The 66,932-nt window shown below is 44.1% G+C and overlaps 1 protein-coding gene across 3 annotated transcripts; it reads right to left on the bottom strand.

The window, feature by feature from the left end:
- Positions 1–33,732: 33,732 nt before the first annotated feature.
- On the bottom strand, positions 33,733–60,528 carry SKA1 (spindle and kinetochore associated complex subunit 1). 3 transcript variants are annotated; one of them, XM_008692065.2, is made up of 9 exons: positions 58,140–58,164; positions 55,620–55,649; positions 49,010–49,103; positions 47,453–47,551; positions 44,041–44,165; positions 42,395–42,492; positions 39,722–39,859; positions 36,150–36,319; positions 33,733–35,323 (listed from the first exon to the last, which is right to left on the bottom strand). In XM_008692065.2, the coding sequence occupies exons 4-9, from the start codon at positions 47,538–47,540 to the stop codon at positions 35,175–35,177; spliced, it is 768 nt and encodes a 255-aa protein (XP_008690287.1). In that variant the 5' UTR covers positions 47,541–47,551; positions 49,010–49,103; positions 55,620–55,649; positions 58,140–58,164; the 3' UTR covers positions 33,733–35,174. The 3 variants fall into 3 exon arrangements, with proteins under 3 accessions (XP_008690287.1, XP_008690272.1, XP_008690296.1); XM_008692050.2 differs by lacking the exons at positions 55,620–55,649; positions 58,140–58,164 and adding an exon at positions 60,173–60,528; XM_008692074.2 differs by lacking the exons at positions 49,010–49,103; positions 55,620–55,649; positions 58,140–58,164 and adding an exon at positions 47,631–48,959.
- Between the last annotated feature and the right edge of the window lie 6,404 nt (positions 60,529–66,932).

A 66,932-nucleotide genomic window follows, 5' to 3' on the forward strand; every position in this document is an offset into this window, starting at 1 on the left:
GGAGATGTGCCCAGGGAAAGGCTGGGGCTCTCTGGGTTCATCTCACATGCCCAGATACTAAACTCTCAGCAACTAGACCAATTCTAGACCCCACTCATTAGTGGAGTTAAGCATTTTAATATAATGACAGCCAGTTCAGTTTTGCATGTGAGGCTGGGCCTCAGGAGGGAGCAGTGCTGCCAGGGACAGGAATTAACAAGCATTGAGACCCCATTTGCATCTTTAACCTAGATAAGTACAACCTAGATAAGTACAACCCCCAGGTTGATTCCTCTCCAATTCATCATTTCTAATGATGCCAGAATGTTCTGTCTAAAGCACACATGTCTTCCTGGTAGCCTCTTGTTAAGATTCTTCCATGAATCTTCACCATCTACAGAATAAAATCTAAGCTCCCTAGAGTGGCATGGTGGGACCTCCAACATACACACCCTCTACCTCTCCAGCCCGGTAAGAGTGTCCCTGTTTACCTGGGAGCCCTGGGCCATGTTGAGCAGTCTTTGCAAACAATGTGATGTATGGTTGGGGGGCTTTGGTGTGCACAGCATCAGTTCGTCCTCTGGAGGGGCTGGAGACTAAAGTCAGTCATGCAGGTAGCCAGCCATGTCTATGTGACTAAGCCCCAATAAAAATAACTCTGGATACCAAGATTCAGGTGAGGTTTGCTGGTTGGCAATGCCTCATGCATATCGTCACATATTGTTGCTGAGAGAAATTGGTGCTGTCTGCTATTCCCTGAGGAGTCAGGGGAAACATCTGGAAGCCGTACTTGGTGTCTCCTGGACCCTGCCCTGTGTGCTTCTCCCCTTGGCTGATTTTAATCTGAGTCCTTCTGCTATGACAAATAGAACAGTGAGTATAATGACTTCGCAGAGTTCTATGAGTCCTAGAAAATTATTGAAACTAAAGGTGGTCCTGGGGACCCCCTAACCTGCAGCTGGTATCAGAATAGTGCATGCACTTGGGAGCACTTGAATTTGCAGTGTTGCACTCTAATATTAAACACTGTAGCAAGGAAGATCCTTATTCATACGTGTTTAGATCGTGGTATGTTTCTTTAGGGTCAATTCCTAGAAGTTAGTTGCCAAGTCAGTGTTGTCAAACATTTTCAATTATAATAGATAACACTCCAGTGGCCCTGTGACCCCAAATAGTCTACCCAATTGACACTTCCTCCTGTGGGTTGAGAAAGTCTCTTTTCTCATATTATCGATCTTGTCCCCCCCCAATCTAACAGGTGGTTGTTGTTTTTTAAAGGTAAACAACAGCTATTGTTTTTATTGTGTTTTAAAGTTGTGGGTGAAGTTGAATATTTTTTCATTGATTGTTGATTCTTCCTTTCCCTGCTTTTCTACTGCATTTCCACTTTTAGCTTGTAAAAGCTCTATGTATAGCAGCGATCTTAACCTTTCGTATTTGACCTGAAATGTTTTAATTCAGAAATCATACTTTCCTTTGGAGCATTGTTCCTTCCAAATGTCAAAGGGCTGTTTCTGCATGGGGGAAAATTACTAACACATTTCCTCAAAGGTAAAACTGCATTTCTTTTAAGTCTTGAAGCTCAAACCTATGTTGCGTAATAGATTTTAAATACACTGACAAGAAAAGTCAACCATTCTGCTTGAGTTTAGGGATAAATAATTTCATGCCAAAAGATAACTTAAAAACTGAATTATTACAATAAAAATGAGGTCAAACCAAAGAGCCCAATTTAAAGCTTTACTGTGGCTCCATCTAAATTCATCACGCCAAACTCACAGTAAGTTGTCTTTTATAAAGGGACACTGTTTGAATCCTGTTATCAGTCATAGAGTTAGACAATCCCCAATGTCTCTTGAGGCCAGTACCAGCCTTAGACCTGGGCAGGTGGTGCCCCAGCCCCAGGGCTGTGCTTACAAAGGCACACAAAATTGTGTGCCTCGGGACGCTTGGATGGCTCAGTCGGTTGGGTGTCTGCCTTCAGCTCAGGTCATGATCCCAGGGGTCCTGGAATCAAGTCCCACATCGGGCTCCCTGCTCGGTGGGGAGTCTGCTTCTGCCCCTGCTGCTCCCCCTGCTTGTGCTCTCTCTCTCTCTGACAAATAAATGAATAAAATCTTAAAACAAAACCAAAACTGTGTGCCTCAGTCACTCAACCTATAATCATTTAAAGGACATAGCTTTATACATTGTGGGGGGGGGTTCTGACACCACTTCTTTTTTTTTTTTTTCTGACACCACTTCTGACACCAAATGTGGGTGGTGTCCAACACCAACAACCAATCCTCCAATTCTCCAAGATCAACCGGAGGTCCAACAATTCCTCTCAATTCTGACACTGACTATCCCGGGTTAGTGCAGGCCCTGCAGGTGAGGCCCCCCTTCCACAAGACTGCCTCTACCTCAGACGTTAATTATGAGTCCCAGGGGCCACCTGCCCTGCTGGCTGACAGCCTATTAATTCTGGGGTTCCCACAACCCCTTCCTCAGTTTCTATAATTAACCAGAATGACTCATAGATCTTAGAAAAAGACTTTCCTTACTATTATGGGTTTATTTTAATGGACACAACTCAGAAGCTGTCACATGGGAGAGAAGCGTAGTGCAAAGGATGGAGGGTTGGTGTGTGCCGAGCTTCCATGACCCCTCCAGGCACACCCCCCTCCCAGCATTTTGATGTGTTCACCAACCCAGAAGCTACTTGAACCCTGCTGCTTAGGGATATTTATGGAGGTTCCATTACATAGGTATAGTTGATTAAATCATTGACACTGATGATTGGTCATGTGGGCTACCATTTGAAACCCTGTCCTAGGCTCCACAAAAGTTAGGAGCAGGCCTGCCTGAGGCCCTGGGTCTCAGCCCTCTGGCCAGGTTAAGGGGAGGGAGAGTTTGTGTCTATGGGTCTTTCCCATGCCTTCCAAGGATGGGGCTTGAATCTCTAAAATAAAACCCCGAGGAGAAAGCATCAGCAGCGGCCAAAGTAGCTTCAGAGTCAGACAGTCTGATTTCTGTCCTAGCTTTGCCACTCGCACGCTGTGTGAGCTTGGGCAAATTATTTCACCTCTCTGAGTTTCAAGTACTGTACTCTAGGCCCTCAACCATGAGGGAATGCAAGGAGAAGTCTGGGACTCCAAAGAGGGTTTCCTCCCTGATCTCAGACTTCCAGCCTCCAGGGCCATAAGAAGAACTTCCAACTGGAGCCCAAACAGACTAAGATACTAGCCACGCTTAGGGGATGCAGAGATGGACCCTCCATGATGCTGCTGCTGCTGCTGATGATGATATTAATAATAATAGAGCTTGAAATTTGAAAAGCATTTGGTGGAAATTCTAACCATGACTCCCGTTCTCAATCATGTTACCGCTATTGTAACACAATATATTACAATGTATTGTAATTATCTGTCTTGAAGACGGAGCTTAATGTTGGGGATACAAAAGAATCTGGAGCATTTTCTCCAACAAATCTTCTTGACTGAACTCTCTTCTACCCTCTGTAGATGCACGTTATTTATGTTTCCTATTGCTGCATGGTAAGAAAGAGTAGGCAACTGGTTTGTTTGCATTCTATCTGTTTTGAGTTCTCACTCCCATCTTCCTGGATGAGTGAACATTTCTTTTACTGATATATGAGTCCACATAAGCTCTTTCCAGCTTAATTTCTGACATATTTAACAGATGGGGGAATAATCTCCACCACAAAAGTAATCAGCCTTTAGGGGAAAGATGACTGTGGGTCTTGTATAATTTATTAATGGGAAAAAAACACATCAATTTTACATTTCATTCAGCTGTACAGTCTATTTGACACCAGCCAGTTTGGTCAGTTTACAAGAGCAGAACTGCCTTCTAAAAAAAAAAGTGAATGTGGGATGACATTTGTGAGACTGGAATGGACCTTGGCCTTCCAGCTTGCCCAACTCTGTCTTGACAAAGGGGGAAACTGAGGCCCAGAGGTGTGACGTGAACTGCCCAGCAGAGCAGAGCCAGTCTGACGCCATGGCCTCCAGCCCAGTGTGTCCTGCAGAGGGAGGAAGGGCACTCGCAATCCAGAGGTCCTGGCTTGGAGGCCCCAGCAGGTCTGACAGAACATGGAAACCTGAGGTGTCCTCTAGTGATGAGAACATCTACCTTCCTAGGTTGACATCTCTCAAGAATGCTGCATAGAGAAGACTCTGGGAGGGAAAAAAAAGGGGGCCATTATTTCCTATGATGGGAGATCATTTTATTATACAGAAATGTTCAAAGCACAAAAAAGCTCCAGAAATATAATGAGCATATTGAATATTCTCCACATTTGAAAAATCTCTCCTTTTAAGACTGGAAATAGAAAGAAACAGAGATGGGAAGAACCAATGCTGTTTTATACAAGGTTTCTTAAAATTACGGAAGTGAGGGGAGGGCCCGGATGGAGGCTGGTAGGGCCGAACTATGTCACTAACTTACTGTGTAGGATGTGGGCAAGTCATATCGCCTCCCTAGACTTCAGTTTCTTTTCTTGTAAAATAATGGTTTTAAATGAAATCATGTCTAAGGACTCCTACAAGCGTGGAAATTTCCATGCAAAGTTATTTCAACCACCTGCAAATCCTCACCAGCTTCTTCCAACCTTACAATCGCCTTGTTGATAATGATCACTTGAGAGGGTGCAGTGAGTGTTTTTCCATTTTAATTAAAATCCTAGCCTGCCTGAAAATTATTTCTATCAAGCCAGGGACCCAGAGGCCCGTGCAAATTCACATGGATTGGCACTGTCAACATTTTCCATCAAATCATATTTTATTTTTCATCTTGGAGGCAAATATTTTTCAGTGTGTTATTTCTGAGTTGTTTTTTAATGCTTGACGTACCTCTCAGTGTATAAAATGGGTGGCTTACTCTCTTTTCCAGACCATGTTAGATAAAAACAGGTGGGCCAAAGAATAATTCTTCCAGCACTCTGCCGGATGCCACCAACCAAGCCACCATATGGTCTTTTGCCCTGAGTGTGGCCTTTTAGGCAGAGACATTCTGTTTGGAACGAACAGATCCTGGATGTCAAATCTCAGTGTACCGACACTTGTATTTTCCTGACTGCTTTCCTGTTTTAGTTAGAAACTATAATTTACACCTTCAATCTACATTCCAGGAAACCTACCCAATTGCAAGACAGTAGGCTTAACTCAGGAAGGTCGTGCTGATGTTGGTGACAATGACATAACATTTACCAAGGGCTTATGACATGCCAGGCACTGTGCTAAGTATCACTGTGGCGTATTAAGAAATATATGTGGGGGCGCCTGGGTGGCACAGCGGTTAAGCGTCTGCCTTCGGCTCAGGGCGTGATCCCGGTGTTATGGGATCGAGACCCACATCAGGCTCCTCTGCTATGAGCCTGCTTCTTCCTCTCCCACTCCCCCTGCTTGTGTTCCCTCTCTCGCTGGCTGTCTCTATCTCTGTCAAATAAATAAATAAAATCTTTAAAAAAAAAAAAAGAAATATATGTGGGCTTTATCCTCAGTTCCTGGCATAGAGCTCCTAAAGCTCTAGAATTTTCTGAAGGATATTAGTGTTATTTATCATTTGTCATGAGCCCCTTTCGTTGCACCTAAGCTTATGCTAAGGAGATAACTTAGGGTGAGGCCCCTAAGTGCCTCCAGATGAGGCTGGTCACCAGAAAGACTCAGTGATTGGAGACTGGGAGCTTTCAGCCCCTCCCATCGAGCTCTGAGAAATGGAGGGGGGGCGGCGGGGAGGAGGTGGTTGGAGAGTGAGCTCCATAAAAACTATCGAATAAGAAGATTCGGAGAGCTTCCAGGTTGGTGAACACATCAAGGTGCTGGAAAGATGGTGCCTCCAGAGAGGGCAAGGGAGCCCCACACCCCTTCCCCATACCTGGCCCATGTTGTCTTCCATTTGGCTGTTCATGAGTTGTGTCCTTTATAATAAACCAGGAAGCATTAGTAATTTATTTGATAGCAGGTGATCTAACTTGAGGTTGGGGTGCTGGGGTTTGGTCAGAAGGACAGGGACCTAGAACTTACAACTGGTGTGTGAGGCAGAGACAGTCACCTGGGACCAAACTTCTAAATCTGTGGTGGTTAGTGTCAGAATTGAATTCAATGGTTTTGCACCCAGTTATGTCCCGGATAATCGGTTGTTTGTGTTGGAGAACGTGTATTTTCCCATAGTGTATCCTCACGACAACCTCATGAGATCAATACTAGTATGATGCTCATTGTACAGGTGTGGACCATGATGCTCCAAGAGGTTACGTCACTTCGTCAAGGTCACACTGTACGTGGAGTAGGCAGGATTCAAACTCCAGCCATCTGAGCTCAGATTTATCTGATACCTTAAAGAATGGAAAGAGCCAAGACGCCCTTCCACAGATGACTGGATTAAGAAGATGTGGTCCATATATACGATGGAATATTACTCAGCTATCAGAAAGAATGATTACCCAACATTTGCAGCAACATGGATGGGACTGGAGGAGATTATGCTCAGTGAAATAAGTCAAGCAGAGAAAGACAATTATCATATGGTTTTACTCATTTATGGAACATAAGAAATAGGAAGACCGGTAGGAGAAGGAAGGGAAGAAGAAAGGGGGGTAAACAGAGGGGGGAATGAACCATGAGAGACTATGGACTCTGGGAAACAAACTGAGGGCTTCAGAGGGGAGGGGGTGGGGGCCTGGGATAGGCCGGTGATGGGTAGTAAGGAGGACAAGTATTGCATGGAGCGCTGGGTGTTATATGCAAATAATGAATCATGGAACTTTACATCCACAACTAAGGATGTACTGTGTGGTGACTAACATAACATAATAAATTATTTAAAAAAAAACCAAAGAATGGAGAGAGAATCAAATGACCCCCATGCCTGCAAGGGACTTGGCAGAGCCGCAGCCCGGGAACAAAGACGAAGTTGTTGTCAGTTGACCTGCGCTCGCTTATCCAACAAGCATTTATGAAAAATCTGCCATGTGCTTCGGTGTGTGAGGCACCGTGAGAGCCTATGGTGACTGGCGCGGAGTCCCTACACTGGAGGAGTTTGCCGGATAATAGCAAGAACAACAAAACGTGCCCAAATTATCACAAAGGAGCCACAGAACGTGGTTCATGCCATGGAAGGAGACGGGATTCAGGGCAGGCCAAGCACTTTAAGCATGTCAAGCTGGAGTGATCAACAAAAAATTGTAGGCTCTGTAAGTAACTTTTCTTCTCCAGTTCATCTGAAAAACTGACACCATCCCGCCTCCACGTATCATTTCTTTGTTTTTGTCTGTATGTGTATTAATGAAAATGCACTTAAAAAGTCAAATGTCTATTGTCTATTGGGGAGTGAACCAGCTGTTTTATGCATTGTCCATTAGGATAGAGCCTAGGAAGTTCTACGCCCAAAGAGGGGTAGAAGGTTCTGCCTCTGGGGTGCATAGCCACCATAGTTCTTAGCCCAGATGATCTGAAGTGACAGCATCTCCTCCTCCCGGTGATAAAGGAGGCAGCTTACCGAGGCTCATCTTCGCAGGTCTGACTCCTGAGCACAGACATTAAGTTAGTTTAATGCTAAGCCGCGAGGTTCTTTCCAGGGCGGGCCTGGCGTAGAATGCCACTTGTCTCGCTTAGTCCAAATTTTAATTTTATGGAAAGGGGTCACTGGAAACTCAATAAAGGAGACTCTGAAGGAGGAGTCAGGAATCCTGGGCTCTGGACCCAGCTCCAGGACCAACCTGCTTCATCTTGGGCAAAAGCCTTCCTATCCAGGAGCCTCAGCTTTCTCATCTGTAAAATGTGGCAACTGGTCTAAATTAGTGTTTTCCGAAGGGAGTACTGTGGACTTTTTCGTTGGGATAATTCTTCTTGGGTCGCATGGCTCACATCTGGAGGATGTTCATTGCTTCTGCGCCCCTGGGTTTTAACTGCCAATTAGAGCGCCCCCCCACCCCCAGTTACATAGGCCCCAGGGCCTTTCAGCCCTATGATTCTAATTGGTAAATGTTGGGATAGAGGGTTATCTCCGGGCTGCTTCCTGCAAGTATTTGAGGTCTGCTGCCTCACAAGGGATTGCCAGAGTCTTACCAATAAACAACTACTCAGTTGTCAGGTGCGCCGGAAACGTCTAGGTTTTAACGTGGCTGTTTTGTTCCGTCTGAATCCTATAGTTACGTGGAGCACTGCACTGAACGCATTTAGGCCCCAGTAAAAGGTTATCGTTGACAACCAGCTCTTTATGTGGATTGGACAGGACATCCGCTCATGAGATAATGAACTTGCTACTTCTTCACCTTCCCTAACAGGTTTGCTATTTCAGAACGTACCCCTGCTTAGCTCTCAAGTAAAGCTCGGATACTAAGACTTTCTGGCTCATTACTGGAGCGCCGGGGGGGCTCAGTTGGTTGAGCGCCTGACTCTCTGTTTCAGCTTAGGTCATGAGTGAGATCGAGCCCCCTGACCACCCCCTCCCCCCACCTGGGGTTCCCTGCTCAGCAAGGAGTCTGCTTGAAGACTTTCTTCCTCTGCTCCTCCTCCCACTCTCACTCACTCTATCTCTCAAATAAATAAATAAATAAATAAATCTAAAAAAGAGAGACTTTGGTTTATTACTATAAATTAAGAAGAACCCAGAAATGGCCAGAGTATCTTCCTCATGGCCCAGGAGGCCAGTGTTTCCCTGTATTCCAATCGGTCACTACGGCGCTGGGCTGGACAGCTAGCCATCTCCTTGTGGGCCTTTCTCCACCACCAGCAGCCGCAGAACTGGGGCTGCAAGCTGCACCACTTTGCTGTTAATTGAAGTGAAGTGGCATACTGTGTTCAAGCGACTGGAAGGCCTGTGTGTGTTTATGAAGCATGAATAAGTTATGACTTTCTGTCTAAGAATCTCCTTTGAAAGCAGCTGCTCGGGGCTCCCGGCCGGGTCCTCGGCTTTGTGGCGGCTCCCGGGCCACGGCTTTGCTTAGTCAACACCTGAGACGGGCCGCTAATTGTTCTGTCGTTTGAAATCTCTTCTTTTAGTACAGTCTTCAGAAAGCATCCTGTAAGACGAAATGCTTGCCACATTTGGCTCTGCGGCTGGAATTAACCGGCGTCGATGGGGGCCTCATCCAGCAGGCAGGGAGCAGGGAGCTCAGATTGGCTTCGAATTGGTGTCTTGGGTCACCTCTGCTCAGGCCTGCAGCCCCGGGGGGCTCCTCTCCCGCAGCGGTAGCTGAGATGAGCCAACTCAGAGAAATGCCTGGAACAGGCGCCGGGACTTCCAATGCTCTCCAGGCTGAGGGGCCAGGCACAAATACACTACCTGAGCTGGTGATATTACTGCTAAGCTGAAATATTAAATACTCTGCCCTGTGGAGCATCGGGCTTAAAGCGCGCCTCCCCGGAGAATGTCCACGGTGCAGCAAATGGAAGCCGTTTTCATTTCTCATTACCTTGCAACGTCATTACGTTCTGTTCTTGGTTTCTTCAGGAAGTTTCCCATCTCACCTTTCTTCCCCCATTGTTGGCTAACGCCTCAATCGAGATCCTCATTGTTGCACATTCCGATTACTAGCGTAAGCTCTGGGATAGAAACACAATAAAGTGCGCAGGAAGTGTTCCTCTTTCCGTAGATCAAACACCTTACGAGCTCCCATAGAGCGGTTAATTTGCCGATAATTGCTGTAGACCAAGTGGAAAGTTCTGGTTGTCTAGGATTAGTTGAACAGTCTCTGGGGAAAAGATAGAGGAGGGATCCCCAACCCTAACCCCCATCCTCCACCTGCAATAAGTGTTCCTAGCTGGAGAGTATCTGTCAGCATCCTGACTTCGGGGGTCCGGGGGGAAGCAGCAGATGGAATCAGAAAGACAGCCTCAACCCCCAGAATCTGAGGCAGGCCCTGCCTCCAGTCAGCCTCCCTCGGCTGCCTCTGCAAATACCCCAGCGCACTTGGTCATAGCTCTCTATATGGGAGCCATTCTTACTCAGTATTTAGAAATCAATGCACATTAAGCTGCTCCAAAGGCTGATCTTAAAGGACTTAGGTAAAAACCTTCCTAAAATGCCACGTGGGACTTGTCTGTGTATTGACAGTTCACATTCTGCCCCCGACACTGAAGTCAGACTCAGTCCATATTTCATAGAAACACACTTGTAATTAAAACATGGGATCTAATTCCAGAATTTCTTTTCTCAATCTTTTGCTGTAGAACAGGAGTCAGCAAACTACAACCCCATAGGCCCATCACCTGTTTTGGTAAATAAAGTATTATTGGAGCACAGCCACACCCACTCATTTACATTTTCCCTAAGGCTCCTTTTGCTACTATGGCAGAGTTGGGTCATTGGGACAAAGCCCTTAGGGCCTCCAAAGCTTAAAATATTTACTGTCAGGCTCCTGCCATCCCCTGTCGTACCAGGAGACCACGAATAAAAACCTAAATGCTCCTTCTCTAGCCAGGGCCACAGTCCTAGAACATGGGCTTTGCCTTCGGACCAACTTAAATCCTGGGTCTGTGGCTTTATCGGCTGTGGAATCTGGCATGAGTGAGCAGCGCTGTCCTTCTCTGCCCAGATTCCAGCCATAAGTAACATATATCCCAGCTCAAACAGGCTACAAGAGTTATAGAAGATGTCATCGCACATAAAAGGAAGTATGGAAGTAAAACAGCCCCCCGGGGTTAGTGGAGTCAAAGACTGGGCGATGTCTCAGAGCCCCAGGTGCCCGGCATCTCTCTGGGGGGCTCTCAGTGATATCTGCGTGCTCCAGCTGACGTCAGGATTGCTGCAGTAGTGCCACGCATCCGCCGAGACTGAGATTTCTGGAAGAAAAGAAACCATCTTTCCCTTTGGTTTTCTCTTGCAAACAAGAACACACCCACCTAAAGCCCAGTAGCTGGTGTGCCCTCATCTCTCATTGGCAGCTATCAGGTCACGTGGCAGTGGCGAAGGGTTGCTGAATTACAGCATTCTTTTAATTCACAGCCTCATTCACTCTTATGTAAAAATTTGGGCATCAGTCTGGAAACAGTGGATCTGGGTGGAACAGGATATTATAGGAAGATCTGAATGTCTCAGAAACATCTGAACCCAGCAGAAGGAGCCTTTCCTTTCCCTTCTGATGAGGTTACTCCTGCCTTGCCTGAGGACCCCTAAAGATGATTGTTGAGGTGGGTAGCTTGCCAGGTGAGCCCATTCTCCTCAGGGTTTAGCTCAACCATCCTTATTTCTTTCTAGGCTTTTGACTAGATTCCACTCTCCAGTATCAGCATAGCCTGAGATGTAATTACAAAGACAAACCCAGGAGGAGAAGTACACACCAAAAGATATGCAAGATATTGCCAATGCTTACTTTAAAAAACTCGCAGAATATGGGTCTAGACCAAGGAAAGAGAAACTTAATTTTAGATCAGGCCAAACTGATTACTATTTGTGTGTACCAGAAACTCTGAATTCAGTATTCCAGGTTGAGCATCTGGAAGTGATTTTAGTTGTGCTTTCAATTAGTTGACTGATACCTGGGCTCAGGGGTGGCCTAACTGTAAGGTGTTGAGATGCCAGAAATTTGCTGGCATAACTGTAGCTTAGTGCTTCTCAGGCTTAAATGTGCATGTGAATAGCATGGAGGTCTTGTTAAAATTCTAATTCAGTAAGGTCTGGGATCGAGTCCAAGATTCTGAATTTCTAACAAGATCCCAGGTAGGTGATGCCAGTATTCCTGGTCTTCATACACTTTGAATAGTAATGAGAGAGAGAAATGATCCAATGCCTTGGGGGATATAGGAATGTTGAAGTGGATTTATCATGGGCAATCCCACTCATCCATTTTCTCTGTGCCTTAAGAGAACCCAGAATACACCCTCTTAACCAAGCTCTTGGGAATTACACTGGTGGAGTATTGCCATCACCTTCAAAAGTAATGATAGGGCCTATTCTTTACAAGTCGAGGATGCTGGGGGAAGAACCTAAAATGGAAATGAGTTTCCTGATTTTCACGACCATATTGGCATTCCAGGGTAGATAAAATCTAGAAACAGTATTTAAGTCTGAGAGGTAAAGTGGAGGTAGTTGCTGAATAGGATATGGGACCAAAATAATAGAGTAGCCTCACTCATGGGGATCTTTGGCAATGCTCATTGATGATGAGCAACTTAGCACTTGGCCAGACTACTTAGTTCCTTATTGGTCACTATAACAAACAAACAAAATCTAAGTCTAATGCACGGAGACCTGGACCACGACAATAGTTACGGCTCCTGTCTTAAGTCAAGTTCTTTGGAAGCAGACCCCGAAATGAAGATTTCTCTCTAAGTTATTCACTAAGAAAGTGCTCCCAGGAGAAACTGGTAAGGAAAGAGGAAGGAAGCATGATAGGCAAGGGAAATAAGCCAAGCAAGGTGCCTGATCCCAGGGAAATCTAGGATTTAAATTATCTCAGAGTTGGGATGTCTGGGTGGCTTAGTCGGTTCATCGTCTGTCTCCAGGTCAGGTCATGATCCCAGGGTCCCGGGATTGAGTCCCACATTGGGCTCCTTGCTCAACGGGGAGCCTGCTTCTCCCTCTGCCTCTGCCCCTTCCCCCGCTTGTGCTCTCTCTCTGTCAAAATAAATAAAGTCTTTAAAAATAAATAAATACTTTCAGAGTTTGTCCCAGCTCCAGGCAAGGAAGCAGGACTTTCACAGTCTTGCTCCAATCAGTCATTGACTGGAAGCCCAATGAGGGAGGGAGTCATAAGCTCCCAGGCACTCCAGCTCTCTGTGCATGTGGCTAGAGTGGTTCCAATAGCTAAAGAGCAGGTGTCTGAAGACCATTGCAGGTATGGGACATGAGAAACACAAGAACCCAGAAACCAGGGGAGGGGTGCAGAAAAATTGTAAAAGAGATCCAAGGGGATATGGGTGGACACACAATGTCTGCTGTAGTACCTCATCCCAAACTTAGTTAATTCATAGACTTAGGATGCCCTGAATGAAGCAGTATTGCAAGGAAAAGATTTCATAGACCAACCAAAGTACCCACTTTGTTCTCTTTCGTCTTGTCCAAAGGAAACTCTAGCTACTTACTAGGGCAAATGGACATTGGGGAATGGTAATTATCCATTTCTTGGGGATTATCAGACACAGGTTCTGAACTAATGCTATTTCTAGGGTCCCAAAGGACTACAGTGGGTCCTCAATCACAGAGGGAACTTGTGATGGTCAAGTGATGAGTGAACTTTGCCCTGGGTCCATCTCCTGGTCGCTCTAGTGACCCTACCACTGATCAAGGTTATTTCCCCATTCCTGAGGGTAGAGTTGAAGTAAATAGATGCTAGAGCAGGTGGAAGTTCCCCATGGGCTTCCTGATCTGAGGAAGAGGGGCTCTGATGGCAGAAAGAAGTGAGAGGAAGACTTGGAGTTCTCTCCTCCTCCCCAAACTGTAAACCAAGACCAATACTGCATCCCTGGAAGAACCGAAGATCTTCTGAAAGATGGAGAGGTAGTTATTCCTATTGTATCACCTTCTTAGCCACATGTTTGGTCAACGTAAAAGCTAAGTTTTGGGAAAATGATGCCGGGTTCTTCGAGTGATATGGCATTTGGGGCTAGTGTTCCAAAAGCTGTTTCTATCAAAACAAATCACCACAGTCTCCACAACCCAGTATGTAGCTCTGGATCTGGTGGTTTGTAAAAATCTATCCTAAGAAAGAAAGAAAGGAATACAGAAAGAAAATGCTAGAAGGAAATTGTTTATCTTGTGAGGGGCTGCAGTATACTTTCACAGTTTTATAGAATGGCCCACATTTTGGATTGTTTGTTTTCTTGTGGCTGTGTTGCTCTGATCCATTTATATGCTGCTGCTTTGGGGGGGCCCACACTGAGCGAAGCCCCATCAGCCAGTCCAGGCTGCCACATAACAGCTCTGCCATTTGGTCCTCTGGCCAAGGAGATCTAAGTGACCACGGCAGATCAGCAAGCTTGAAGGAGCCTACGGCAAGCCCAAGGGGACATTTTCAGCCACAGTCCTGAAGGGTTTTGAAATAAAATCATGCCTTCTTTAGAGGTAACTATTCTCCTTTTGAGCTACAGTTCCTGGATTGCTAACAGACACTGGTAAATACTGAGTGCCTGGTTGCCATGTGACATAGAATGTGAGTTTCTGCTCACTAACTGGGTGTTTTCTGAGATACCAAGTGTTAAGGACAGATGTGCCCACCAGCACTCCATTGGCAAGAAAGAACAATAGATGGTAAGTCAGCCTCTGTGATGACCTTCAGTGATTCCACCTCTGGTATTCATGCCTGGTGTAGTCCTCTCCCACACTGCATCAAGGTTGGCCTGTGGGGCCAATGGAATACAGCAGAAGTGATGACATGTAACTTCTGAAGCTAGGTTATCAAAAACATTGTGGTGTGTGCCTCGTTTTCTCTCTCACATCGATTGCTTTAGAACAAGCTACCTGTCACGTAATGAAGACACTCAAGCAGCCTCTGGAGAGGCTCACATGACAAGCAACAGAGGCCTCCTGCCAAAAGCAAGGGAGGAACTGAGACCTCTTGCCCTCGGCCATGTGAGGAGCCATGATGGAAGTGGGTCCTCCAGCCCCAGTGAAGCCTTCAGATGACTGCAGTCCCAGTGGGCACCTTGATTACAGCTTTGCAAGTAACCCTGAGCCAGAACCACTCACCTGAGCTGCTCCCACATTTCCTGACCCTCAAAAACTATGTGAGATAAGAAATGTTTGTTGCTTTAAGCTACGTTTTGGCGTCGATTGTTACGCGACAGGAACTAACACACACCACGGTGTATTAGAACAGGTCTTCAATCACACGTCATTGTGGCGAGGAAGATCCCATTCCCGTGGGCCTACACCTGTCACAGCGACACCCCTCCCTCAACTGATGTTAGGTAGGGACCAGTGGAACGACATAATGGGCTTTAAGGTCAATGCAGGAGGGAATTCCTGGTAACAGGCAGCGCTTGAAGCTATGTATCTCATTGTCTACTTGGCCTTCCAAGCCTGCCGCGTAGCGAGGGCACAGACGTGTCCATGAGGCTCTGCCCTTTAGAGCAAGCACCAGGGCAGCTATTACTCAGCAACTCATGACAGAGAAGCAGAAATCCGTCCTCACGCAGGTGGCGGCAACAGGAGGAGCTGTGTCCAGTTTCCAGCAGGTACGACAATGGCCAGTGCCCGGGAGTGATGGTGCCAGTGAGACCAGCGTAAGGGGTTTCCTTATGGAACAAGCTCCACGGAATCATTTTGGACATTGTTACTGGACTTGCTTGTATAACACTCTGGGATGTGCTGTAAACTACTCGATCTTTTAATAAGCTCCTTTTCAGCAAAAATTGGCCAGAATTGGTCTCTTTCCTTTTCATTTAAGAACCGTGTGGAATAGATTGGCTATTATTTCCTCGCATCACTCCAATTGTTGTCACAGGACCTTCTGAACAGGCTTTCTTCCACCTGCCTAGAACGTGCCTTATTCTCACTTCATTCAGTGATTTCCTATTCCTTCTTAGGATCTCAGCTAAATCGTACTTCTTAAGGAAGCCTTCTCTGGTTCGCCATCAAAAATTCGCAGCCAGCCATTTACCTCTCCTTCCCGTTATTTATCCCCTTTACATGGCTATTTGACTAATGTGCATATTCCCTTTAGCATATAAACTCCCAGAGAGTAAAGCCCATATCTGTTGGGTCCACATGTTATTGCCCAGGACAAGTCTTGTACCTGGAGCATAATAAGTGCACAGTAAGCATATGTTGCATGACTAAATGAAAGAAAGAAATAGAAATCGTTTCTCCAACTGGTCAAGGGATTTCCACGAGGAATAAATGAGCATATCGGTAAAGCAGACATCAGAATTCGCGGCATAGAGAAGTAGATAGGCAGATGTGTTCGCTGCACTCTTCCTGGCTTTTCTTTTCTTTTCTTTTTTCTTTTCTTTTCTTTCTTTCTTTCTTTTTTTTTTTTTTTAAGATTTTTAAAATTTATTTGACAGAGAAAGACTGCCAACGAGAGAGGGAACACAAGCAGGGGGAGCGGGAGAGGAAGAAGCAGGTTCCCCGCGGAGGAGCCTGATGCGGGGCTCGATCCTAGGACTCCAGGATCACGCCCTGAGCCGAAGGCAGGTGCTTAACGACTGAGACACCCAGGCGCCCCCTTCCTGGCTTTTCTGCGTCCATTCCTTCCACTCATCTCCAATCCCTTCTCGGTCTCCAGCTACATTCTCTAAATAGGTCAAGGATATTTGAGGGCCTGCCTCCGGACACAGGTGCGAGCCCATACCGAAGCAACGAAGTCGCGAACACTTCAGTTACTCCGAACCCTCTGTCGTTAGCACTAAAACACTCAATTGGAAAAGACTTTTCAATTTTGCTCTACCTGCAGAAAGAATCCTAATTGCTCTCAAAGTCCTGGCTTGTTACAGCTCTCACCCTCCTTGATACCTCCGCATACATTACATGCCGGTACCGCTGTCTAAGCTCAGAAGTGCCTTTTTGTTCTTCGGTTCATTCATACGGCGTAGGCTTGGGCGCACACTTTTCCGTCCCCCTCACTGATAAATGGATTCCGTTTCACTGCTTGTTCTTAGCTTCAAGTACCAATTAGACGCTGCTTTGGGGTGGCTGATAGAAGCATGTGTGACTATATATATACCGTTACGTGAGGACTTACAAGGGCGGCGGCTCCGTGCAACACGCGCGAGCACACGTAGGGTGAACTCGCAGATTGGCGCGGCCGCTCCGCCCACACACAGCTTCGCAGGGATGTTGCCATGGCATCTCTTCGACAACGACAGAGACTCCCTGTCTGCGTGCTATTGTTCTTCAAGAGATTCTCCTGCACCTGCAAGTGCCGCTTACGTGCCAGGCCCCCGAACAAAGCCCTTAACTACTTCATGATTCACTTTGGCCCTAACGGAACACAAAGCCACCAGTTAGAGAGTAGAGCTCCTCCAAGGCCTCTTCCCATTCGGAGGATTCTGATGGCTGAGTTTTGTTCATTCACTTAATCTGGTTCGTTCAAACATGGCGAAAAGCTTTTTTGATGATCTGCTCATTTCTAGTCCTCCGTTCAGTTTCATTTTGAAGGCGAGGACGAGGCAGAAAGTCTAAGTTACCTTTGCAAGAAGGCAGCTCAGTCCAAATTGCATTTTATGTAACTCACCCTAATTAGACTGCAAAAGCACTCGGCAAGGAATCCAGCTGTTTTGCCAAGCGAACCTTCTGAAGTCTTCTCTCCTTGGCCTGCTGAAATTAGAGCTATCACCCATTTTTCTGTCACAAAAACCAGACATGTCACATTCTGTAAATTATTCTTCCTACCCGCGTAGGAGGAAAATATAATAAAAGGAAGTCATTTATGAAGTAAAGAACAATCTAGCAGCCCTGAGAATAACAGTCAGACTAATCCTAATTCAGTTTCTTTATTCTGGAAAATCAGTGAACAACATCAGGACCCCACCCCACACTCTTACGGGTCCGGGGAGCTCTTGGCAATAGATTGAGGGCCTGCCCCAATGATGGCATCATAAAATTGTTGGCTATCAGCCTGTCTGAGATGATATACTGAAGTTTTATGAGGTGTGTGGGTTTTTTTCTTTTTATATGCAGTTCATCTGTGAGATTTATTTGCTGCTGTCGGCCAAACCAGGACCTTCCTGAACTGAGACCTGAAAACAGCAATTTAATCAGCCTTGCTTCGAGGAACACAACACACTTTTCTTTCTTGAGGGGACAAGAATTTATTTTCCTTAAAACAGGAGAGTGGATTTACTTTGAATTGGTAAACGTGAGTGCTAGTCACAGTTGCACCCACGGTCTAGTTGGGGGCTTGAGCCGAATGACTTTTCGCCTCAGAGTTGGCAAAGTCAGAGTTGGCTTAGATAGCCTTCAAGTACTGGAGAATGGAGGTCCGTTCATGTCAAACCTGATAAACCTAACTTTCCTAGTAAAATAGGCACGGATCAGATGCCTGAATGCCCTATGCCCGCAGCACGTCAACAAATAGTGAGTGAAGAGCTGTTTTGTGCTCAGCACCCACATGAGTGGCTTGGTTCAGCTTGATTTCTTGGTCACCCCCAGAAAAGGGCTCTGAAGACTCCAGTTTTGTCCGTGGCACTTACTACTGTTAATCCCTGAAGGCCTGGCCTCTCTAGGAAGTCTTAGGAAGGAGTGGCTCTCGGTCCAGTGTATACTTTACAGATGCGACTCTCTGGGTTCCAGTGCCTCTCCTTTGGCTCTTGCTTCTAGTTGAGCTCAAATGAACGAAAACCTAACTGCCTGAGGTTAGTGGGCCTTAGAGCACATTCAGTGGGGACATTAAAAAAATGTTTAACAACTGGTAAAGCCCACACTGTCATCAGTCAGAATGAATACTGAGCATCTTGATGGTCTGACCATGGTAAACAGCTGAGTGTCAGCCCCGAATTCATGCTAACCTTGCATGATGACACACAATGTCACAGGGCCTTTGCACATGCTGTTCACCCTGTCTGGAATGATTTTTCTCCCCTCTTCACCAAACTGTTGCCCACTGACTCACTCTTATGAGATGAATCCAGTCAACCCATGCAAGAAAGTGCCCCCAGAAACATTCATTTCCTATGCAGACCCGATTGTCCTTGGTCTGGCTTTTCCGGCAGCAGGACTGATTAAACACTAGCAGTAGGCATGGCATCGTAACATTAATATTTGTAGTTCTCTATGTGGGCTGGGAATGAGAGTAGTTTAGCAGAAATCCCCATAGTAATTCCTTGGTTCCCTCACCTCCTCCCTCACCAAAAGAAAGTTATTAGTTTGGCTAGGCATGATCTCTCATGTCCATGAATTATGTGCATAGATCAACAGATGCTACTGAGTTCAGGTATGCTTCATGTAATAACATTGATATGCTTTTCAAAGTGGTTTGTAAGATAAGTGTTTCTAACAGCAATTACAATTTCCCGTTGGTTTTCATTAGAATTTCAAAGTTAATGTTGCCACTGAGAAAACACTTGTCTCAAAAAGCAATTGGGAATACCATTCAGCAATTATAAGCCCACAGAATATATGATTCCATTTAGATGATGTCATGGAAAAGACAAAACCTCAGGGACAGAAATCGATCAAAGGCGTGCCGGGACTGGGGATTGCCTGCAAAGGGGCAGGAGGAAAATTTTTGGGGTGGTAGGAATGTTTTATAACTCCATTATGGTGGAGGTTACAGGGCTGTATGTGTTCATTAAAAGTCAAAGCAACAGACACCTTAATTTACTAAGGTATTAAATTTATACCTCAGTAAACCTGACTTACAAAAATAGTGCAATTAGAAGTGAAATAACTCCAAAACTTAGCACATAAGAATATTTCGTGATTTTCTAGAGAGAGCGATAGCTGGTAGTGATGTGATTGCCCTTTTTTAATGGCACAAGTGTCCCTAAGTTTAAGAAGCAAGACATCTTATGTGACAGCCCCTGCCGGGACAGTGGCTGGGAAAGGGTAGGGGTCTGGGAATGAGGGGCTTCCCCCCAAGACCAAGTCAAAGGCTGCACTGCCTTGTGGTCAGGCCAAATGAGCAGGACAGAGATGTGGGACTAAATTCGGAGCTGAAGGGTGGTAAGTAAAGTAGTGGGCCCACCTGGACGGAAGCACAGAGAAATCCAGATGCCAAGCTGGAAATAGGGCAGAGCAAAAAGCACTGGGGGATAAACTGAGTGGTCAGGATGGAAGTGTGGCTCTAAAGACACAGAAACCAGGGAATCCAGTTGCGCGAAACAAATCCGAGCCCCGGTTACTCTCTACTTCATTAGATTCGTGCGAACACAGCCGAGAACGAAGGCAGGATCTTCTTCATTCACTGCTGTATTTTTGTCACTTAGAATAGTCGCTGGCATATGTTAGCAGCTCAATATATATTTCTTAATGGAACGAATCATCCATGCCACACGGTGGGTAATAAGTACAGAGTTAAAACCAGGGGTTTTGGAGTTAGCAAGAGTGAGTTCAAATCCCAGCCTTATGACCTTGGGCACGTGGTGTAACTTCTCTGTGTCTCTGTTTTTGATGTATCCAATGGGGCTAAGCCATCGTGGGGTTGTCCTGGGGACTGAGCTGGCAACCTGTACGTAAAGCTCTTCGTACAAGTGCCCAGCGGGCAGCAAGCACCAATAAAGGTCATAAGTGATCAGTTAGTGCAGTCCCAGTCTAGCCCACAGACATGGGTATAGCCCACACAAAATTGTATTTTTAAATAGTTCATGACCTATGCTTCTAAATCAGTAAGTTTTATATAAATGTCTGGCTCTGGGGCTTCCCTTTAACAATTGAGCCTGCCTTCCCCCAGGACAACCATGAACTAGAACTCACTCCCTTTCGATGGGTCAAGTGTTGTCTGCCTTTCGTGCTGTCCCAGCCCACGTTCTTGTGACCCCATCTGCCTGGATGCCGTGGACATGTGTGTTTGCACACCAGCGATAAATGGGAGTGGTATGGCTCATGTTGTTACGATTGTGCTTAATATGCAGCCGCTATTCCATTTTCGGTGGCTCGTCTTTAATTTTTGTGGCCACTAGAGGGCAATACAGATACAATTTATTTGTTATTTTTTTAAAAAAGAGTTTATTTCTTTATTTATCAGAAAGAGAGAGAGAGCACACACAAGCAGGGGGAGCAGCAGGCAGAGGGAGAAGCAGGCTCCCCGCTGAGCAAGGAGCCTGATGCGGGGCTCGATCCCAGGACCCTGGGATCATAACCTGAGTCAAAGGCAGACGCTTAACCTACTGAGCCACCCAGGCATCTGGATATAATTTTTAAAAAAATAACCATTAATATTTTTTAAAGCATTACATATTAAAAAATTACACATATTTTTAAATATATGAATCATTTATATAACTACCTGTTATATGTTCACATACACACATACACAGAGAGAAAGTTTTTTAGTGAGGACAATGATGCTACACGACAGGCCATTTTTATTGTGACCATCATCGGCTGTAAAGAAGAGACCAGACACCAACCGGACGCCTGAGGAACTCAGGCTCCCCACCTACGTGGTTAATATGGAGGAAAAACACAAAGAGATGGCTTCTTTCCTGTGGTTCCAACCTCCGAGAGTGGTGAATTCCGGCCTTTACTCCCACCGCACAGCAGGGTGGGCCAGCATAAAGGTTGAGAGCGGAGACTATGGGAGTGTCCTGCCCAAGTTCAAATCCCGCTGTCCGATATTTGGCTGGTTACTTAGCCTTTCAGGTCAGTGCCTTCGCATCGGTGAAATGAGGACCACATGAACTAATATATCCAGGGCCAGCTTTGTGGATGGGTGTGTGATCTCACATACGCCCTTCCCTCTCTTCAGAAAGGCCTCATGCTTGGGATTGAATGTCCCTACCTCATCACCATCTTGAAATTCTTAATAATGTCGTCTTTGAGTTTGTGTTTTGTAAGCGAAGGCTGACGGGACAATGCATCATGTGCCCGGGACTTGGAGCCTCAGCCCACACATGGTCCTGCCTCCCACTGCGACCCAAGGACGGACCCCCTGCCACCTGCTCCCCGGCCCCTGGCCCCCTGCGGCAATGGCGACAGTGAGACAGCAGGGATGTGTCCCGTACGAACACAAATACAGCAGCCCAGTCTTCAGGGTGAGGGAGGCAGCCTTCATGCTGAGCTCTGGACTGCACACAGAGGAGACTCAATGTGACTGGAGGAGAGCGAGCAAGAAGTCCCGAAAATCAGGCCAGGGAGGAGATCGATCTGTTCTAGGCCAGCCATTACTGCCCCAAAAGTACCATTAACTCTGGCAAGAAAAACTGGACGTAGATGGAATGACGAAAGGTTTAGCACTTCCCTCAAGACTAAGCTCCTAGAGGATCAAACAAGCTGCGCAAGAAACTATCTTTGCTCAAACTACCAATGATCTCAAGGTAGCATATACCGTATCGGTTCTTGGGAAAATGGAGATTTAAGAGAAATTCAAAATCAGATCAACATTAAGAAGGTAATAATATTTCAGCTGTTCTTCATTGTCAGTTCAAAGAATTCATAAACTCTTCGGTCTCTACCGAGAGTCCTCTAGCATCTATAAACGCACAATATCATTGGGAGTATTAGGATAAGGAAAGCAGTAATGAGCTTATATAGCTTAAAATGTTCTAAATAACTAACCTGAACTGGGAAGAAATCTACCTCCCCCTGAAATTACATGAGGTATTAGTTTTCTACCAAATTCAATTACAAGTTATTAAAGCAATTCCCTGTAATTACCCTCTTCTGTTTTGTGATGGTAAACATTCTAAGAAAACATTAGGATTTTAATTCTATAGTTAAATCTAATATCCATGACTTTTCATCTTATTTCTCAAAGTTCTACAGCACCTTGGTAAATGAATATCAATAAACGATAAAGCTGTGAAAATATAAATTGAAAGCCTTACCTAGATTTATAAAAAAATAAATTATCATGCTTCTTCCCACTCAGGCTACCTTCACAACCCAGTTTTGCTCAAAATCTCTCTTTTAAGAAGTTAGAGCAGATTCATATTTACCCCTCCAATGACGTTACTGTTAACCTTGAGTTCTATATGTTCTCTTAAGCAGGAAAGAAAAGGGTGGGTATAGGATAAACTTGGAGGTTGGTCATAACCCTGGATTCTCCCTGGGCGTGTGTTATACGTGGGGATCTAGAAACTGTCACTTCTGCTTGAATTCCCTCTTCTCCTAATCACCCTCAGGCCTTGGTCTACATACCACTTCCTCCGGGAAGCCCTCCTTGATCCCTATGCATTTGGTCAGGTGCTTCTGGGTGTCCCCACAATATCCTGTACACATGATCAAAGCATTCATCATGCTACCACTGAGCCCTAGCCCCTAACATACCTGAGTCAAAGTAGATGCTCAATAAATATTTGTCAAGTGGATAAGCAGATCCGTCTTGTCTATCAGAGTGGAAAATAGAGGGGGGACCGCTGTTTCTGCCACAGGCTTCCCCAGAAGCATAATGGCTGCCAGGGGAACAAGGGAGCACGTCTTGGGAGACTAAGGGTTCAGATCACAGGCAGTCAGGAGAGGCCAAAAATAGGGTTGGGTTTAGGAACAGATACAGGATGTGCCAAAGGATAGAGAAAACAAGATGATTCCCAGACAGCCAAATGAGGAGGTCCAATCAAATTAGGAAAAGAAATTAGTAGCTAAAAAACTGGGCCAGTGTCTCTCCATCCTTATAAATGATCCACGTGATCCCTTACAGCAGGCGATAGACATTTCACCGTCTAAAATTATAGCCACCTAGAGGCAGTCCTATCAACATACCACGAGATTTAACCCTTTTTAAGATCAACCCTTATACCTCATCAGAGTTCTTGGGGCCCCGTCTCTTCGCGTTGCCTACAAATACTTTAAAAACAAGAAGATCGTTCTAACCATCGTGTCTCTGCCCCAGGGGCATACACAAGCAGAAGAATTACATCTGGCACATGAATTCCCAGCCGGCGGGGATAGAATACTGCCGTTTACTGATCTCACGAGGGGGCCCTGGGCTCCAGAACCAGGAAATATGGCGGCTAACGTGGCATGGAGCCTCTTCTGACTCAGAGCCAGTCCAGCAGGCGTAAAGAGCAAATGCCCTTCTCACTCCTCCTCCAAGACAGAAGTCAGTGCAAACTCACAAAGGGCAGAGGTGTTTGTGAATCCATATCTCCAAGTCCAACCCCATCCAGGAGAACCCCAGAATAGGAGAGAACCACCCACCTCCGTGGCCAGCCCACACGGAACAGCAGAGGCTTGGGTGTTTCAATTTAGGGAAACCAATGATGGTATGACTTCTCATGGTATCTAACTTGGAAAGGATTTCCAGAAGTGAATCATTATTTCTAGCTTATTAATACCAACAGCTGCTTCTGCTAACACAAAGGACCAGAGAAGAAGAGAGATCTAGCAGAGGGACTTTTCTCAATTATTAGCTTCCATATTGAACGTATTAACGGAAGCACAATTCCCTCACTAGTCTCTCAAGCTCTGGAAGCAGGTCAGAGTGAAGTCTGGGTCTAGAGGTGTCCTGCTTCAAGAAAATCCTAAACCCCAAAATACAGATGTATAACACAGAAAACTAGTTCTCATTACCCTCTACTCTCAGAGGGAAGCTATCAGTGGGCCTGCAGAACATACAGCAGACATGTGACCCTTTGGATTACTAGCAATCAGGGAGATAAGGGGTACTATCTACATTCTAAAAGTCTACTTTGGGGTGCCTGGCTGGCTCAGTCATAGAGCATGGGACTCTTAATCTTGGGGTTGTGAGTCTGAGCCCCATGTTGGGCATAGAGATTACTTTAAAAAAGTAAATAAAAGCCTACCTTGCTCTTCTCCTCAGAAAGATCCAGAGAGAGCTTCCTAGGTTTGGGTTCCAGTAATGGAGTAGGAAAATGGACTGACTCTCCCACAGATAGCAACTGTAAACTCTATTCAAAATCTTTTAAAACCTGGCTATTTGAAAAGTCTGGAAAGTGGCCCAAAGCAGGCAGGACTAGAGAGAACATTCCCCTCAAAAAAGAGGGAATTGCACTGGGTAAGATCTGCATTCAGACAGGTGTTTCCGTAGGGTATTCCCTAGCCGTGTGCAGGTAAACTAAAATCCAGGTAGAGAGCTGTGGTCTTACTGGGCTGCGGTATCAGACAGAGGACTTGGGGCGTGCTGGAGCGGAGCGGGTGAGATCCTGGAAATGAAGAAGAAAGCCCAGAGGGAGAAGCCGCACATCTATTTACTCTATTTATTCGCTCGGCTTACAGACTTGCTGCACCCTGGGGGTGGGGGGGGAAGCGGGCTCCAAGAAGCCCCGTGGAGAGCAACCTCTGGGCGGAGGACCCAGCCAAGGAAAGCCATCAGCGGCTACCCACAAAAGGGGAGATGAAGTGTGGACATCAACTCCTGCTAGGTCGGCGGGGGCGGGGGGAGGGCAGGGGAGTTGGGGTTGTTCATCAAACATCGTTAGCTTTCCATCAAACAGCATACGTTGCCTCTGTCCCAAGCCTGATAAGCGGGAAACACACACAGAAGTGGGAATACCAGAAGGAAAAGAAAGAAAGAAGGGTGAAGTGGCAACATTCACAGATTTTTCCTTCCCAAGCAGGGAAAAACCCGTTTCTTCCCTACTGGGTGTTTCTCTTCCCTGTGCGTCTTCTTCACCTTTACCGAGAGTGCTTCCCTTCTGACGTTCCTGGTCGTCGAATGTGTGAAGGTTTTTCCCCACACCAAGCAATTCTCTCTGACACCAGGGTGTCCTGCAATTTCACTAAATTCTGGTACTGTCTACACAGAGACGGCATCAGATTCCACAGGTTAAGGGCTCAGTCTTACAAGACTGCCCTCCCTAGACCACACACACACACACCTGCAAGCTCAGGTTGTCACCTCAAAATCATAATAGCAACTATGGATTGGGGGATCATAGCTTATGGACAAATGAATGAAACGAACGACAGCGATGTTAGGAGACAGGAGGCAAAAATCGGGAATATTCTTTTATAAGGTACCTGCACCGCCTGTGAACAGCTCTCGTGTTATTTGAAAGTGGACTTCCATTCATTGTAAATGTATATTACAAATTCTAGTGCAACCACGAAAACTGTTTTTAAAAGAAGTATAATTTGTACGCTAAGAGAGGAGAGAAAATAGAATCATATAAAATGCTCGGTTAAAACCAGAGAAAGAGAGGATTAGAAACTCAGAAGTGAAAGCAAATGCAGCAAACAGAAAATGGTAACAAATAGGATAGATGTTAATCCAAACACATCAACAACCACCTTAAATGTGGTTAGTTAGCTAATTAGCTAAAAATGCCAGTTCAAAGGCAGAGTCGGCAGGCTTAAAAAAAATATCCAATTATCGTTTGTTTATAAAAAACCCGCTTCAATATAAAGACAGATTAAAAGTAAAGGGATTAAGATCTACTATGCTAACACGAATCAGAACAGACCTAGAGGAGCTGTATTCATTTCAGACGAAGACAACTTCAGAACAAGAAAAACGATCAGGGAAACAGAGAGGCGTGAAGGATAAGGAGGTCAATTCTCCAAGAAGACATAAACAATCTTTATTGTGTATGTGCCCAACAGAGCATCGAAATACACGAGGCAGAAACTGATGGGCCCGTAAGGAGAAACAGATGACACCAGGGTGGTATTTGGAGACTTGACCACCTCTCCACCAGTAATCGGCATATGCAGCAGCAGAAGAGCAGGAAGGACGTAGCTGAGCTAAACAGTGCCCCGGATCAACAGGATTTCATTGACACTTTCAGAATACTTCGCCAACAACGGCAGATTACACATTCTTCTCAAACTCACTTGGGATATTCACCGAGAGAGACCACAACCGAGGCCATAAATCACACCTTAGTAAAATATAAAATAGAAGTCACACCACATATGCTCTCAAGCCAACGTGGAATTACATTCTAAAATCAATAACAGAAAGGTAGCTGGAAAATCCCAAAATATTTGGAGATTAAACAACACACTTCTAAACAACACAGCGGTGAAAAAAAAAATTGCGGAGTCTCAAGAGAAATGTTTAAACATTTTGAAGGGAGGAAAGTGAAAATATAACTTATCAAAATTTGTGGCATGCAATGAAAGCTGTGCTTTGAGGCTTATAAATGGTGCAGCTACTCTGGGATGCAATTTGACAGGTTAAAAAAAACAAGTAAATAGGGGCGCCTAGGTGGCTCAGTGGGTTAAGCGTCTGCCTTCGGCTCAGGTCATGATCCCAGGGTGCTGGGATCGAGCCCTGCATCGGGCTCCTTGCTCAGCAGGGAGCCTGCTTCCCCCTCTGCCTGGCGCTCCCCCAGCTTGTGCTCTCTCTGTCTCTGGAAAATAAATAAATAAAAGCTTAAAAGAAACAAACAAATATGCAACTTCCATGGGATCCAGCAATTGCAGTCCTGGGAATGGCACTCCCAAATAAATGAAGATTTATGTTCACACACAAAACTGTTCTTGCATCGGGCAGGGCAGCTTGATTCATGATAGCCTCCACCGAGAAACTCTGCAGATATGCTTAAGCAGGTGGAATGATTCAAGTAAGGATGGCTCAGCCACATCACCCAGACCGTGGAAAACTACTCAACAGTAAAAAGGAGCGAACTGTTGACATGAACAACCACCCGGATGAATTTCCAGAGAATTATACTACGTGGGGAAAAAAGCCAATCTCCAAAGGTTTAATACTGTATCATTCTTTCATATAACATTCTTGAGATGACAAAATTATAGAGATGTCAAACAGATGAGGGATTGTCAGGGCTAAAGAGGGGGTGGTGCTGGGAGGGAAGCAGGTGTGGCCCCAAAGGGCAGTGTGAGGGATCTTTGCGGTGGTGGAAATATTTGTATTTGGCTGTATCAAAGCCAATATCCTGGTTGTGATCTTGTGCCATAGCTGTGCAAGATGTTACCACTGAGGCCAAGAGTGAAGGGTAAAAGGTCTCTCTCTGTGATTTCTTACAGCTGTATGTGAACCTATAGTTATCTCAAAATGAAAAGTCTAACTAAGAAAAGAAATGATAGGGGTGTAGGTTACACGGGTATATGCACTGGTCAATACTCGTTGATCTGTATTCTTAAGATCTGTGCATTATACTGTTTGTACATTTAATTGCAATTTTTAAAATGATGTAACCTCCCAGCCGCCTCATTTATGGCTTTTCAATACACCAGGCAAAAGCATGTTCATAAAAAAGAATCTGAGATACGAAGTTCTAATCTTACCATAATTTCTCATAAATACTTCGTGTGTGTGTTCCTTAGAGACTAATCTTTTGTAAAAAATTTTAATTCCATTGTACATACAGTGTTATAGTTTTAGGCATACGATATAGTGATTCAACACTTCCATACATCACCCCGTGCTCATCACAAGAGTGCTCCTTAATCCCCATCCCTATCTCACCCTTCCCTCCACCTGCCTCCCCTCCAGTAACCCTCTGTTTGTTCTCTTTACTTAAGAATCTATTTTTTTTTTGGCCTTAGGGACTTAGCTTGAGTCAGTCTAATTTCAACAGGGTTCGACTGACATTATATTAAATTATTTCTACTCTCTGATTATATGTATAGTCTTGGCTCCAGTTTGAGTAATAGTGTTTGAAACTTATCTAGGATTCCTTAATATATTAAGTAGCCCTTTTTTTTTTGGCCACCTGTATTAATAGATACATTTTGGAACAATGGCAATGGTTTCTTAGGAGACGGGTGGTTTCATAAAAGAAATATTTAATATTATGAAACAAAACTGCAGGCTATAACACATAGTTCTATTCAACGCTCCGCCATAATTTCATTTATGATTACGCATAACATTTCTAAAGTGTGAAATCTTAAAACTATTATCTGACAAACAGAATAAATTAGAAAACAAGATTTGGGCTGAAAAAAATGTATAAAGGTGTTTAGTCAGTGAAAACTTCTTATTACTCAACTAGTAACTTAGAACTTCATTATTTCTTAAAGCTTAATACTCACATGTTCTTTGCTTAAAAGATGAGATTTCCATGTAAGTATCAGCAAATACTTTTTATAATTTTTTATAATCCAGTCAGACAGAATATCCCTTAACTTCAAATGAATGTATTTCCCAGAAGTAACTGAGGATATTAGATTCATGGCTGTTAAAACTAGAAGGTCCGGAGAGAAATTTTCGCTCAACCACGTCACTATATTCAGGAAGAAACCGAGGCCTGAGAAGGTGAAATCCCTTGCCCAGGACACAAGCCGTTGCGGTGAATGTGCCCTCACGAGTATTTCTTTAGCGCCCTCTACTGTCGAGCCCTGTTAGATCGGCGGGGCGTGGGGGCAGCAGGAAATAAAAGAGGAAAAAACTCCTGGCCTCAGGAGTTAATATTCTTTTTTTTTTTTTAAGATTTTATTTATTTATTCGACAGAGATAGAGACGGCCAGCGAGAGAGGGAACACAAGCAGGGGGAGTGGGAGAGGAAGAAGCAGGCTCCCAGCAGAGCAGGGAGCCCAATGCGGGGTTCAATCCCAGGACCCTGGTATCGTGCTCTGAGCCGAAGGCAGACGCTTAACAACTGAGCCACCCAGGCGCCCCAGGAGTTAATATTCTAGCAGGGGGAGAAAGACAAATAAATTGCTCACATACACAGACCGTCAGAGGCACATACGTGCTATGAAGGAGAATAGCGCAGGGCCGGGGAAGGCTGCAGAAGGAGCTGTAATTTTAGATACAGTGTGGTCTGAGAAGGCCGCGATGAGCAAATAACATCAGAGCAGATTAAAGGAGGGAAGGAGGGGGTTCCTAGGGGTGAAGGATGAGGAGCTTTCAGGGCAGAGGCAACAGTCAGTGCGGAGGCCTGAGGCAGACTCCTGCTTGGCCTGTTCCAGAATCAGCATGGAGGTAGGAGTTGGGAATAGAGGTGAGAAATAGAGGAGCAGGAGGAGGGATGCATGAAGAGCCTTCCAGGCCTTTGTAAGGACTCAGCTTTTACACTCTAAGAAATGGGGAGCTACTGAAGGTTTTTGAGCGGGAGAGTGACCTATTCTAACATCGGTTCATTGGACAATAGACAGGAGGGAAGCAAGAACAAACACAGAGACCACTTAGGAAGCTCTGAATTAATCCAGAGGAGAGACGATGCTGTTTGGGACCAGGATAGTTGATATGGAGCTTGGGAGAAGGGGGTCAAAGTTTTGAAGGTAGGACCAAAAGGTAGTAAATGGCAGAGGGAGGACTAGAACCCAGGTTTCTGATGCTCAACTTCTCGATGCACCATGTTGCGGAATTGCTTTTTAAACTTGAAGAAAGTATTCCCAAGAAATAATTGGATTTCTGAGTCATGATAAGGATTAGAATTGTAAGGTTTCATATGCAACTGAGGCACAGCCCACAATCATTCTAGCAAGAAAATGCTTATAATCAGAAATAGCTCACATTTGTCATGTTGACCCATTGAAAGAAGAAAATTTTAATTACTTGAACTTTTTGAGTTGCTGCATTGACCCTAGACTTAAGTATTTGTCTGAAATTGCACTACAGTTGTTTAAAAGAAAAGGCAGCGAGTGGGCTTATAATAATTAAGTTAAGCCTGCATTAGAAATGAAAATCTGGGGCACCTGGGTGGCTCAGTCAGTTAAGCGTCTGCCTTCAGCTCAGGCATGATCCCAGGGTCCTGGGATCGAGCCCCACGTCGGGCTCCTGGCCCAGTGAGGAATCGGCTTCTCCCTCTGCCTCTTTCCCCTGCTCATGCTCACTCTCTCTCCCTCTGTCTCAAATGAATAAATAAAAAATCTTAAAAAAAGAAAAGAAATGAAAATCTGTCCCCATTAGTCCCCTGTAGAGGGTGTGTCCTGCTCAAGCTTATTTGAAAACAGGATTCATTAAAAGCGCACATTTTTCAGATACCAAGCTTATACACATATATCATTTCTCCACGCATTAAGTCAGATGCCAAAAAATTGCTTTGTGTGCAAACATAACAATATTTACATCTAGCATAATTCAAGAAACTCATGTCTTTTTTTTTTAATTTTTTTTAATTTTATTTATTTGACAGAGAGAGACACAGCGAGAGAGAGAACACAAGCAGGGGGAGTGGGAGAGGAAGAAGCAAGCTTCCCGCTGAGCGGGGAGCCCGATGTGGGGCTTGATCCCAGGACCCTGGGATCATGACCTGAGTGGAAGGCAGACGCTTAATGACTGAGCCACCAGGAGCCCCAAGAAACTCGTGTCTTTAAACACACGAAAAGATGCTCATCCTTAGTTATCAGGGAGATGCAAATCAAAACCACAATGAGGTATCACCGGACACCTGTCAGAATGGCTAGAATAAAAAAGACAAGAAGTTAAGTGTTGGTGAGGATGTGGAGAAAAGGAACCCTCATGCACTGTGGGTGGGAGTGTAAATTGGTACAGCCACTGTGGACAACAGTATGGAGGTTCCTCAAATTAAGCATAGGAATACCTGTGACCCAGTAATCCCACTACTGGGTATTTACCCAAAGAAAATAAAAACACTAATTTGAAAAGATACGTGTACCCCAATGTTTATTGCAGCATTATTTACGACAGCCAAGATATGGAAGCAACGTAAATGTCCATTAATGGATGAATAAAGATGTGAGATACCAGTCAAGGTTCATGTTTTGGGTTTGTTTTTTTTTAAAAGATTTTATTTATTTATTTGACAGAGCTAGAGACAGCCAGCGAGAGAGGGAACACAGCAGGGGAGTGGGAGAGGAAGAAGCAGGCTCATAGCGGAGGAGCCTGATGTGGGGCTCGATCCCATAACGCCGGGATCACGCCCTGAGCTGAAGGCAGACGCTTAACGACTGCGCCACCCAGGCGCCCCATGTTTTGCGTTTTTTAAGATTTTATTTATTGGGACACCTGGGTGGCTCAGTCGGTTAAGCATCTGCCTTCGGCTCAAGTCATGATCCTGGCGTCCTGGGTTGGAGCCCCACATCGGGCTCCCTGCTCAGCGGGGAGTCTGCTTCTCCCTCTCCCTCTGCCCCTCCCCCAACTCCTGTTCTCTCTTGGTCTCTCTAGTAAATAAATAAATAAATAATCTTTAAAAATTGTATTAGAGAGAGAAAGCGAGTGCACTAGTGGGGGGAGGGGCAGAGGGAGAGAATTCTCAAGCCGACTTCCTGTTGACCAGGGAGCCCAGTGTGGGACTCGGATCCCACGACCCTGAGATCATGACCTGAGCCGATATCAGGAGTCTGACGCTCAACCAACTGAGCCAGCCAGGTGCCTCCAGGTTCGTGGTTTATATTTGGTGAGGCTCTTAAGCCTTTTTAAAGCTAGAACAGGATGAACAGGATCCCACCCCCCCTTCTTTTTTCTGTTATTGACTTGTTTTTAAGAGACCAGATTATTTATATCTGGATGTTTGATCATTCCATCCTGATGACATTTAGCTTGTTTCTCTATCCCGTTTCCTATAAACTAGATGATAGAGCTTGTCTTTATTAGATTCACGTTTAATGTTTTTGACAATCACACTTCACAGGCAGTCCTACTTCCCACTGTGCCGCACCAGGAGGAACAGCACGTCAGGACGTTCCGCGGTTGGTGAGGCTAGTGTTGAGTAGTTTCCATTATCTCTTGTTGCACAATACGTTGTGCAGAAACAGTGTCGTTGAACCACTATAATCATTTCTTTTTCATGATTTCTGTGGGTCCTGATGCCGGGGACCTCAGCAAGAACCCTTGAATGTTGAGGGCTGGACTCATTTGTTCCCATGGCTGCTGGTGCTGGCAGGGATGTGGCCTCTCCTTGTAGCCTGGGCGTTCTCCCAACATGGTGACAAGGTTCCAAAGACAAGCGTCCCAAGAAAGAAACAGATGGAATTCATATTGTCTTTAATAGCTAGCTTGGAAATCATGCAGTGGCATTTCCTCTCCGTTCCACTGGCTGAAGCTACAAAGATATGCCCAGATTCAAAGGGAGCAAACAAGGATCCTGCCTCTTGATGGAAGAGTGTTGATAACACATTGGAGGAGTATGTGAGATGAAATATGGAATCATCCCCTCCGTCCATCTTCGTATAATACAATCTGCTACAAGTCGTGACAGCTAGATTCTCTTCCTGTCAAATTACATTTCCCTCTTTGTCTTAGCATGTAAGACAAACACAAGATCCACATGTAGACATACAAACTGGATGAGGGCAAAGGAGCCAAGGGGCAGCTCTACAGTTAGGAAATGTATAGGGGGACAGAATATCCTAAGGGGAGGTAAAAAGGACAGTGGCTGTGATGTACCATGAACACTTTTAACTAGACTATGTTACTTAGAAAAAAATGTTTTATCTATGAATAACCAACTTAAAAAAACAAAAAAACCCAGAACCTTGAAAGAACAGATGAAAGACTTAACACATAAAAATTAGTATCTCAGTCTAGAAGCCTGAGCGGGGTTCTGGGCGTCTGCCGCCTAGCCCTCTCCTTCCAGGGCCCGTAGGCTGGTAGAACGAGGTGTGAAGCCAGGCCTCAGGCTCAGTGGCACCCAGCTGGTGACAGCCAGCCAGAATCCATCCCTGCCAGGCCACAGGACCTGCCACAGACAGCTGTGGAAGAAGGGGCAGTTCTCCCAATGTTCTGGAGAGAGCCATGCTGTGGGGACCGTGGACTGCAGACGAAGGGGGCTTAAGGCTGCCAGCTACCGGAGAGCAGCTGGAGAGAAAAGGGCGAGAGGTGCGTCTGAGGCCAGAGCCCCAGGACCACAAGAAGCATCTAAACTTAGATCTTTATAGGTTTTTTTTTTTAAGATTTATTTATTATTTATTTGACAGAGAGAGAGAGAGACAATGAGAGAGGGAACACAAGCAGGGAGAGCTGCAGAGGGAGAGGGAGAAGCAGGCTTCCCGCTGAGCAGGGAGCCCGACTCAGGGCTCGATCCCAGGACCCTGGGACCACAACCTAAGCTGAAGGCAGACGCTTAACACGGAGCCACGCAGGCATTCCTAAAGGTGTTATTTTCAAAAATAAGTAAGTGGAACAAGCCTGTCATTTTGCTTGAAAATGAAATTCAAGTAACAGAGATTAGTTCTTGTTTGAAAATTAATGTCTTTACTATTCTTTATGCATACAAGTCTACCGGTACATGCCCAATTAATGTAACAAACTGATGATGTGCTAAAGATTAAAAGAGACGAACTGCTCACCTCAGTATCCATTCTACAAGAGTTAGACACATTTATCGACACTGTTGTTCACTGTGAGTTTCAAGAAGAAATATTTCAAGCAGACAAAATAGTCTTTTATAGAAAAAAACAATTTTTAGCGAAAAATCAAGCAAGACTTTAAAATAAAGGATAACGCCATTATCTTTATTGAAAGCAAGACATGAAAAATTAAACACATCGGCGTTTAAATTAGGGAGGAAGAAAGGATAACAATATGTGTAGTGCCCATAATATATTCTGTGCTCCTCACGGTGACAGTATTAACAAGGCCACCAGGCCTAGGGGATGATTTTTCCCTCGCTACAGGGATCGATCTACCAAGCAGATGGCACAGTGACTGTGACGGTTAACTTTATGTGTCACCTGGACTGGCCACGGGGCGCCCACATTAAACCTCATCTCTGGATGCATGTGTGAGGGTGTTTCCAGAAGGGATTAGCATTTGAATCAGTGGACTCGGTAGACTGCCCTCCCCAATGTGTGTGGCATCATCCAGTCCGTGGACGACCTGAATACAACAGGCGAAGGAAGGAGGAATGCGCTGTTATTCCTGCCTCACTGCTTGAGCCACACCGCGTCTTCTCTGCTTCTCAGGCCTTCAGACTCAGGACTGAATTATACACGGCTTTCCTGGGTCTCCAGCTTGCAGACGGCAGATCAAGGGACTTCCCAACCAATTTGTCATAATCTCTCTCTATATATATATCTATCTCCTACTGGTTCTATATCTCTGGAGAACACTGAGGGAAACACACACAGCCAGTCTCCCTAAGTGCACAAGAGAAACATCCTACAGTCTTGCAATCCAACCACCCATTTTCCACGACAGCTATCAAACTGCTTACATGTTATCTTATCATCTGTTTCATCTCAGTATATTTTTATTACAATTTCATTACAGCCTGATGTTTATAGATTGGTTTATACCGAATGCATTTCAGGTAAGCTGTTCCCTAACGACATATGGGAAAGCAGAATCATCACGTGGAGGGGCTGCCTACGAATTCCACTTTTGCCTGTAGACTGGAATGCCACCGATAGAATTTTGACATTAATGACCTTTAACTCTAAAGAGCCTGGGTATCATTGGGCACCTGGGAGGCTCAGTCGGTTAAGTGTCCGACTCTTGATCTCAGCTCAGGTCTTGATATCAGGGTCATGAGTTCAAGCCTCACGCTGAGCTCCATGCTGAGTTTGGAGACTACTTTAAAAAAAAAAAAGAGCCTGGGAACCCTAGACCTTATCTTCTGGACCTTTTTCTTCCATTATCACCTGTATATCTGTCTTATGGGATCTACAGCACTGTCACTAAACACAAAAACTAACCGTCAGTATTTTTTAGTTCCATCATACGCCTAGCACAGAGGCTCATATGGTAGGGGGTTAAATATGTGTGGAAAGAAAGTCAATTTTCAAATATATATGCTTCACTTACTAAAAAGTTTTACCTTTCTAGGAAACTAGAAAAGAAAATGAAAAAGCCAAAGAAATTATATACACAGAAGGGAACTAGGGGAGTGGCCTCTACGCCCCATTGTGGGCCAGTTCAAAAGATCCCAGGGGCTTCAGGTTATAACGTAGCGGGTCAGGCCGCCCCCTCGGACCTCCGAGAGCCTCCTGCAGTGCCGTAAGATATTCACTATCACGTGAAACCGCTTGTCGGCTTTCAAAGCTGTGAACTCCTTGATGTCAGCTTCCACTATGAAATAATGACCTGAAAATAAAGATATTAGTGCTACTTTTCATAAGGACAACTTTCAGGATGAGACTTTAAGGCGTGACGCTGTGAACATGAATAACATTGATCGTTTTTACTACCATTAGGCAAACAAGGTTGAGAACAGGTATTCTTGCTAAAATGATCAGTAGTCTCTCAAGTGAAGTCGCATAATGTTTACTGTGGCATTTTAGAAACGGAGCCCTGCTAATTATGTGACTAGCTATCTGTTGGTATCTTCCGAACAACTGCCTTTTCAAGAGGGAATATGGGCTAGTGGTTAAGAGAATGGAACCCCCAGGAGCTCTGTCCCTTAACTGGCTGACCTTGGGCAAGGAACGGATGCTCTCCTCGCCTCATCTGCAAAATGGGGGTAACCGTAGTACCTCGTAAGATGGGAGGACTAGAGCTCTCAGTACACTGTCTGGCACATGGTGAGTGCTATACAAGCATGACCAGCTGTTGTCATCACTACTCTAATTCTGAAAACACTGGCTATGGTTTCATAATAGACTCTAAAGCAGTGTTTCTCTGCCTCGGAACTACAGACATCGGGAGCTCGTTCTTTCTTCCTGCGGGAGCGGCCTTGTACATTGTACTCGGGTGTACTTTTAGTCTCCACATGCCAGTAGCACCCCCAGCCCTAGTTGTAACAACCAAAAATATCTCCAGAGATGGAGAAAATGTGCCCTGGTAGGAAAACCGCTCCTGGTTGAGAACTACCTCTCCAGATTCAGAATTTTCGAGAATTCATTTTGTTTCTCATGATTTAGTTATACTCCAAACAGCTGACACGCACACATATATATGCTATCATTTTTACCTTTGGTATCCTTTGTTTCTTCGTCAATAAATCTGTGATAGAGATTTCTGGCCACGGAACTCATTGACTTTTTTGGCTGATGTAAGATCTTATATTTACTGACCACTGCCTTGTTGATTTCTTTAATAACATCATTAATTTGACAATAGGTTAAGCGAGACTTCATGTACCTGCAAATAAGTATATGATTAATTTTTAAAAGAATCATTATGCAAAATTATTTTCTTTGAAAAATGTGTATGTATGATGACTTTACACAGAAGCAAAGCTACTAGAACTCTTCATTAAAACAAAAATGTCGGGGGGCCTGGGTGGTTGGTTGAGCATCTGACTCGGTTTCAGCTCAGGTCATGATCTCCGGGTCGTGACGGGGAGCTCCATGTCCAGCTCTACGCTCAACATGGAGTCTTCTTGAGATTTTCTCTCCCTCTCCCTCTGCCCCCACCCCCTGCCAAAATAAGTCTTTTTAAAAAATGTATATCAACTTCCAAATACACCAGACAGATCTCAACAGCTGAAAAATTAAACAGAACCACAATGTATCAGTTGCTTAACTTCCCTATTTATATCTGGATGTATTCATCTCCATTCTCTGCGCACAGAATTAATACCACAATTTAAATAGGGTCTCAAACACTAGAATTTAAAATAGGGTCTCCTGCTGGTGAACTGCAAGACAGAAGTTTATTAAAACATTTTTAAATGTTTGTGAGAAAGGGAAACAAAAATTTAAATATTAAATAAATTACATAACTTATACTACTCTGCAAACTTATCTGTTCTGAGAAAGCAAGAAAAGAGGAGGAGGAGGAGGGAAGATGGACAACAAAGACCACAACAGATGGCAACTCCAATCAGGACAGAGAGCCAATTGCACAGGATGGCAGAGGAAAGGGTCTGGGAGCGAGCTGCAGGGCGGAGGGGAGCCAGTGCGCAGCTCTGGGCTGTACCCTCTGGAGCAATGGTCTCTCTCTAAATCCACTCTTCCAATCCCATTTGCCTCTTGCTATCCTCCCAGTCACCATACAGTCTTAGAATATAAAAACAGAAGACTCGATTTCTCTGTACACACCAAAAACAAAACTCAATCGTCTGGCTCAATTTTTCCCTTCAACAAACTATGTTTTTTGGGTTTTTTTTTAAGATTTTATTTATTTATTTGACAGAGAGAGAGAGACAGTGAGAGAGGGAACACAAGCAGGGGGAGTGGGAGAGGAAGAAGCAGGCTCCCAGCAGAGGAGCCTGATGTGGGGTTTGATCCCAAAACGCCAGGATCACGCCCTGAGCGGAAGGCAGATGCTTAACGACTGAGCCACCCAGGCGCCCCACCCTTCAACAAACTATGGATTCGGTATGTGAAACTCTGCCCTTTACCTCTCTTCAAGGGGCAGTTTCCTTACCAAAACTTCCATAATATGAAATAATATATGAATATGTTTAAAGGAAAGTGTTCATATTAACCAAAAACATTCACTTTCATTATTCTCTTCTTTAAGGATTTTATTTAACTGAGAGAGGGAGAGAGAGAGAGCACATGCACAAGGGGAGTGGCAGACAGAGGGAGAGTGAGAAGCAGATTCTCCACTGAGCAGGGAGCCCGACGCACAACTTGCGAGACTCGATCCCAGGACCCTGATATCATGACCTGAGCCAAATGCAAAGGCTTAACCGACTGAGCCACCCAGGTGCCCCTATTTTCTTCTTTTCTAAATTCATTTTTGCTGCTGTTATTTCTAACTACAATTCCCACAAACTGTATATCCCACAGCTCCCCACAAAGCGATTCCTTTAAATCCTCTGAACTATCACCTTAATTTCCTCAATACCCACCCCCGCCCTCTGCCAATGTTCTCTACTTTAACTCCAGCCTCAGTAGTAATTTTTTAAAGATAAATAAATAAAAGCCCTATGCTTGGAATACATTCTTCCTTAACCCAATCATTTAAGTTCTCTCATTCACTAAATAACCCCTTAGTTTAAAAATGAACACTCTACCATGACTATGCTAATTTCCTTCCTTTATCTCTTCATGGAAGCATTTTATAAAAGCCCATCTACTCCACTGTTCCTCAGACATTTGCTTTTCTCTTTAGCTTAGCCAATGAGCAACAAAAATAACAGTTTAAAAAACTGAATATCGTCAGAATTTTCATGAAAATAAAGCTATCATAAAAGAAATGACTGACAAAAAATAAAGATTACAGAGAAAGGTTGGTCTCATTTTGATGAAATAGAACACAACTAATAAACCCAAGTTTACAATAATAATTAACAATGGCAAAATGCTCATAATAAAAAAAGTAAGTAAACTGTATTGGCAGTATAACTACATTGTTGTAATAACAATCAGAAACAGCCTATTATATATGTGAAATTAAATAAAATCTGAAAGGAAATACTCCATTTTATCTGGGTGGTAGAATTACAGATGAGTTATTTTCTGACAACACTGTCCAACAATTATTACTTGTATAATAAAAACATAACAAGAAATGTAACAATGTAAAGCCCAAGAAGTTCAGCAAAGCCCTGGAATGATGAGAGTTTAAAAGTAATGAGTTTCCTGGGACGCCTGCGTGGTTCAGTTGGTTAAGCGTCTGACTCTTGATTTCAGCTCAGGTCTGATCTCAGGGTCACGAGATGAAGCTCCACGTGCAGCCTTGTGCTCAGTGGGGAGTCTGGTTCTCTCCTACTCTCTCACCCTCTCTCTGTGCCCCTCTCCCTGATCATGCTCTCGCTCTCTCTCTAAAATAAATAAATAAATCTTTAAACAAACAAACAAACATGAGTTTCCATAATGGCCTCTCCAATACTGTCTTCTGTAAAGAGCAAAGCAGATCTCCTTCCGGGGAAGGAATCTTGTCTTACTCAGCCCTGTACTGTTCCCAGTGACCCACAGCCTGGAACAGAACACAGACTCAAACAATGTGTGGCATAAGTCGAGGAACAGATGGAAACCAAACAGACGCAACGCTTACCGTTCTAATTCTCAAAACTATACAGCACACTTTACTTAAAATTATAGCAAAACCGAGGCTACTTTTATTTTATTTTTTTTTAAATAAAGCAATTTATAAAATTGCTTATTTATTTGAGAGAGAGCACTCAAGAGACTGCAAGCAGGAGGAGGGAGAGGGACAAGCAGACTCCAAGCTGAGTGTAGGAGCCTGATGCAGGGCTCGACCTCGTGACCCTGAGATCATGACCTCAGCCAAAATTAAGAGTTGGACACTAAAATGACTGAGCCACCCAGACGCCCCAAAACAGCTACTTTTAAAATGTACCTGGATAAATCTGTATCACAAAATGGTCCTGGAGATGACTCAAGCAATAAACTGACCTATCTCTAGATCATGCTATGAAAAGACCTTTAGAACCAAATAAAAAACAGGATTTTAAGCATCTTCAACAAAAGATTTCCTAAGTTTTTACTGTATAATGTAAGACTATTTGAGAAAAGATCAATATTTGAACACAGCATGCTATGAATATAATCAAGCTTTAGGATTTCAACAATCATGTATGTTGACCATTAAAGAGCTGAACGTTAAAATTGTATCTTAAATACTTACGCCGGAATGCCATTGAATTCATCAGAAGTTATAAATGGCATTTCTTTAATACTTCTTTGTTCTTTGGGGGGCTTCTTTGTGGGTGCAGTTTCCTCCACTTTGACTGGCTCTTCAGGGTCAAGATCTGTCACATTAGCGCTGCAGACAGAAATGCACAGATGAACAAGTGATCGTTGGGATTCCGCAGCCTACTAGAAAGTTTTCCCAACTAAAAACAATCTGTTAACAAATACAAGATTCATCTTATTATAATAATTTTATAGCCAACGTTTTTTGCTGCCCCCACTCCTATTGTTCAAGATCTGAACAGTGAAGAGAACACTGAAAAATTAAGTCCCCAAATCTTCAGTAATAGAATTATAATTTACAAGCCCCAAACCTAGGTGTATGCAGGACACCTAGTACAGATCTTCAGCAGTTATCCCACTGGCTCCTCAAAGTCAATACATTTGAGGTTGAACTTATCTTAACCTCTAAACAGCTTCTCTTCCTGACTCCCGAATTCCGGACACAGCAACATGAATCCTCTTATACTTCTATCTTTCTCTTTGTCCCACTGGTTGCTAGTGTCAGTCCCTGCCTGTGGCAGACTCATTTTAGTTGCCAGCAATGAGCATGAACTCTTGGATTCAGTCCGACTGAATTTTTGGAGTCAGTGAAGAGCCTAATATAGCTCCCACCCCACACCTAACAGCCCTAGAAATAGGCTGCAGCTTCTGGGTTATTTAGCTGCCAGGGAGGGAACAGATCCTTGCTGGCAGCAGCAAGTGAAGCCATACTGGCTGGACTGCTCCAAAAAAGAAATGGGGTACAGGAGACGGAGTAGATCCGATCCAAGAGTGAGCGAAGGGAGTCCCAAGAAAGACAGGGAGGTGAGATCCCAGGATGACAGCTGAGCACCAGACACAGGGCCACCAGGCCTGACTGAGGCGCTGTGACTGCGGATGGCCACGTTGTAGGGTGCCAAGATGAAGATGCCCGATGCTATGGTACCATCAACCCTCCATGAGTGTGACATGAGACTTCACGGTGAGCCTGGCTGACTCTTAGCTGTACCTGTTTGTCTTCACCGGATGCTACAGCAGCTCCGGATTTTTTCCTTCATGCCCTGCTATGCGTATCAGCTGAAAAGAAAGGTTCAACCTATAGAAAGGTTCTGCTTTGACCTTGGCTGAAAACTGAAACTAAGCCATAGTGAGGTCAGGAGAAGAAAATTCCTCCTATTCCCCAGGCCATATTCCTGCTGGATGTCCCATGTCCAGCCCACACTACAATCCTAGCAGATCTCCTGTGATGACCTCTGTTCCTAGCATTCATTCATGACCTTGCCCACCATTTTCTCTTCTTGCAGGGAAACTGTAGGGGACCCTGACCATGCTGGGCATTCTGCTGAGCTTATCTTCTTCTGGAGAACTTCAACCACCAGCAGTAATGTGGCTCTTCTCCTACTCAGCAAGCCTCGTGCCTTCCTTTCAGTTTTTCAAATTTAAGCAGCATATTGTTTACAGAAACACATACGCCAAGAGTGTGATTATCATACACAGCAGGATGACTACCTCTCTGATAAAGAAAGGGTCTGCAAGAGAAGAAGGGTTGTGAGGTATGGGTAATATTCTATTTCTTAATCTGACTGGTAGATACACCCATGTTTGTTTTATTCTTCTTCTTTAATTTGCACAAATAATGGTTAGTCACTTTTCTGTATATATATGATACATTTCAAAAGTTAAAAAATTTTAAGTTATGCATTGACTGTTTTTACACACTTTGGAACTCCCTTTTAGAAATGTAACTTTGGTGGCAGAAGCCTGGAGAGGGGGAGTAGTGGAACCACGGAAGGACAAAACACAGGAGCTCTCAGATCACAAAGACAAACGATGATGGAAGATCACACTCAGAGCCAGCCAATAAGAAGGGAAGGGAGGGCTGGGCCAGACAAAACCCCAGAGAGACAGCGTGCATAGCTGAGGGCTACCGAGAGAAAGACAGGCGGAAGGTGCCGAGTCGCTGTCCAGGGGCTGGGAGGAAGGCAGCAGGCAGGACGGGTGGGTAACAAGAACTGGTCGGTTTGGCCTCAAACATGCAGAGTTGGAGAGAAGAGCTCATGATCAGGCTCCCAGCAGAGGTCACGTCAAGGCTGGAGTTGACATTTGAGAGCACTGACCATGGTGGAAGCGAAGCGTGAGCCAAACACAGCTTTAGGAAACGCCGTAATTTAAAGAAGGGCAGAGAAACGGGAGGCAGCCAAGTCAGAGACGCGGGATGACAACGAGGCACTGTGGCGGACACGGCATTTCAGAAACAAAGAGACAGCGAATTACAATCTGAAAAGAAGGATCAGGGCTGAAGGGGGATTTCTGGGTCAGCTGCCAACGTGTGTTAGTACTAGCAGCCCAGGGACAGGCTGAGGGGCTCTGGGGAGAAAAAGTGGGAAAAGAGAGCCTAGTGGACACTCGCCCGTGGGCAAGAGGGGCGACATTTTCCGCAGAGGCAGCAAGATAAGAAGACTAATGCAGACAGAGGGAAATACTATTTCTAGTGTAAGTGACAAAAAACCTAAAAACACTAACATAGTCACTAACAAAACCACAAGTCCATGAAAAAGCAGAAAGAGCAGAGGTATTTAATAGTTTTATAAACGCGGATAGCAAGAATAATTATAAGTACACTTACGAGTTCTGGCTTACTGTTACTTGAGGCAAATGGGGAGGAATGTTTTCTTTGAGATGCTCCACATCTTTATAATCCTCTTCAAGAGATTCACAGAGTTCCTAAAATTAAAAAAAAAAAATGCTCCCAAGTTAAGTGTCTTTACTGCCTGTGTTTTAAGATGGTATAAAGAGTGTGAAAGACTCATCCACAATCACAATGACTGGGAGTGTTCAGAACACAGAAGAGGTGGAAAAGCACTGACTGCAGCAATATTTTTTAAAAAACTGTTTGGTTTCTAGAGCTGTTTCTGGATGGCAATACAGTGGCTTTCTCTACTGGTTTTCAGAGAACTGTTATAATCACACTACAACAGGGAGGGTTGACATTTAACTGCAACCTTGGAAAGCAACTAAAAAATGTATGAAGGATTTATATCGGCCATTCTGGTAAATTGCTTTTGTTGACTTAACAAACATTCCCCAGTGCTATCTGTACAGCAGCGCCAGGGGACAGCGCGTGCCTGGAGCACACGTACGAGACGCTACTCGGAACAACTTCCACTGCTGACGTGCACATACTCTAGCTTAATGGAAATTTCCACTGGATCATAACTGCTTTGTTTTTGTAATGTGTTGTCTTTACTTTACCTTTCACTAGATCTTGAGGCCATGAACTCATGCAAATTTAGTAAGAAAAATACTCTGCACCTTTGGATTCCTGTCATCTGATTCTCAATTGTAAGATAAACAAAAATTCTAAATAGTCTTCAATTCTGAATTTAACATTCTCTAGGCCCACACTTAACCCTGGGCACTCCTGGGTAGGTTAGAACTGAAACTAATATTGGTTTCTGTTTTGAATTTATACGACGTTTTTCTTTCAAAGAGCTGAATGATGTTCAGAGCCACTAATTTCATTTCCATAGTAGTAGGATAGGCATATTCATGCCCATTCCTATAGCTCAAAAATCTTTACAGACCTTAAGGATTATAAGGCTGAAAGGGACTGTAGAGGCCACCCTGTTCAATCCCAAGGAACACATCAATGGCTCTAACAGCACGAGGTATCTATGTACAGACTGCGTATTTTTTCAGAAGTACGCAAGCACTTTCATTAGCTTAGCCAGTTAGAAAGCTTATTTAGAACAAAATGGTGTGTGAATGAGACTCAAGTTTTTCTTTACTTGAGACCCTTACGTTATGTTTTATAGAACAGAGACCCTTATCTGAGACCCTTACGTTATGTTTTATAGAACAGAGAAATGCAGGACCACAAGACCCGAAGAAGTAAAAGGGCTTTCTCAGGGTGGTAGAGGGGGCTAAGGGCAACCAGGGTGAGAATCTGCGTCTCCTCACCCCAGGTGGGGAGCTCCTTCCACACCACTCTACCAAGATCATTTGTTTAAATTAAACCTACCAAGAGTTATTTAGGAAATCTTCCTTTTTAGTACAGTTCCATTTCATTGGCTACCAGCATAAACAAAGAAACACCTGTGGAGCTCTGCAGTCCTTTATACTAAGAAGATACAATGCGAGAGGTGCTCTATACCATTAATAACAATTTACAAAGCTAAGAACATTTCAAATTTAAAGAATCGTTCAGAATTCCCTGGCAATCAGGGAGTTTGTATTTACTGCCCTTTCGTTTCTTTACTGGAAAAACATTACCTTGAGTGAATGGTTGGTTTGTTCTTGATACTCAATCTCCAATTCCAATTTATTTAGAAGTTCATTTACTACAATGATCTCATTTCCTATTTTATCTAATGTGGTCTTCAAGGTAGGTTCCTGACCTATTAACAGACAAAGAAAGAATGAAAAATAAAGCATACAGAAAAGTATTAGCATACTGTATTCTTTTTTTTTTTTTTAAGATTTTATTTATTTATTTGACAGAGAGAGAGAGACAGCCAGCGAGAGAGGGAACACAAGCAGGGGGAGTGGGAGAGGAAGAAGCAGGCTCCCATCGGAGGAACTCGATGTGGGGCTCGATCCCAGAACGCCGGGATCACGCCCTGAGCCGAAGGCAGACACTTAACGACTGAGCCACCCAGGCACCCCAGCATACTGTATTCTTTAACTCAATTGTACCCAATTAAACTCTTGGACCAAAGCTGAGAGAGACACTTGGGGGAGGAGAAAGGACTATTGTTTCAGGCCCTAGGACCTGCCTCCATGGATAATCTTAAGACCTCATTTCTAAGTGATATGGTAGAGAAGAAAGGGAGAGGTAAGTACAAAGGGTCCCCTGAGTCTTTTGATTTTGGCAAAGTCCTCCACTATAAGAAGACACCTAGAAATGTTAGTTTAAAAAAAAACAACAACAAAAAACAAAACCCACCCTTCTACATGCATAGCTGAGCTTTCTCCAAGGGTTTCAGCATTTAGACAGACCCCCAGATTGGCAGTAGGTGGGAGCTGATGCTACAGCAGCCCTAACTGGGGGTGCAGAGGAAACCTGGAGAGAGGAGTTGGCGAGTCTCAGTAACCCAACACGTTTGGTTTTAATGGGGTCAAGAACCTAGGCTTTGGTACTTCAAAGTACAGGGTGTTGGAAGTGAGAATCCCAAATGAGGCTTCTTCATGGGATAAACCTTCAGTGAAAGTGCACACCTCAAAATTCTAATCACTGGCCAGGGAGAGAAGCTTGTGTTTCGGACCGGCTCTCAAGGGTGCGTGGAAGATGGGGGAGAGTTTCCCTTCAGAATTTGTAGTAGTGGCTTGGGACGCACCTGGGTTTGAGATTCATAGTTACACTATTCACTATTCCTAAGCAGAAAAAGTAACATAGGGGCGCCTGGGTGGCACAGCGGTTAAGCGTCTGCCTTCGGCTCAGGGCGTGATCCCGGCGTTCTGGGATCGAGCCCCACATCAGGCTCCTCCGCTATGAGCCTGCTTCTTCCTCTCCCGCTCCCCCTGCTTGTGTTCCCTCTCTCGCTGGCTGTCTCTATCTCTGACGAATAAATAAATAAAATCTTTAAAAAAAAAAAAAAGTTACAGGCTAGTAATAAGCCTGGAGTGCTTCACAGAAACAAACATCAGGCATTTATAAAGTAGCATGCTCTCATACTCTCAACCCCATCATCTGGCACCCCTCTCTAGTTCCAAAGATTTGAGGATGGGAAAACCAGAGTCTCCTCCTCCCTAGAAATAAAAGAAGTAATAAAAAAAAATTTTTTTAAGAGATCAAAAACACAAAAGAAAAACTACCCTCATAATCAAATCTTTCCATCTTTGCTTTTAATAACCAATGAAATACGCATAAGTAAAGGCACAATTAGGGAGACAGAAAAAAAATAAATAAACAAAAGCACAGTTTGGCCATATCTGTAGATTATGGAGGCTGTAGAGTGAAATGGCCAGAAGGTGCAAGACCTAAAGTCAGAGACACCAGCACCTACCTCAAGGTTACGGTGAAGAGAAGAGAGAAAGTACATACAAGATGGGTTGAATACTGAGCCTGGAATCTAGTAAAACACTCAGTAAATGCTAACCACTATTCATCATCGTCATGACAAGCAGCATATAATTCTTATCTAATAGGGCAATGTTAATTGCATTTGACAGCAGGATCATAACAACTAAAAAATTAATAAGTAAATAAGAGTATGGATGTCTCTATTGAGATTAATTTCAGGGGGTTATATAACTAGTTTGGATACACTGGTACCTCTAATAACTTTTAGTTACCTAAACTTTAGGGCCTTGTCTGGTGATTTATAAAAACATAATCAACTGAGCAAATACAATACTTTTGAAAGCTGTAGTCTAATAAATTACTGTAGCCAGAGGGACAAACTACTGGGCTCTGTTAAATGAGCTATGGAACCAAACAGACAAATCATTCTCCCCACATACAAATGATGGTTACTGAGTATGTAGTGATCTAATAGGTCACTTTGCTTCAGCCAGGCCTCATGCTTTGGTGGGGTCATTTGAATTCAAGGTTTAGTTGTGTTATAGGTCTCTAAATTTTATCTGTTTATCCCACAGAAATCATGCCCCTAGACAGAGAGGCTAAACAAGACTAGTTATTAAAAATCTAGATGTTCTTTTTGGGTTATTCAATCAAAGTGGCACAGAAGGAGAAAGAATACTAGACTGGGAATCAGGATGCAAAACTGTAGTCCCAACTGACTACCAGGAGCTAGGGGAGCTGGGCAAGTCGCTTGACTTCTGAGAGTCATGTGTGAAATGAGGGAGCACGAGAAGATGAACCCACAGTCCCTTCAGCTTTAGCTTTCGGAGAATGTGAGCTATAAACTGTATAACGGGTCATATTCCTTTACTAGAGGTTCTCAACAAGAGATGAAGAATATCAAAGTCCCTAGATGGACATGTATAATTCAAAAGGGCATTTCAACATTATAATTTCATATTTTAAAAAATTTGTTAAATTATCAATTCAAGGTACAAACTATAGCAAAGTTCACCACAATTTTCCCAGCAGATAGAATTCTGCCTATAAATAAATCCTAAGCTCTCCTAGAATGGACCCTGGAGCTCACAATTTTTGTAAACAATATTTCCCCAGACTTGACAAGGATCACCCATCTTTGCACTGTCATTGCCTCATCCTCTTTCAGCACTTCAAAATGTTCTGGAAGACAGTTACAATCTCTAAGCTTCTCGACGTTAAAAAAACTGGACATTTTCAATCAGTTGTTTCCTAGTTATACATAATGATAAGCTTCCTCCAAATCAGGCTGTGAGATGGATAATGGGCTATTTTTACCTCTGTGGGTCTTTTCCACTTCTATTTTTATCTCTTACCTTTCATTATCTCCACTTAGCTTTATGGCCATAAATGCCAAATAACCTTCGAATCTTCCTATTATGCCTTGTGTATCTCAGAAAAATACAAGCAATTGAGTATAACTAATATCCAGTTCACTGTTCAATATAACTTACATTTTAGTACTCTGCAGTATTCAAAATATTAATGCTGGAGCGCTTCAAAAAACCACTATTTGAAAGTTAAAATTACCTTTCACTTAACCAGGCAATAAGATATTCAAAGTGGAACAACAATTAAAATGCATTTTATATCTACAACGTCAGTGGAATCTGTTCTACTTACCACAGTTTCTTAGTGACAGAGTTCTTTTAATATTGCCAATCTTTTCATTAATATGAGAGCATAATTGTTCCAGATCTGAGGAGGCCATCCTTTAAGCCTCTGAAGAAAAAAAATAAACATTTACAAAAACAGAAAGGCCAAGTTTTGGTTCACTTTCAAAATCCAATAGTGGTATTACCAGTATTGATCCAGTAATGTAATCCAGTAAATGGACCACAAATGTGATCCAGTAAATCACATCTCCCTGAAAAGAAAGTACAAAAACTCAACTTCTTTCAATTCTACAAAATTCAGTTTTTAACTAGAGTCCGATACTGACTTCTCTTTGAGCCTTCTTTAATCAACGCATCCCAAAGCAAGGTACAGGGGATTTAGAGGGACAAATGCGCTATTTATATATAAAGACAGCGCTTAAATTTTCTTTAAAAACGCAAAGTACACATGAATTAAAAGCACACAGTAAATGCAAAGAAACGAGTCCAAGTAAGCATTTCTCCCATGCTGCGGGGGGCTGGAGCTTTATGGTTTGGGGCTGATAAGGAGGCAGAAGGAGGGGAAGGAAGGGAGTCGGTTATCATTCACCTGAAGGTAGGACAGAAGATCTAAAGCACCCACTCCAGCCAACCGAGCGGTGGGGAAGACAAGCCCGTTTCCTCTGCTCCGCCTGGAGGCCCCGCGCCCCCAATCCGTCTAAACAATGCCTTCCGCCTGACTCCGAGGGCAGGACCCCCAACTTCAGATTCCAACCTGGAGCGGGTCCGGGAGCAAAGCGCCACTCGGTCTTAGAAGCCCAGGATCCCGAGACGCGACTCCGGGAGCGAAATTCAAAGTGCCCGCCCGGTCCCAGCGCCGCGCAGGCGCACCTCGGCGCTGCCGGAACGCGGGAGGCTCCAGTTCCGGCGCCATCGGAGGCCACGGAGGGGCGGGGGAAAAGGCGGGGCTGGACGGATTGACGCGCAAGGCTGATGCGGCCAGTGCCTCTCCCAGTCCAGGCTGTCCCGGGTGATCCCAGCCAGCCACCCAGTCTCGACGGCTGCCCAGCCAGGGGCCGCGCGCTCCGGGAATCAAATGGCGAGCTCTAACGTAGGTCTCCAGGTTGGCGGCACGTTAGAATCACCAGGGACAGCTTTTACAAATTCCAGCGCTTACGCTGGACCCAAGTCATTGATATCAGGCACCCTGGAAGTGGGGTCCACGCCTTCCTATTTTAAAAAGCACCCCAGATAATTCCAAAAAGCCCTCCAGTTTGTGAGCTTAAAGACAGGGACCTTGTCTTCGTAGCGTTTACAGCCGCTATAAGGGCAAATACAAATTTAAACTAAGAAAAAGGGTCAATTCTCCCTGTTGGGAAAAAAGGGAAAGTATCCCCGAGCTGGTGTGGCAGCTCCACGGTCATCAGCTATCCAGATGCCGTCTATCTTCTGGCGCCACCATCCATAGCATCATGCATTCTGGCCTTGGGGTTGCCTGTGATGCAAGATGACCCTGCCAGCTCCTTCCTCAGATCTTGGTTTAAGGCAGCAGAAAAGAAGAGGTAAGGGTCACACGCTCACTTACCAGCTGAGCCACCACCTTTAAAGAGTTTTTTTTGGAAGCCACGCCCAATGGCTTCTTTCCGCTTCCCACTGGTCATTCACATCTGCAAGGGGGACTGGAAGAAAAAAAAATTTTTTTTTTTATTTAGACAGTTACATGGCATCCTCAACCATATAGGGGTTCTGTGCGTAAGGGAGAAGGAGAGCATAGATTCTGGGTAGGCAAATAGCAACCTTGGCCATTTCTATTTATTACTTTTAAAAATTTCCGGAAAATTTCAAACTTAAAAAGTTAAACTAGGATAATGAATCCCATGCTCAACCCATCACTTCAGCTTCAACCATTATTAACTTAAATCTTGTTTCATCTGTACCTCCTCTCCTCTCACCCTTTTCCTACCGGAATTTTTTTTCCTACTGTAATATTTTGGGTTTTTTTTTTTTTTAAGATTTTATTTATTTATTTGACAGAGAAAGACAGCCAGCGAGAGAGGGAACACAAGCAGGGGGAGTGGGAGAGGAAGAAGCAGGCTCCTAGCGGAGAAGCCTGATGTGGGGCTGGATCCCAGAATGCTGGGATCAGGCCCTGAGCCAATGGCAGACGCTTAACGACTGCGCCACCCAGGCGCCCCCTACTGTAATATTTTGAAGCAAATTTCATATATTGTATTTTTCCATCCAAAAACATTTACATATGTATCTCCAGAAGATAGAAACTCTTTAAAAATTACCATGCTAGCATTATCACACACAAATATTTTAACAATTATTTCTGTATAACAAATATCCAGCCAACATTCAGTTTCCCCTGATTGTATCGTTTAAGAACTATTGGTTTGTTTAGAATCCAAATAACAGTTACACATTGTTATTTGGTTGACACATTTTAAATGTTTCTTTTAATTTTGACACACCTGCTTATCTAAAGCTAAAGTCCTTTAATAGGAACAAACCTTTTCATTGTAGGACTAAAAGTAATTGTCATTATCTAAGAAGAATAACACAGCAACACAAATTCACCCTGTAGCATCAAGGACAAACATTTTCAGATTACTTCCCATGAAAAAATAAACAGGAAGACCAACAGCATAAAGGCACTGAATACAAGAGGAGGTGGGGAAAATGTGAAAAAAATATACAAATGAGCAATTAGATTGCACTGCCTGGTTCATATTTCTTCCTAGGACAGGATTATTTATCAAGATTTCAAGTGTAATGACAGAAACTCAATCCAAACTGACTTGAGCAAGAAAAAAAAAAAAAGACTTTACTTGGCTTATAAAACTGTAAAGTAAGCACGTGTCTGTGTCTACTGTTATAGCAGGACCCAGGAACTCAAACATCCTATTAAAGAACCATCTCTGTCTCTCAGTTCTGCATTCATCTGTGTTGATTTCATTCTCAGGCAGGCTTTCTCTTTGGTGATCACTGGTACCTCCAGACTTACACTCTAATAGGTTAGCAATTCTTGCTTTCCGAATAGATGTAGCAAAAAACCCCAGGATTTCACCTCATTGTCCTATTTAGGTCATCTGCCCAGTCTTAAACTAATCAGCCTGTTTAGAGGGGTGGAATGGTCTGGTTGGCTAGCCATTCAATAGCTGGGAGCTAGGACAATCCTACCCAAAACACAGTCCAAGAAAAGGACAGAGGTGGTTTCTGAAACATTATTTTATGGAGAAGGAGGAGGAAGTGGGGAAGGGTTGTCTTGAACAAAAGTTTGCTGGGGAAAAAGCAAGAGTTCAGGGTGATGATGATTTCTCATTGGCTCGTTGCAGAGATAGTTGATTTCTCCTAGGGGATACAATGTACATCTTTCTCTGCTGAGGCCTATAACTGACAATGCTTCCTGTAATTGACATGGAATGGTAAGACTTCCCCTTCTAGCCTCCTGACCCCACCTTAGAGAGGTTTCCCTTTATTTTTAAAAGCGCAAGATATAAGAAATTGCTGGACTGGTCCTTCAAAGAAATATAAGCAAGAGTAAAAGCAATGTGAACTCTAGTCTTCAGGGAAAAATAATAACAATAACATCAGGAAACTTTTATTGGGTGCTTAGTCTAATTCAGGCATTTTACACATATTACCTTGTTTAATCTTTGTAATAAACTTATGAATACTTAAAATTATGATCTGCACTTTACAGATGAGGAACTGGGGCTTATAATTAAGTAACTTGCCCAAGTCAGTATCTCGGAGCCTGTCCTCTTTCCCATGATGCTCTGCTGCCTCTCAGGTGCAAAGGGTAAGTCACTTGCTCCCACGTTTTATGCTTCTGAACCTAAAGACTTCCATCATTGTTTAATTCCCTCATGTCATGTATATTACATGAACAATTCGAGATTCTTTATGAATTCTAAGTTTTTGATACCCAACTGACTTTGACAAAATACTTTTATTTGTACTTTTGTTACTTTTTCTTGCAGCTAGGGGGTCAAGTTTAATTTCTGGATGTCCCCAAGTCAGAATCAATTAAGGTCCTCATTGTAGAACAAATATAAAAAATCTCTTTACGCAATAGGACTGTGCATTTCTGGGAAGCTCCGGAAATATTTAATCCTCTGGTTTTGACAGTGGAGAGTGGCCAATTTCATAGCTGTCCTTTCAGAAGAGGGAAGGCCCATTGTAATCGATGGGGTGCATTCCGAGATGTGCCACTGATCAGGATTAGGTCTGACCCTTTGGGAGTAATAACATTCAAGGCAGATTGTGTTTTTACATTTCATAATACAGTTCTCACAGGGACCGTTTCTCTTCACCTGTCGTGGCAGCTGAGGTGAATCATCCCGAAAAATCAAACTCCTCACTTTTACAATGTTTCATACCTTAAAATGATTTATAGCTCTGGTGGCATTTTTTTGGTTTTGGTTGGTTGGTTGGTTGGTTGGCCGAGGTGTTATTTTGGGTTTTTTTGTTCGTTTGTTTTGTTTGGTTTTTTGGTTTTTTTGAAACTAGAGAGAAGAAGAAAAAGAAAAAAGCTTCTTATACTTTTCCCCTAGTGTTCTTTCCTCATTTTATGGAGTCTTTATCCACTGTGTACTTTTTTTTTACTGTTACAGTTAGAGCCCCAATTTCTGGGCTACCAGGGTGCCCTTACCAAAGTCTCAGAGGTATGTGATATGATTAGAGGCAGGGAAGGAAAGTCACCAGCGTGAAAACTACTCTGTCTCTCTCTCTCCCTCTCTGATGTCTGGAATTCTACCCATTAGTGAACAGTGGAAGATGGAAAAAAAATATCACAAGTCCTTTAGATAGTCCCAGCTCAGTCATTAACTGGCTCTGTGAACTTGAGAAGTAGGTGACTTCTGAGATCATGTCCAGCTCCAAGCATTCGGGTTTTTTCCTTCTGAAAAGTATTTCTCTCTTCCTATGACCTGCTTTTAAATATAAACATGACTGGGTGGAGAGTATGGACTTTTAAGTTAAGAGGGAGGGGAGTAAGACCATCCCACAGATTTTCCTTTCCCTACTTCTTAAATGTCCCCCAAATAAGTTTTTTTTTTAAATCCTCTCCTCCCAAAAAATCACTAATAATTGGCAACAACCAGAAATAATGTAAGGTAATAAACTTCAAACACTGATGTCAAGGAGGGAAGCAGAAGATTCTGGAGCACAGAGGAGAAGTAGAGGATGGCTTGGCTTCTAATCACATCATCACTCTGAAATCATATTGAAGAACCCACATTATCTCTGAATTGAAGGAAATCTGAAGGTTACTAAAATAAAATAAAAATGCTCAACTAAACCCAGGTAAAGTAGGAAAAGAAGCCTCCAGCAACAAATAGAAAATACTTACAAACATGGCTGATATTAATCCAAATACATCAATAACACTTTAAATGTGAATGGGTCTAATTACACTAATTAAAAGACAGATTGTCAGAGTGGATAAAAAAACATAAGACCATGGGGCGCCTGGGTGGCGCAGTCGTTAAGCGTCTGCCTTCGGCTCAGGGCGTGATCCCGGCATTCCATTCCGGATCGAGTCCCACATCAGGCTCCTCCGCTAGGAGCCTGCTTCTTCCTCTCCCACTCCCCTGCTGTGTTTCCTCTCTCGCTGGCTGTCTCTCTGTCACATAAATAAATAAAATCTTTAAAAAAAAAAACAAAAAAACATAAGACCCAAACACATGTTATCAACAGGAAAACCACTTTTTTTTTTAAAGATTTTATTTATTTATTTGACAGAGCGAGAGAGAGAGAGAGAGAGAGAGAGAGAGGGCGTAAGCACGCAGAGCAGCAGGCAGAGGGAGAGGGAAAAGCAGACTCCCCGCTGAGCAGGGAGCCAAATTCGGGGCTTGATCCCAGGACCCTGGGATCATGACCTGAGCCAAAGGCAGATGTTTAAGTGACTGAGCCACCCAGGCGCCCCAGGAAAACCACTTTAAATATACAGAATCGATAGATTAAAAGTAAAGGTATGCAGAAAGGTACACAATGATAACACCGATCAAAAAAAAAAAAAAACCCCCCCCAAAAAAAACCCTTAAGTACTTATATTTCTTTTGGACAAAGTTGATTTCAGAACAAGGAAAATTATCAGGGATAAAAAGACACTACATAATAATAGAGGGTCATTCTCCAAGAAGACATACAATCTTAAACATGCACGCACCTAACAACTGAGCATCAAAATATGTGAGGCAAAAACTGATAGAAATAAAAGAAAAATAGACAAATCCACTATTACACTTGGAGATTCCAACATCCCCCTGTCAATAACTAATAGATCAAGCAGGCAAAAAAATCACTGAGGATATAGTTTAATTGAACAACACTATCAATTTGATCTAATTGACATTTATGGAATATTCTGTCAAACAAAAGCAGGATACACATTCTTTTCAAGCTTGCATAGACCATTCACTGAGACAGACCACATTCTGGGCTATAAAGTACACCTTAACAAATTTGAAAGACTAGAAATAATACACAGTATGTTTTTTAGACTACAGTGGAATTAAATTTTTAAAAGTCCTATCTCCAAATATAGTCACATTGTTGGGTTAGGACTTCAACGTATGAATTTTAAAGGGACACAATTCACTCTATCATATACACACACATTTTCTACTATGAGAGGCTAATCTTTTATGTCTCTGGCTTCTAGAGTCTAGCATTTTAATGAGACAGAATGTGTGTATGTAATAAAGAATAAGGGGAGAAGTCCGGCTACCTATTGAAGGGAAGGGACAAGGACACAAATGAAAAAAACTTAGTATTTTTTCAATAATAATAAGAAGAAGAAGAAAATCTTTCCAGCCCACATACTCTAGAGGATGGCTGCTGCATTTAGGGCTATAAAATGTCCAACCCACACAATAACAAGGTATAAATAACCCCTTGAATCCTGACAGGCTGTGGCTAAACTGACCTCAAGACAGACTCAGCTGACTGGAAATTGGAGCACTGGTTTCTACTGAAAGAAAAGGAAGACGATATGAATGGGTAGAACAGCTCTAGAGTACAAAATCTCTCCAGTTTTTCACAGAGACTGTTAGTCTTTTCTGCCATATGCTTAGTCCACACAAAGAAAAGAGTGAACACACTATATTAGTCAACGTCTTGGCAAAAATAGGACGGGAAAAAAACGGGATAATTTGAGGAGAACTTAATAAAAGGGACTCCTTAAAATATGTGGCAGAGTTTTCAGAAGGTAACATTTAATGGCGCGGTTCCCTGGGGTTTATAACTTAGGGAACAGTGATTATCCCTAAGCATGAAGACCGACAGTCACATGAGTTTGGGGAGGCAGTGCTATGGAAGTGGCTACTTGGCAGGAGCCATGGTCTCTGATCAGGTTCGGAGCACCCCCGTCAGGAACTCAGCGGGAAGGAAGCTAGGAGAATAAGTATCTGCCTGTATTCTCCCACCTATTCGTCTTCTGCTGATAACCCCAACTCCCCTTGGCTGGACCCACCCTGAGGCCAGGAGGCAAGGAAAATCTTGAAGCCATCTATCTGGGTCAGGCCCCCTCAGTCCAGCATGGATCTCAAGAGGAAGACAACCAACACATACACTTGGATTATGGCATTCACATACTGACATACTTTGTGAATTTGGTAAAATATACTTTAGGATTTTATTTATTTCTTTGACAGAGAGAGAGACAGCAAGAGAGGGAGCGCAAGCAGGGGGAGTGGGAGAGGGAGAAGCAGGCTTCCCGCTGAGCAGGGAGCAGGATGCGGGGCTCAATCCTAGGACCCTGGGATCTTGACCTGAGCCTAAGGCAGATGCTTAATGACTGAGCCACCCAGGAGCCCCTTGGTGAAATATTTTTGAAAACAATTTATATTTTATATATAAATATTTGAGATCAAGTATTATACATTACAAAACTCTTATTTGACAGAGACTTTCCCCCAAAGCATTTCAAACACTTCAAGGATATTATTATATTGGTATTTATAAACTGGGCAGTTTTTCCAATTCTTAAGGTAGAGAGGAGCAATGCTTGCCAAATTTTCCAGAATCAATTAATTGCAGAAATACCTGCCAATCAGATCTCTATTAATGGCTCACAGGAAAGCTAGAAAAGACCATTCGTATACCATTTATATGGATGTGTTCATTTTGCTGAATATGTTCTAATCTTCTAGAACCAAGGTATTTTTCTTGCTTAGCTTGCTTACCTTCCGCAAGTTCTTCTCCTTAAGGAAAACCTAGCAATAAAATGAAAACTCAATTAGCATTTAATTTTATTACCTGTCATGATGGTGTCCAAATCTATATGATGAGGTGATTTCCATGTTTTGGAAAATCTCAATCTGCCTTTATAAACAGGGTCTGTTTATAAATCTTGTGTAAGCTTTATATAAAGCTAAATTAATAATAATTTATGTATTTCAAAGATGCTTACAAGATTTTAGATCTTTACATCGAAGATTTTTTTGGACCTCATTAGAACACTCCCAGGATTTACTCCCAGACCTCCAAATAAACTTCCAAGATCAAGGGGTTGGCAGCATTGGTACCTTGAATCAGAAATCTCTCACAGGATGTTAAATTACTCTTATAGCAGAGGGGACAAACCCAAGCCCAGTAGATTTACCCTCCCAGGTACTATTGATGTTTGAGACAAACTGAGGCCGCCCAGAAGCAGTCTGAGCTGTAGATGAACTCCCCAGAGCCTAGCCGCACAATCACGCCAGCTCAGATGTGCCCCAGCCACAATGGCGCCTGAAGCAGCAAAGCTCAATCCTGCCCCTGTCCACGGCTTAGCGATTACACGCACATTCTGCAGTTCAGTGGTTCAGCTCTTCCCGTATTACATCCCAGTGAAGCTGCTCCCAGGACCTTCATTGGCTCAAGTTCCCCCTCTGCCTTTTCTCTTATACCTAGCATGGGTCCCTAAACTCCGCTGCTAGACCATACACTTCCCCTGAACGCCTGGGCCCTGCTGTTCGCCTCTCCTCCCCACTTCACTCGATGCGTTTCCACACTATCCACCCTATTGCCTCTCAGGTCAACAATCCCCACCCTCCATCATGCTCCAGGGGTCCTGCCCCTTCCATTCTAGCCTGACTCACTGCCACCCATGGCACCTATGAAATAGTAATGGCACCCTTCTTCATCTCGCTTGCTTCATACTTGTTGTTTATCAAAGTAGACTTGTGATTCTGCTGATAGGAAACCAAATCAGGGTTGAATTATACACTGCTCCTTTCATTCATAGGCTGAAATCTAAGCTCCATGACCTCAGAATGTAACCTTATTTGGAGATAGGGCCTTTAAAGGGTAATCAAGTTAAACTGAAGTCATTACATGGCACGAATCCAATATGACTGGTGTCTTTATGAAAAGGGGGTATTTGGACACAGAGACACATATGAAGGGAAGATAAAGCAAAGAGGCACGGGGAGAAAGAACACGACCATCCAGAAGCCAAAGAGAGAGAAGCGTGGAACAGAGCCTTCCCTCACAGCCCTCAGAAGGTACCAAAGCTGCCAACACCTTGATCGTGGACTTCCAGCCTCCAGAACTGTGAGACAACAAACTTCCGTTGTTCAAGCCATCCAGTGTGTAGCAGCCGTAGCAAACCAGTATATGATGTAACCGTAAGAAACCGCTACACCATGCCCCAGATTTACTGATTATGACTAAACCAGGCTCTTCCTGGTGATGTTGCTTTTTTAAAACCATAAGCCCTAAAGGAAAGGTTGTTTTATTCAATATATTCTTTTTTAAGAAACAGCGAGAGTGTGCATTTAATTTTTCTGTAGTTCCGTAAGAGTTAAAACTTGAGTTGAGGAGTTTTGTTCCTTGATGATGCCAAAAGGATGAGATTTTACCATAAAATAGAATATTTGATCTCTGTTTGGTATCAATAAGTCTTCAACCCAAAGTTTTACCCAGAACAATGTACATTTGTTGTCTTCTTCTAAGTTGGTAAAACAAATTTTTGCTTTATTGGAATGCTGGTGGGAAGGCGCCTTTGCTATATGGCCACTAGATGGCAGGGCAGCACCATTCTTCTTGAGGGCACAAGCTAAACAAAAGGCAAATTCAGGACACCAGATCGAAAAGTTTCTGAAGATAAACTTCCCTATCTTCCTTGTTAGCATTAGCTTTTCTTTTATGAAAGTAGCGCGGGTTCTTAACAGCAAATCTAAACAACACAGAAAAGTACAGAGAATAAAATGAAAACTCTCATTATTCCACCTGTCAGAAGCAAACACACCGAAGATCCTACTCCTGATACAAAATGGCTAGTGTGGACCCTTCCCAGCATTCTCTGTAAATACTCCTGCTCACGGTTCCTTCCTCTCTCATTTACTACGAATGTCACTCAAACTTAACAGAATCCCAACTCCAATCTAACCCTAACCCCAACCCACAATCTCCTTTTGGTTATTTTTAGAAATTTGTTAGCACTCTGGGTGCACACTACCGTCTTCACAGTGCTCACCAGAAACACCAAATCTTACAACAGCTGCAGCATCAGGTACTAATCTTGGTAAGACTGATAAACTCTGCCATTTTTAATTGCAGGTAAAACACTGACATCTGAAGAGACATCACAGAGAAATCAGACGGGTTAAAGAAACAAAACATACCTCACCTTAGGTAGTCAGAGGTAGGATGGTTTATTATTTTGGGGTTAAATTGTAAATTTATGTTTTTTAAATTAAAATACAGTAAAACTGGGGCACCTGGGTGGCGCAGTCATTAAGTGTCTGCCTTCGGCTCAGGGCGTGATCCCAGCGTTCTGGGATCGAGCCCCACATCAGGTCTTCCGCTGGGAGCCTGCTTCTTCCTCTCCCACTCCCCCTGCTCGTGTTCCCTCTCTCGCTGGCTGTCTCTGTCAAATAAATAAAAATAAAATCTTTTAAAAAAATAAAATAAAAAAATAAAATACAGTAAAACTGACTTTTTATAGGTTTAGCACATGTATAGATTTGTGTAAATTCCACGAAGTTCAGGATCCAGAAAAGTTCCATCACCCCAAAACAACTCCTCTGTCCCTCTGTTATCACGGCCTAATGGCCTCTAAAATCTATAAATTCTCACGTGGCTTCGTCACTTACTAGTTCTAACTCCCACGGGACCGAGCCCTCTGGTGTATAACTTCTGCCCCCTCACCACCCCAGCACTGCCCTATCTAATTCAACCCAAATCTAGGCATGTTTAGTGCTCCTTGAACCCTGAATCTTTCACCAAGTTTTTACATTGATTTGCAAACTACAACAATGTAAGTAAATATATTTAATCTTCAGTATGATAGAAAGATCCTCAGACTAAAAAAAAAAAAAAAAAAAAACCAACACAATCCAACTATACGCCCTTTGAGATACAACCAAACAAAACAGGCCCAAATCTATAAAAAGAAAAAGGACAGGCTGCATGCGGACAGCATTATCCTTTCAAACTCACCTCCACAGTAAATCTAACCCCCGCAAGCCCATAAACTGTTCTGAATTCACATTTCAAGATACTGAAGATCCATGCAGAGACAGCCATCTTCAGACCTCCAGGGGCAAAGGTGGAAATGCCCAGCCTCCTTTCCTCCTCCCACCTACTCTCAGGGAAGAGGCAGGGATCCTCCCCTTAAAGACCAATCTCCCCACTTTGTACAGGACTTTGCCCATTAAATTCTACCCTATGTTTATGGTGTAATTAACATCCTCCCCCATAGGATTTATTTTTAAATAATCTTCCAGCTCTGATCAATTAATCAGCCAATTAATAAATCATTCAGTACAACTAAATGTCCCTGGCTTTAATCCTTTTGCCTTTAGCACTGTTTTTCATGAACCCTTTTGTGTGTGTGTGTGTGTGTGTGTGTGTGTGTGTGCGTGTGTGTGTATGTGTATGTGTGTCTGCTTAAGTGTGTGTGTGTGTGTGTGTGTGTGTGTGTGTGTGTGTGTGTCTGCTTAAGATTCTCAATAAAGCCTCTTGGTGAATTTCCTAGCAACGTTACCTGCAGCTGGTATGTCTCTCGGTGGCAACAGGGCAGGGCAATACAGCATCTGTTATACCTGTACATTCCATTGCTAAACTATCTCACCCCCAGAACGGAATGTCTGGATTGTCTGGCACATTAGCTATCCTGGTCCTGCCCTTTCACCTGGACTGTCCCACATATGTTCAGGACAGATTTGGAATCCACGACATCCTCTTATGAACCATCATAGTCAGATTTGTTTTTGCTTAGAAAAATAGGGTCAGGGGCGCCTGGGTGGCTCAGTCGCTAAGCGTCTGCCTTTGGCTCAGGGCGTGATCCTGGAGCCCTGGGATAGAGCCCCACATCAGGCTCATCCACTGGGAGCCTGCTTCTTCCTCTCCTGCTCCCCCTGCCTGTGTTCCCTCTCTCACTGGCTATCTCTCTCTCTCTCTGTGTCAAATAAATAAATTAAATTAAAAAAAAAAAAAAAGAAAAATAGGGTCAGAATTAGAGTTTAGCTGTCAGGAGGGGAACCAGACCAGGAATGGGTTTGAGACTTCTGGTCAGGGGTGATTGCGACAGGACACAGTGCTTCCCTGACAAAAGTGCCTTCGTGGCTGTCATCTTCAAAGCAAAGTCCAGCTTCCTTGGCATGACATACAATTCTACTGTTGACCTGACTCCTGCCCACCTCATTAGCCTCAGCAACCACCCCTCTTGACCAGCAGTTGATACCACAGGAATAGCTGTTCGCGGTGGTTGCCACGTTGTGCCGCCCACCCCCACCTTGCCAGTACGTACGTGCTGTTTGATGCCTCTACGTCTTTGTTCATGAAGTTCTTGTCTGGAATGTCCTTCAGCCCACGAACCCTTTTTGTCCTCTGAATAATTCCGAATCATCTTTCAAAATTTAGCTCAATAATTACCTCCGCGGGTCATCTTCCTTGATCTCCCTTGAGCGTGGGTCAAATTTTTTCCGAACTTTGCATTCCTCTATTATTGATGGTACTTTAAAAAAATATTGAAATTGTTTGATTCCATATCGTCTTTCCAACTACAGCGTGAGTTTCTCACGGGAAAGGATGCTGTAGTATTCGCCATAATCGATTTCCCAGAGTATCCACCTTTCCATCGCGACCCAAGAGCGAAGGAGCAAGGCAGACTGGGGGCGTGGCCAACGATGAGGCTAGGACTGCGCAGACTCAGTAATTCGACTCCTTGGGAAGTCTTTGACTCTTCGGTTCCCGTGGTGACAGAGCGCACTTCCGGTCTCTTTACCTCGCTCATAGTTCTGAGCGCGAAGCGCAAATATATAAGGGCCAGCTGTTAAGACACCTTACAGCGTGAGAAGAAAAGCCACACTCCCATCATAGTGATGAAGGGAAAACACGGAAATTGGGGGAATGTGCCAGATCCTCAGATTTCTCCGGCTTTCCTCGCCCCCAGGCCCAACCCAGCCCAACTGGACCGCAGTCAGGTCTCTGGTTAAGAGGGGAGCATGCTCTGGTAATGTAAGGAGAAGAGCTTGGCAGTTTAAAAAGTTAAATATACACTTATTATCATATCAACCTGCAATCCCACATAGGTTTTTACTCAAGAAAAATGAAAATTCATGATCACAGAAAAAATTTTTAACCAAATATTTGTATCAGCTTTATTCATAACTACCAAAAACTAAATGACTTTCAATAGATTGATGGAACATGGTACATCTATACAAATCTACACAATTAAAAAGAAGGAATAACTGAACCATGCAACAACTTGGAATTTCAAAAGCATTCATCCAAGTGAAAGAGGCTTATATAAAGGGTTCCTTTTTTAAATTTTTTTTAATTTTAATTTTTAAAGATTTTACTTATTATTTGAGAGAAAGAGAGGGTAAGAGAGCATGAGCAGGGTGAGGGGAAGGCAGAGGAAGAAGCAGACTCACGGCTGAGCAGGGAGCCTAAGGTGGGCCTCTATCCCAGGACCCTGGGATCATGACCTGAGCCAAAGGCAGATGCTTAACCAACTGAGCCACCCAGGCGCCCCAAAGTTTCCTTTTATAAGACATTTTGGGAAAGGCAAAATTACAGGAGCAGAAAACAGATCAGTGGTTTCCAGGTAAGGAGGCTGGGGGAAGAGGTTGACTACAATGGGGTGACACAAGGGAACTTTCTGGGAGGTGATGAGAGAGCTCTGTATCTTGATTGTGGTGGTTGTGTACCCACAGCTATGCATTTCTTAAAATTCATGGAACTGTACAGTGAAAGGAATGAATTTTATTGCATGTAAACTAAAACAAATGAGCTAAAAAATACATTTAGGTTTGATGTTGGGGTAGTGCTCCCATCTTTGTAAACAAAGGGCAGCAGTTTAAGAGACACAACAAGGATTTTCAGTGTTACTTTCAATGTGAGTACAGCTCATATACTGAGTAGGGAGGGCAGGTCAAGAGCTGGGAAAATGAAATGTGAGTTAGGGTCAAGCTGAGAAGGGTTTGTCTGCTGTCTCAGCAAGTGGTCAGTAAAGGAGAACCTGGGATATACTTGGGACCAAGATGTGGTCCTGTAAGGCCTGGATGCAGCAACCAGAGAGGTGCGGCTATCACTTTGTAGAGGAGGATGCTGACGTTTTCAGCCATAATTAAGTGAGAGTGAATGAACCTAAAGGATATAATCACAAGACAGACAAATGGCATGTTTTAAAAATTCAATTTATTAAGTAGAGGAAAACAGATTACAGGGGCCCTTTTTTCCTCTTTAAGAGGAAAAGATCAAGTTCCAGCTGTCTTCCTAGCAAGAACCACCTACGTTGTTCCCACTGCCAGAGAGGGGGACAGATCTAAAGCCAGCTAGCAAGGAGTCTGCAGGATCTCAGAATGTACTCAGTGACTAGATCAAGTTTTTGGTAATACATATGCTGGTGGCTGATTTGCTCAGCAGCTGGGTAAAGCTTTTCATGTCTGCAATTCTCATTTGTGTTGTTTTATACAATTCATGCGAGTTTAAACTTGGCACTTCTTGTGTTGCTCACTCTGACAAATTATATAATTCTTAACATGTTCCAAACACCCTAAAAGGACAGGTCTGGCCCAAAGATCCTTCCTGATGGGTTGAGGCAGCTGCTTTTACGGTGCTGAGAGTAAGATCAGTACCTTGTTGAGGAAGAGTTACAAGGTCAGTCGGCCCTATGTGAAGTCGACAACACACAGATCATTTTTGATTCCCCAGAAACTTAACGCCTAATAGCCTGCTATTGGCCAGAATCCTTATGGAGAACATAAATAGTTGGTTAACATATATTTTGTATGTTATATGTTTTATATATGGTATTCTTACAACAAAGGAAGCTAGAGAAAACAAAATGTTCTTAAGAAAATCATAAGGAAGAGAAAATACATTGACAGTTCTATACTGTATTTATTTTGAAAAAAAATCTGCTTTCAGCTCAGGTCATGATCTCAGGGTCCTGGGATTGAGTCCTGCATCGGGCTCCCTGCTCAGCGGGGAGCCTGATTCTCCCTCTCCCTCTGCTGCTCCTCCTGCTTGTTCTCTCTCTCTGTGAAATAAATAAATCTCTAAAAAAATAAAAAATCATGTTTAAGTGGACTGGTGCAGTTCAAATTCCTGTTGTTCAGGCTTGACTTGTAATCTTGAAATACAACAGCAGTAAGAGGCTTGGTGATGGCCACCCTGGAGGCAGGCAGGACAGGCGTAACCTGCATGAAGCCGAAGAACAGCGGGGAGCCTGCCAAAGCTCTTGTCCTCACTTGTTAAGACCTTGGAGACTCGCAATCCACTGGTGGCCCAAAAGACACCCCCAAGGATCTGGAGAGAGCAATAGAAAATAACGTCTTCCAGGTGGGGGCCCTCATGCACTCTCAGGAGGACCCAGCCAGTGCAGCCTCTCCCGTGGGTACCCAGCAGCATATCCCGCCCGACCTCTGTGCTTTGGCTCAGGAGATCCGGCTGGAAGGCCACTGCAGGGTGGTCTCTAGCCACTGATCCTGGGGATTCCCTCCAGTGGCCTGGAGTCTGATGTTGCACGGGGAACCCAGAAGCCACACTTCCAGCTGTTGACCTGGTCCACAAGTAGGGAGACCCAGAGGCCACCTTCAATGGCTCCTGCAAGACATCTGACCCAGAAGTAGTCCTCTGCAATTTCCCAGAGTTGACCCACGAGCAGCTGACTGTATCTGAGGATGGATCAAGTGTTGGGCACCAGAAGGAACAGAAGGACGACTATGTGTACGACATTTACTACGTGGAGATGGCCTCTCCAGGATGGCTGGAGGACTTCCTCTGTGCAGCCCTCAGCCAGGAGTGGAAGCTGGTGAGTGATGGCTAGCAAGCAGAGGACATTTATGAAGATGAAAATGATGAAAACAAGTGAGAATAACTGGCACAATGAGGGCCCAAAGGAGGCGAATAATGCCGGAAATGAAGAAGATTCCAGAGCTCGGATGACTAGGACAGCCTCAGGGAAAAGGAAGGAAGCAATGGCAGACCAGAGATGTGGAGCAAATCCCCTTTAGGGGTGCAGAAGGAGTTCGGCTATGACAACCCGTCTGACCTGGATTCAGACTGATGATCCTTGGATATCTCTGAGGTTCTGTCACTGGTCCTTGAGGGCTCTGTGACTGCAGCGTCAGCTGCCCTGGTAACATTTTCTGGGGCTTCCTAGCTTAACACATGGAAGGAAGATGTATGTCCACTATCACCATCTTACAGTGAAAACTTTGCTGAAGAAGTATGTCTTTTCCAGTAACAGTAGGGTTCCTCTGCCTCCATCAAAGTGATTCCATACTTTATTTTTTTTTTAAAGATTTTATTTATTTATTTGACAGAGATAGAGACAGCCAGCGAGAGAGGGAACACAAGCAGGAGTAGTGGGAGAGGAAAAAGCAGGCTTATAGCAGAGGAGCCCGAAGTAGGGCTCGATCCCATGACGCCCGGACCACGCCCTGAGCTGAAGGCAGACGCTTAACCGCTGTGCCACCCAGGTGCCCCTATTCTTTTTTTTTTAAGCTGTGAAAATGAAGCTTGTTGGCCCAGGCATTTTCCCATTCTTCCCCTGTGCTGAAGCCAGTAAGTGGGGTAAGAAGCCAGGAGAGGCTCCTGTTTCCTCAACACTAAGATTTCCCATACCACCAGGGCACCTGACTTCAGTAAAAGCCTGTTTCTTTTGAGAGAGGGAAACTAGAAGGGCTACACCGGGTCCCTTAGAGCAGCACAGGCTGGATAGTAATAGCCACTAGGGAAGGAAATAGAATCTGCCTGAGCTCTGAGAGGTTCCAGTCAACAGCTGTCCCTGCCTCCCTGCTTCCCGAATTTGATACTACTTGTAAATATTGCTGCTTCCTTCGCCCGTGGTGCCAGGAAACAGGGAATGTATGAATGTGATACTCTGTGTTTAGTAAAAGCTAACTTTAAATATGAAAAAGAAACACCAGAGCAGTAGGAAAAAAATCAGTGACTTCCGTCTTCTCACATTTTTGTTTAAAGGAAAATGTTTATTGAACTGAAAACATAAGCTTCACGTGTGTCACACTTTTTTGTAGTATTACAAAGATTTCTCAAAATCTTTTCTATAATGAGCAAATATAAGCACATGTATTGTAAATTCATATAGGATTACACCAAATAGTAGGTTTAAGAAAAGACAATACATTTTATAGTTACATTTGTGTTTCGAAATGCACACAAAAGCACCTTCCATGTTAAGATAAAACACTGAAAACGATTTCAAAGAAATTACACAAGGATGGTCTTTTTTTCGTTCTTTGTTTTCTTTTCACAGAATTCCCCACTATGCTTGAGAGCAAAAGAATATTAGGACAATTACAGTTGTTAAAACAACACAAAACAAAGACATAACATGGCGGCCTGCCATAAACATTCTGAAAACTGCAAACGTTTGTTTTATTTTCCTCTGTTCGTGTATGTCCTGCCAAAGTGAGCCCTTGTTTTATCTTCCGAAATCATCAGAAGAAAGAGTAAGTCAGGAGACACAGCAGGGAAACAGAGCTATACCACAGCTCTAGAAAAAAACAAGTTGGCAAGTGGTGGTAATAATTTGATTTCAGTTGTGGTGTGGAAGGCGATGCCTGGGAAAGAACAGCAGCACACATGGCCTCCAGCTGGTCTCCCTCTGTGGGAAGGGATTCCCCTTCCTGTCCTAGTACTCAAGGCCCACGAGATGGTAGGGAGTCATATCCCAGAGGAAACAGCCTCAGATTCCCTGCCCCCAAGGAGCCAGGTGACACTGATCCCCGAAGGGCTGCAGATCACTGTGTCACGGTCCCCTGAGGCCCATGATAGGCTTCCTGGCTTCCAAACGGTCAACCCTGTTCCCATCCAGAGATCTTGGGCCACCTGTCCCCAGACTTGGGCTGGCTGGGCCAGGTCTCTGTGATCTTCTCACCACATAGGGGCAGAGGGCTGAGTCCTTGAGGGGGTTAAAAGTGGCTTGGCCATGGGCTCCCATCTTATGCCACCGTCCTATGACATTGTTCAATGAACATTTGTTAAGCGGGATGCAGGGTGCTGGATGGTGAGCCCCATGCTCCCTTCCCCCGTTTCAACAATAGACCTCAAGGGAAATTGAAATAGAGAAATTTTATTACTCACAGGTTCCTGAGGGAAGTACCCTGCATTCCTCTGTGGGTGGGGAGATCAAGGCAGAGTGCAGATAGGGATTCAGGACCCGGGGCACATGCCTTTAATTAGGGTCCCTGGATGGAGTGCTTTGGGGTTCCCAAGTGGAACTGATCAATTCAAACCAAAGAGTGGGATTTGGGTGGTCCCACCAGGTCTTATCTAAGTAGTACATAAGGCGCATAGGCTTGGGGAGACAGATGAGATTGCCGATCACAAGGGCTGTTGGGGAGGTCGTATCAGGAGTCTGCATTTGCATGTGTCGGTGGCTGCTATCTAGGGCATGGGCTTGTATGAGGAGCTAGTGTCCATTTGAGGCCCCTGGGAGCCACTTAGCCAAACAAAATGGATGCGGGGATGGCAACACAGGAGTAGCTTAGCTAAACTCTCCATATGTTGACATGGATTTCCTAGTGAGGGTGAAAACCGGCCAATAGCCTGCTGCAGACCACGGCCCAGGAAGGCGGGCAGGCCCCACCGGGCCCCTGGCTCTGCTGAGAGCCACCTCGGCCGTGAGCAGCGTTGGCAGGAGTCTCTGTGTGATGGTGCCAGCCTCGGGGCCAGCCTGGGTTTCCTGTTGCTGAGCCGAGGCCCCTCCTGCTCTCATGTACCCAACCACCCGGGGATCCAGGATTTTTATTATGGAAACCTAACCTCGCAGAGGCAGGTTCAGAGGTTGGAAAAACCCACTCAGCGATTGGACAGGCCCCACGCAGGACTTGATTTCGGGTGGGCTCCTTTGCAGGATGGGAGCTCTTGGAGTGCCTAGGGATTCCGTTTGGGGCCCCTCCCGCCGATGCCACAGTGGAAGCACCCACTGGTGGCGGAGGGGACCAGGCAAGGGGCAGGGCTGCGGCTGCTGTGGGACTGGTAGAGAGGTGTGTGCACCGTGGCCGCCCCCATCACCTCCACTTTCTCCC

Source organism: Ursus maritimus, unplaced genomic scaffold (assembly GCF_017311325.1).
Source record: "Ursus maritimus isolate PB19 unplaced genomic scaffold, ASM1731132v1 scaffold_18, whole genome shotgun sequence".
Classification (NCBI taxonomy): domain Eukaryota; kingdom Metazoa; phylum Chordata; class Mammalia; order Carnivora; family Ursidae; genus Ursus; species Ursus maritimus.

What these genes read in the sequence shown, in the direction of transcription:
- SKA1 (XM_008692050.2), bottom strand. Translation starts at nt 47,540, where the DNA reads ATGGCCTCCTCAGATCTGGAACAATTATGCTCTCATATTAATGAAAAG. An exon ending in TCTGTCACTAAGAAACTGTG is followed by an intron (nt 44,166 to 47,452) that starts GTAAGTAGAACA and finishes GTCTGTTAATAG; the next exon opens with GTCAGGAACCTACCTTGAAG. An exon ending in AGAAACAAAGGATACCAAAG is followed by an intron (nt 35,324 to 36,149) that starts GTAAAAATGATA and finishes CTTTATTTTCAG; the next exon opens with GTCATTATTTCATAGTGGAA.